Here is a 72089-nt window from a genome sequence, read left to right as displayed (position 1 = left end):
AATAATTAACGTTTTAATTTAACAATTTAACGACTAAACAAACTATGCTATCGCTACTGCCCGCGCAAGCCGACTGTCAAGATCGTGCGAGGTGTTAATAAGTACAAGTTATACAAATGAAGTTAAATTATTGTTTGACATTTCCCGGCGAATTGAGAATCTCTTATCGAAATCGAATAAAAAGAATAAACCATTTTGTTATACATTAGTTCATATGATATTGAGGCGTTATAGATAATTAGGTTGTAGTAGGTTGAATAATGAATTACCTTCCACAATATTTTAGAAGAGTCGATTATTATCATTAGATATTTATTAATAACTAGCTGACCCGACAAACGTTGTTCTATATATTATAATAAATAAAATAATATTTTTATATGAATTTGTCAATAATATATCATAACATCAAAAATTACTTCGTAAAATATGCACCCTGCTGATGCCTGTGTAATGAAATTGTTTCACAGCAGAACTGTCAAACTGTGCGTCAATAAATTCTCTCATAGAAATTATGCATGGACACATCAAAGGAAAAACAAATTTGTTGTTTTTATTTAATTTAGCAGCATTTTCATATTTAGTCACCTTTTAAACCTTCTCTGGACTTCCATAAATAATTCAAGACCAAAATTAGCCAAGCCGTTCTCGAGTTTTAGCGAGACTAACGAACAGCAATTCATTTTTATATATATAGATTAATCTATTTAATTTGTTTTACAGAGATGCGTACAAAAAATTATCAAACACGCAGCATAGTAAGTAAATTTACCTATCTATAGTTGGGATGCCTGAATTTATAAGTATATTTTTTAACCGATGTAATATTTTCTTTTTAAGCTTTACACCATCAAGACGATCCTGTTTCGAATAAAGTTATTCTTTCAAAGTTTATTGCAGCTTTTATAGAGAGGGTAAGTTCTATGTTTATTAAAATCGCCACTATTTGCTTGTTTAATTATTTGTCAACGTCAACCCATCGCCCCCTGCTCTGTTAAGCCGCGCACTACGAGCGCAAATTCGCAGTGCTAGACGGGACGCGACCGCGAAGTCACAACACTCCCGATAAAGAACCTGTGATTGGTCCGAAACTAGTCGGTACCCTACCTACACCGATTAATGGAGAGGGAAGGTGATTTAATAAAATATAGGTATACCGTCTCGGAAATTTTAGTAATTTCATGGTATATTCTATTAATTTTTTTTGGAACTGGAAAGATCATCTCAATAAGTTCTGAAACGAGTTTCAGATTATGCATCGACACAGATTTTGAAAATGGGCTTATAGGGTATAGGGCACCATATGAAACGCGAGTGGTGTGTGTTGAAAATCGGCGATAAAAATTAACTTAAAGCTAGATTTCCATTGATGGGAACGACCACCTCAGCAAGTTAACCTCATACTCGTTCGCAACGACTTATAAAAATAATATATGAAATATAGTAATTTCATTTATACATCTTGAACCTAACTTGTTATAAGAGAGATGTGAGTAGGTCCTTCATATTTAATCAGTTATTGCTTCTCATGCTTGATATGATGCTTAACGCTATTATTTACTTCAGGCCCTAGATGGACTGAATTGGGTTGCAAGAGAAAGAAGCTTAGCAGAAACACTTCTTAACATAGAGTTAATGAACACAGAGGGTTCAAACACGAGCTGGATGTTGTATGACGCCAGCAGCACTCCATCATGTTTTGATGTTACTTGGTAAGATCTCGCAAGTATTTTTTTTATGATAATAAGGGTCGAGAGCAGGACTTTCAGCTGATGGTAATTGATACGCCCGGCCCATTACAATGCAGTGCCGCTGAGGACTCTTGAAGAAACCAAAAATTCTATGCGGCACTACAACTGCGCCCGTCACCTTGAGACATAAGATGTTAAGTCTCATTTGCCAAGTAATTTGAATAGCTATGGCGCCCTTCAGACCGAAACACAGTAATGCTTACACTTTACTGCTTCACGGCAGAAATACGCGCCGTTGTAATACCTATAATCTAGCCGGCGTCCTGTGCAAAGGAGCAACCCACTGGCTAAGTAATCGCAATTATGATAATTAGTTAGGTATGAAATACTTCGGGATGCGAGGTTTTGCGGGATTAATAACCATAGATGAACGACAAAACATACAAACGCTACAATTCAAACGAACCTCCTTGCGTCGCACAGACGCTATGTGGAATCAGAGTTTAAAGCATAATATCTGTTCTAAACTTCAAAAGCCAGCAAGGCAAAGGCAAAGAACGTTGTCAAAGAATCACTCCCTGTGCTTATTTGAAATTTGGCTTTTTGGAAAGTAACCGCATACGAAACGAGCTTCATCATCTTCTTAATGGATGAAAAGTTTTTATATCAAATTAGTTTTGTTTAAAAACCAATTGTGTGGTTTTATGAAACCACGATGCAAGTAAAACTTTTTTTCAAAAATAACACATTAATATCACAATAATAATTGAAAGAAAAAAGTAATAGTTTTCTGGAGTGGTAGTGCCATGTTGGGTCCTAACTCCTAACGGACACAATCAAATTAGGCCGTCACGCCCGGAGAACTACCACTCTCTCTCTTGAAACCGGCGTGAAATAGGCGGCAGAATACAAATGGCAGCACGGATTAAAAATATACGGACGGTACCAGGCTTTGTAGTCCTGGAGAATCCGTTCCTGGGCGTCCACGATTAGGACCTGTACCTGATAGTGGATGCCCAGGCTGCCCCGCGTATTTTGGAGAGCGCAAACATGTGCTGACTCGGGGCAAACAGAGCAGGAGGCACAAACCTCCACATTAGCTGTGGACTTTTCGCCCAATATAATGTAATAAAGAAACCTTTGTACGATGTGGGGCTTGAACCCTTTAATTAGTTTATGCAATTCGACAAAAATTACGTACTTCGGCATAACCTGTACTAATGGTGGACGCACCAGATCAGTCATGAGTGCCCTACCACATAAGTAGACCTGCTCATTGTAGAGCGCTAAAATTTGCACCAGCTTCAAATATTTCTGTGTTCTATTAATGGCCTCCATACGACCGCAGAGGCAATCGCTCTAGATTGCGAAACCCAGGGGAAATGGAGTTGTTAACACGAAACTTGAGGTTGAAGAGAACTTCCGGGGATTAATTAAACAAGATAACTCACTATCACAATATCTAGTGTGACTTTAATTTTTATTTTGTTTTAATATTCGTTTAGAAATCGTTTTGATAGTCTATGAATTCTGCAAAACTTGGACCACCTTGACATTACTTTAGTCTAAAATTAAATGTTCATGAAATAGTAAATATTATAATCCTGGATTCACATAAGAAAAAGAGTAAATTTTCTTATTAACTTGAAACATAATAACTAAAGAGACCATTGTAGCATCGCCTCCATTACAAAAATATTACAGTCACACACTATATATAAATTTTTGTATAATAATACTAAAATAGTATATTATAATACTTACTAAGATTAAGGATTAATCTCCGCTACGCTCCAACTAGATACCGCATGCGTAGTCGAAAAGTGCGGCAACTAATACTACGCCGAAGGTGTCGTTCTCGAGCCAGTCACGAACAATGTGTGACGTTGACGTGCCACATGTTCTGTTAAACTTTGCTTATAAGTAAATGAAACTAAAATGCCGGGTTGCGTAGTAAAACTTTGTAAAAATAATACTACACGAAGTAAGAAAGACATTGGGATCAAAAACACCAGTAAGATTTTTGTATTTTATTTATTTCAATGTAAAATAACACGAAGCGTATTTTACAAACTATGAAAGATGACATTGAGAGTCAAGATGCCACACATACCAGCATCTAATAGTTGCCGTAATAAAAAAGCTTTTGCTCTAAGGTAGTGCGGTATCTAGTTGGAGCGCAGCGGAAAATAATCGTTCATCTAAGTAATACTACTAATAGTATATATAATATTGTTACTACGTATAATAGTATATTGCTGAAAAGTAATCTGCTTATATTTCAATAGGTGGGGTGAAGAGTGGACCTTAATAACGTTTGAAGCAATGCTGTTTGGATGTTTATCGAATGCATTCAATAGTTCACTAACGTCTGCTCTTACAACGATTCTCACGTGGCAGGTAATGTGACTAAATATTGTTATCCATAAAAAACTCAAATGTATGCTTAATATTAATTAAACTTTCTTTCAGATTGGAAAGAACATCCGAGATTGGCTTTCGTACAAGAATCTTATGAAGAAAATTAATGTTCAAATGTGAATGATGAACTTTTCTGTTAAATGTGTTATATTTTATTGCTTTTTGTGTGTAATATGTGGACAACGATCAGGTGAGAGTGAGCAGATTAAACTTATCGACGAAGAAACAGATATTCAATATGTCGATCGTGAATTTATATTTCGCCCGATTACGGCTGCAACAACAACGACCAAACCGAAAGGACCCAGAGGTCCACTTTTCAATTTTATTATTAATATATGTGAGGCTTTACTTGAAGACTTTCATAACTCCCGTATTCCTGGATTTATTGAAGCCCTTGGAAAGAGTTTGAAAGGCTCAGGCTTAGAAGATTCAATGAAACTTATTGTGAAGCGATTTTCTAGATTACTATTGAAATTATCCATGTTTTCTGGTCGACTAATAAAGACAAAAGTAAGGCAATTTCTCAACTTTATCACGAATGAAAAACCTCGAAGACACGATTTATTTGTAACTCTAAACGGATTGTTTGATATTTATAGGGACAATAAATTAGATGATTACATATTTGAAATGAAAAAGTATGGATATAAGCATAAGCGTCATATTTATTTGCCAACAAAAAAAATATTTAGAGATTTAATATTCCGTACAATTACTAAGCAAGATGATGAAACCAGAAAAATTATTGAATACCTTTTTAAACTGGCTGTAATTGAATACATGCAGGACCGACATAAAGACGATAAGAAAATTTAATTGAATAGCATAGGCAAAAATCATAAACTTTCTAATAGTTAAGCAGCTGGAATGTATTTCCAACATTCATTAATCTCTATATGTTTTATTATTGCTACAGTCATTGTTGTTTCTATTGAGAATGATATGATAAATCTAAAATCCAATAACAATATAAAGCAAGAGCCAGAAATTTTGCGAACAAATGAAATTTTTCCGACATTTATCAAACAATATTTGGATATACTTGGTTTATTTCCCGGGAAAAAAATAAAGAAATATTGCAAGATTTTATATAAGCAATTAAAAAAGTCTCGATATCCATATGCCAAGAAATTAGGTAGATATTCGAGAAGACTCTCAGAAATGTATCCAGAAGAAATTAAGGATGAATTACAAAGTCTAAGAAGTTACCTTGAAAAAAACTGGGTTACTAGAGATGATTTTTTCAATGCAATCGCCGAAGCTTTTACTTTGAGGGAAAAAATTATCTTCGATGATTATATACAGGACTTAAACAATTATGCACTTAATTATAAATTATTTATTAATGACGAAACAAGGAAACTGTTAAACGATATCATTATCGGAAGTGTTTTAAAGTTAAGTACAAAAACACAAAGTGAAATTGTACGGACATTAAATAAAGCTGTTAAAGAATTTAAAGCAATGTACAATGGATCTGTTTTTATAATTTAAGATTACTTTCAATAAACCTACTTCATCAATAACTTGAATTAAGTATTAGTATACAAATAAATGAATTAATTAATACAAATTTATATATTATTTATTTAAATTTGACTCTCTATCCATAAGATGCAGGGGTTGTAGCTGATGAGGTGATGCGACTTGTGCCGATCGTTCTCAAAGTCAAGCTAGTTCATTTAATGCTGGTGGCTTGTACATGTTTGTTCCACTTGGTTTATAGGCAACAGTTATATGAACACGTCTCAATATATGTATAGGAAATTAAAGCGCTGGTACTTAAATGGGTCAACGGATCTTATGCTGTGATTTTGCTGGATGGCAGGGAGTTTGTGAGCATTTATGCCGCTGCGATTAATAACAACTGAGACGTCTTATAAAACACCTGAGAGTTGTTTTTATGAAAGGCTTTGAGAAGTGACTTTGTGTCTTTTTGGCCTACGGTTTTCTCTTAGCTGAAAGTTTTGTAACCTAGACAAGTTATACAAATGATTTAAGTTTTCTTTATTGTTAGTTCTGCCAATATTTGCCTCTAAAACAATTCGACACGTGTTTCGCCTCCACACGAGGCATCCTCAGGACGTGTTGTCTCTAATATTGGCGGAATTAACACTAAAGAAAACTTAAATCATTTGTATAATTATGGATTTCCGCAAAGTAACGCCTTATTCAATAAATTTTCCAGACCAGTTATATAATTTTATAGTTGAGCACCCCATAAAACCGTACTAAGATACTTCTGCAACTTAAGGACGCGTTCTCAAAACAGAGAGGTATCGAATCGCACTACTACACTGACACCGCTCAAACACATACTACTTAAAGTCAATTGCGGGAATCAAATGAATTTGATACTTTAGCAAGTTTGAATTTTTTTTTAAATACCTATGTATTTTTGATAATTGGTTGATGTATTCGTTTAGTAGTTAAATATTAGAATTTTAGTGAGAAGTGCAGTAAACGCATTTTTTTTTAAATCCAAGATGGCCGCCGCGAAAAATTATGATTTCAACAATATGGGTATCGTATCCGGGGTTATCGAGGGTGCAGAGAACAATTAGATAGGTCTTTCAAAATAAAATTTTGAGATTTTTTAATTAAATTGGTAACGGTATGTGTTTTGTACATATTGTGAGTGAAAAGTCGAAACGTAAATATTTCTATATTTAGGGAATGAAGAATTAATTTAGCATGTGGGATATTGTTAGACAGGCCTTTTATAAGATAATTTAAGTTTATGAATGAATTCTAATTTTGACGATGTAAATGACACCCATGAAGAAAATTTTGTAGATAGGCGCCATCATGGATTTCGATTTAGGCCCGCTATTCGTTATTGTTGACCCCAAAATCCATGAAAATGACACCCATGAAGAGAAGTTGGTAATTTGCATAGGCGCCATCTTGGATTGCGATTTTGACCCGATATTCGTTATTAATGACCCCGAAAACCATGAAAATGACACCCATGAAGAGAAGTTGGTAAATTTCATCGGCGCCATCTTGGATTTCGATTTTGACCCGATATTCGTTATTGTTAACCCCGATAACCATGAAAATGACACCCATGAAGAGAAGTTGGTAAATTTCATCGGCGCCACCTTGGATTTTGATTTTGACCCGATATTCGTTATTGTTGACCCCGAAAACCATGAAAATGACACCCATGAAGAGAAGTTGGTAATTTGCATAGGTGCCATCTTGGATTTAGATTTTGACCCGATATTCGTTATTATTGACCCCGAAAACCATGAAAATGACACCCATGAAGAGAAGTTGGTAAATTTCAAAGGCGCCATCTTGGATTTCGATTTTGACCCGATATTCGTTATTGTTGACCCCGAAAACCATGAAAATTACACCCATGAAGAAAAGTTGCCAATTTTATAAGCGCCATCTTGGATTTCCATTAGACCTTATATTTAGAGATGAACTTATAAATCACAAATTCTTCAAAAAATACAGAAACATAATTTATTGAAAATCTGACTGCGTACAAAATATGTAAAGTATCAAAGACAGTATTGTATAGCTTATAAAAAATATTCATGTTCGTACAGCGATCTTTCCGAGTACGAACTGCTGCTTACAACCGACACAGACGGCGGCCGAGCACGGACTGAGGTTATTTCGATAGATCTTTCTGTGCAATGCGTACGGAGTGACAAAATAAAATAACCCTTAATACCACACTTTAAAGGTCATGCTTATCAGAAATATATATGAATTTTAGACGATTCATTTTTATTTTTTTCTGAGATTATTTATTAGATATTCATTAATTTGTTTCCCGTGTTTTTGAAAATATTATATCTGCTTTCCTTACATAATTTTTAAGAACCAAAATTGTGTAAGTGGTAGCAGAAAACTGATCCTGAATGAAGCCCCATTTCGTCAATTTTGTGTGAAGAGGTAACGGATAATCGTTTTTACCACATAAAATATCAAAATTTCAAAGCAAACATTTCCCGCTAATTGGAGATAAAGAAGGAATCTATTTGTAGCAATTTTTAGTTTTGTTAGACTTAGTTTAATTTCGTCACAAACTCTACCGAAAAATATGTTATTTTTGTCGGATTCGTAAACGCGTCCTTAAGCGGCACCTCCTTGAGATGGTGCAGTTAGAGTTGTAATTCCTTATGGAGCGAAATAGCATATTTAACACACCCCGGGTACAAAACTGGCCATAAACTTTTGCCTCATGCAGAATTATCCAGAAGCTATTTAAAGTGCGAGTATTTAGAGTACTTTTATACATAATGGGAAACTCAATTTTCAATAATGTTATGGTACCGCTAATACCTGCAGCAGATGGCTGTAGTGGTTTCTGTCGATATAAGCTGTGTAACACACTATCACTTTGTCATCTATCACTGTATCCTTGCCTAGAGAAGTAACAATAAGTTGAGCTCATATATTACTTTCCCTATATATTATTATACTCTTTGGTTGAGCTGTACAGAACTGGCTTGACATTTCTATTATACAATACAATTTTTTTATCACCAGTCTGGTGACAATTGGGTGTGATTTAAAGTACTTACATAATAATTAATAGCGAAATAAAGAGTATTTTCGTTTGTAATGTTCGTTTCTGGAAACGCTTTAATAAAAAAATATATGGCTTGCGTTAAAGCAGAAATCAGATGAAAACGGGAATTTGACATTTCACAGGTTAAGTAGTGTTTCAGCTATTTTTGATTTATGTGTTATAAAATGCTGGATTTTGAATTTACTTAGTGAAACGTTTATATTTGTTTCCGTATTTAAATAAATAAACTCGTATTATAGCCATTTTTTTTTAAATATAAATATTGTTTCATATTATTATGTCACAATTTTGTAATCGATACAATGAACATCGTAGTTAATATGACTACTTCAAATCAAATAGTTTTACCCAATATAATTAACAATTTATATTTTCGTAAAACTCTGGGTGAACTAAAAAATTTACATTTTTTTGTAGTTTCCCGGCGGATAAAAATTGAAATATGTCTGGGTGGTGGCTCTATATTGCCTACCTACAGAATTCTGCAAACAATTTTTAATAGTGTACAATAATATTACTCACCTAGGAATACGAACATCATGTAAATTAATATCTCAAAAATTAGTTTGGCCTTAATGAATATCGACATCGGGAAATGGATTAAAACTTGTAAAAATTGTCAGAAAAGCAAAATACAGCGACACACAGTCAGCAAAATCCAATGTTTTTGACGCCACCGATCGCTTTCAGCATTATACACATAGATATCGTTGGACCTCTACCTACCTCTGCTCAAGGACATCGTTATCTGATGCGTGAGTAACACAGAAAGTTTTTAGAACTGGCCAGTTAGAAACATTGCTAAAAACTTTTTTTCAATTTCAATTTTAGAACTCTTTGGTAACCTAATGTAGTATATTGCATTCATTTATCATTTGTTTTCGTGAATTAGCGGCAAATCTAAAACTCATGTTGTACGTGAAAATGAACCTAACGCGAGAAAATTTTCGGTCAATGATTTATTATGACTTTCGTTGTGGGCTAACTCAACAACAAAGCTATGATAGGCTGCGATTAGCATTTCTTAATAAAGCCCCATCCCGTGCCACTATTTACAATTGGTTTAACGCGTTTAAGCGTGGACGTAGCAATCTCAATGATGATCCGCGTGAGGGACGTCCTTTAACAGCGACTACTGAACATAACATCAGTGCTGTGCGACGCATGATAGAGGGAGATAAGAGAGTGACCTATCAGCAGATACGGGCAAGCCTAGGCATTGGTATGAGTCAAGTTAAAAAAAAAGACGTATAGTACTCGGGGACTGCCGCGGTAAAGCTATTGCATAGCATTTTTATCAACTTATGCAATTATAATTTATTTATTTATTTATGCAGTATTTTTTCCTTTGTTTTTTTTTCTTTGATATTAATTGAAGTTACACTTTTTGAGCGTGGTGACCGATAAGAAAATATTTTTTTTTCTTTTATTAAATAAATGAGAAGTTAATATTGATCAAAATATTTTTATTATCTTACAATACATGTAGGTTATTCAGGAATATTTATCATTGAAACTATGGGCTTATGGTAACAGAAATAAGAAACATAAGTTTCAGACTTGACATCTTCTAAATATCTGCAAAATACCGCGTCAATGGTGGTCCCATAATTTATTGTGGATTCTTGTGGATCATTCATTCATTTTCAAATTCAATATTTTCGAAAGAAAAGTTGTCAACCGCTCTGATTTTTTATCAGCGAAGTTGATGTTGAAATCGCCAGCCAAAATAAGTGGAAATTTATTACCATTTGTACCAAGTATTTTTGACCCTTCTTCAGTGTACTCCAGTTGCTCGGATTATTTTTTGGATACACTAAGTGATCCAAAAAAGTGAAAAGATAAAAAAAGTGAACTGATAAATTTATTTATCGTAGTTTTATATTTTAACACAAGATGGCACTCGTCTCCCATTGAGTGGACCACAACTGTCGACTGACACATTTTCATATTATTAATATTTCAGAGACAACAATGAAAACAAAAAAGTAATAATATTGAGGTTATTTTTGATAAAATTAATTTAGAAAAAAGCAAACGGGAAGTGAGTAAAATTTAACTTGCAAGATTACAGACAGACAACGGAACAAGTGAAACTAAATAAAAATATAAATAATAAAATAATACTTGGCATAATAATAAAAATTAAAAATAAAAAGAAATGAAAAAATATCAAGACGTACCCCAGGCTCGAACCTGGGACCTTCTGCACAAAAAGCATCGTGATAACCGCTGTTCCACGGCAACTGTAGTGACCGTGACGAAATATCTATATACATCTAGTATGGGGTTTGTTAGGATATTTTCGTTATGGAATTTCTGGGTTCAGTCTCCACGCTCAAGGCCCGCGATAGAAGCTATGCAATAGCTTAAAAATTACACGTATATTTAGGCGTCAGGAAGCTTTGTACCAAATGGATTCCCCATACTTTAACCGACGATCAGAAATACCTTCGCATGGACTGGTGTCGCCAAATGCCAAATAAGTTCAACGGCGGTGACTCAAATACTGTATTTGACATCGTCACAGGTGATGAAAGCTAGATATATTGCTACGAACCCGAAACCAAAAGACAATCACCTCAGTGGGTGTTTCCTTTCGAGGATCGGCCAACTATGGTAAAGAAAGGAAGAAGTCAAGAAAAAAAGATAATTGGTTTCTCCTCTTTCTTTGGTTGGACAGGTCAATTTGCGTCAATTGTGCTAGAAGATGGAAGGACAGTTACTGCAGACTGGTATGTCAATTGCTGTTTGCCTGTTATCTTGGAAAAAAATCGACAGCCGCGTCCTCGAAGCAGGATCCTCCTTCACTTTCGCTTCAGCGCACTCCGCAAAACGGACTGTTGAATTTTTGACTATGGCAGGTGTCGATAGAATGAGTCATTCGCCATACAGTCCTTACCTGGCACCCTGCGACTTTTATTTATTCCCAAGAAATAAAGATAAAATTCGAGGTATCCGCTTTATGAGCCCTGAAGATGTGGTGAAAGCGTACGAAAATGAGCCCTGAGGAAGAATAGGCCCACTGCTATTCTCAGTGGTTTCATCGAATGCGGCGATGTGTAGGAGGAACGGAGATTACTTCGAGAAACAATAAGAGTATTGGCAACTATCTACATTAATCCGTTTTTCATTTTCTAACATTTTCAGTGTTACCTAGGTAGCAATGATCGACAGACATACCAGATGGCCTGAGGCAATCCCTAGCGACAATATTACAGCAGAGACAATTGCAGATATCATCTACAATCACTGGATCGCACGATTTGGATGCCCAGCGACACTAACTAGTGATCAAGGTCGACAATTCAAAATCACTCTGTTTACCAGCTTCATGAAAAATATGGAAGTTAAACAGATACCAAGTACTGGCTATAACCCAAAGAGTAACGGAAAGGTAGAACGCTTTCATCGTTGCTTGAAGACAGCCCTTCGTTCAAGGTTAACAAACACCTGTTCATGGATCAATGAACTACCAACCGTATAACTAGGCCTAAGCGCAGTTCTACGATCGGACACAGGCGTTAGCGCCGCTGAACTAGCATACGGTTATTACCTTCGTCTACCAGGTGATTTCTTCGACATAAGCACACCAACACTATCTACCTCGTTGGATCATACCTACGTTGATAAATTACATACCCATATCGCAGCTAATAGATAAACCACACTCACCTACTTCACATCGTAATAACAAACACATATTTGTTCATCAAGACTTACATACATGCAGTCATGTGTTTATTAGAATAGATTCAGTAAAAACACCATTACAAGCACGATATGAAGGACCGTGTTATTACACGAAGCGGTAAAATTTTTACCATTCAGTTACCAGGTCGTCAAACAAACATTTCAATCGACCGTTTAAAACCTGCATATGTATTAAATGAAACTGAAGAAAACAACAATACATCATATGTACCACCTTTACCTGTTCAAGTTACCAATAACCTTCCCGATAGTATACCTTACCACTAATACCCAAGATAACAAGCTACCAGACCATACGAACAACTTGACGTCCCAGCCTATCACCAAAATGTCAAGGCAGGCCGACACACCAAGTTGCCGGTGCGTTTCACTTGAAGGGGACTCCTGTAACTGTCTGTACCTACAATAAATAACATCAATTAATATAAACGTCTAACATCTAATCTTTAACGTAATACCTTCGTAGAATTATAGATCGCAGAAATATAATTCGCGCATATTAGCTGTTAAAGCGTATGCCGAAAGACTCGTTCTTATAAGAACATATTATTATTATTTTATATACCGTAATATTAGCTCTGATAAGAATCATTAAATAAAGCTGTACATCAAGTCATAGAATCATGCAGATCACCAGTAGTCATCTCATCGAAGTACAAGCATCGTCACGTTCTCGCGAAGACCGCAGATATACTCACGTGACGTGATTACTACTATTCATTCAATTTTAATTAATGAGCCACAGCAGTGAGCGATCAATGACACCCGTCGATCGACCATCGACGCGAGAATGCACAGTGCCCGCTGGCCATTTCACTTCCGATAGCATTACTTTTAGAACGAGATAGAAGACATTATATTCAAATTCAAATTCAAATTCAAATTCAAATATTTTTATTCAAAATAGGATGTGAAATCACTTATTGAAAGTCAAAAAAACTACCACCCATTCCAAAGTGAATGCCTCAGGCCTGAGAAGAATGGGCGCAACAAACTCAGCGGGCTTTTTTTTTCATCAAAAATATGTTTTACAAATAAATAAACATTTACAAAGTAACATTTTACAATTAAACTTATTATTTAATAGCCTGAGGGCGGTCGCTCCATTCCCAATCTGTGGTATCATTAAGGAAGTCATTTATGTTATAGTAACCTGTACCACTCAAACGTTTTTTAACAATTCTTTTGAATAACGTAACACCTTTGTTTTGCACATTTTCTGGGATCTTGTTGTAAAAGCATATACATCGCCCCACAAAAGACTTACTAACTCGACTTAGCCGAGTAGTAGGCATCATCAGTTTATGTCTGTTCCTGGTGTTAGCAGTATGGTTATGACAGTTTCTGGCAAATTCACTTATGTGCCTATGAACATACATTACATTATCAAGAATATATTGAGAAGCAACAGTCAAGATGTTAATTTCTTTGAATTTTGCTCTCAATGATTCCCTAGGACCTAGGTTATAAATAGCGCGAATAGCCCTCTTCTGCAGCACAAATATTGTATTAATATCGGCAGCGTTGCCCCATAGCAATATACCATAGGACATAATACTATGGAAATAACTAAAGTATACTAATCGCGCCGTATCTATGTCAGTTAATTGTCTAATTTTTTTAACCGCGTATGCTGCAGAACTAAGTCTGTTCGCCAATCCTTCAATATGGGGGCCCCATTGTAATTTGGAATCTAGAGTTATGCCAAGAAATATAGCAGATTCCACCGGTTCTATCACCTCTCCATTTAACAAAACATTTGCATTTACATTTTTGACATTTGGTACGGTAAATTTAATGAATTTAGTTTTCTTGCTATTTAACAATAGGTTATTAGCGCTAAACCAGTACACGATGTCAGATAAAATATCGTTCACTTCGTCATACATAGCTTGGTTTCTTTTCACTTTGAAAATCAGTGAAGTGTCGTCCGCAAACAATACTACCTTATGTTTTTTCTCTATAAGATTAGGAAGATCATTTATATAGATAAGGAAGAGGAACGGTCCAAGAATAGACCCTTGTGGTACCCCCATACTGAGAGGAGTCCCAGGAGATCTCCTGCCATTCACGTCGACCCTCTGAATTCTATTGTTTAGATATGAAGTCAGAAGATCGAGCGCAGTTCCTTTTATGCCATAGTGGTATAGCTTCCTGACCAGCGTTGAATGTTGAACACAACCAAAAGCCTTAGATAAATCACAGAAGATGCCAAGTGCATTCTGCGATTCCTCCCAGGCATCAAAAATATTCTTGATCAGCTCAACACCTGCATCCGTTGGTGAACGTCCCCTAGTAAAGCCAAATTGTTTCAAATGAAGTAACTTATGAGAGTTAAACTAAGTAAGCATTTGGCTTAAAATTATTTTTTCAAAAAATTTACTAAGGGTCGGCAAAACCGACACAGGACGATAGTTGTTCGGGTCAGAAGAGCTTATTTATTATATTATATATTTAGAAGTATATATATATTTAGTCAGAAGAGCTTATTTATTATACTATATTATTCTCATTTCGTATTGAATGAAACGTTTAACTATTGGTCAAAATGTAAGCTTTTGTATTGGTGTGTAATTTCTAAACTTGTAAATACCTTTTTAATAACAATTGTAATTGGTTAACTAGTTTTAAGGACTTTGTATATATATCGTGTTACTGAAATAAATTATATTCCTCACATTCTTCATACTACTCAAGCAGTTGTTTTATTCAATCTCCAAACGCTCAGACACCAAAACCTGATATGCTGCAGAACTAAGCCTATTCGACAATCATTCAATGTGGGCGCCTTTGCAATTTGGAATCAAGAGATTATTATGTAAAATAATCAATTTATTAAAAATTTTAAGATTATCAATTATATTATAAAATATAATCATTAGACCTGAGATATATCAAACTCCACCGGTTTAACCACCGTAACTCTGAGCCTTAACCGCTAGAAAAAAAAGTCGTCAAATAAAACTTGGCTTCCTTTCACTTTGAATATGAGTGAAGTGTCATCCGCAAACGATAATAACTTGTATTTTGTTTTCTATAAGTTTAGGTAGATCATTTATGTAAATAAGGAAGGGGAACGGTCTAAGAATACACTCCATGGTACCCCGATCTCCTGCTGATCTCATTTTATTAAAATATGAGATCAGAAGATTAAGCGCACATCCTTTTTACCATAGTGACATAGCTTCCTGACTACCATTGAATGTTGAACACAATCGAAAGTCTTCTATTTATTTATTTATTATTATGATACACTATCGATCTTATACTAAGCATAAATAACTATTCAAATTATAAACTATGAAATATTATAAATAACTAATAATTATTATTCATAACTTATAACCATGGTTCGAAGAATCTTTTAAAGTGTATACAATCTTCGATAAATAACAGAATATAACAAGTGCATTCTGTGAATCCTCCGAGGCCTCAAAAGTATTCTTGATTAGTTCAACAGTCGGTTGATTATATCCAAAGTCGACCGTCCCCTAGTAAAACCAAATTGTTATATATGAAGTAACTTGTGTAAAAGGCTTAAAATATTTTTTTCAAAAATTTTACTGAGGGTCGTCAACACCGAAACATGACAGTAGTCAATCGGGTCAGAAGTGTGTCCCGATTTAAATATATATAAAATAGATGTTGATAGATATTATATGATGCTATTACCTCAATCAATGAACTTATTATTTTTATAGATATGGATATGATCCATACAATTTCATCAGTTCTTTCAATTGTAGAGATCTGAAAGTTTTAATTATTTCTGCTGAGCTAACAAAACTGTATTTGAAATTTTATTTACATTCTTTAACATTTTCCAAAAGAAGCGGCCCAGCAATATTGAAGGAGAGATACGCAAGTTCCCCAATTTTCAGTGTTGCAAGCGTACATAGCAATTTCATGTTTACATTAAATAAAGAAGACAGACCGCAAGGAATAAGAATTAATAATATAATTAATAATGTAAAATTAATTCAACGTAGTCTAGTTAGATTTTCTTTCGGTTTCCAAATTCCAAGCCGTAATAGATTCTATTGATTTCTATAGAAATCATTTCCGTTGACAGATTTAAGATTTGTATTTTTAGTCTGTGTTGTGACTAGTAATTTTTTGCTGTCTGTCATACGAACAAATGAAATACGGCAACGTCATGCAAATGCAATTCATGAAATTGAAGTTTTGAAGCTGTGTCTTGCAAACGACGGTCATTCGGCTTTTTCTTAAATTTATAAATTGTATTAATTTTATCTTCTCACAAAATGGCAGATAACAAAAGGTAATATGGAACTTCATTAATTTACAAAACCAGATCGTTAACTTCCACAAAAACTATAGTTAACATATCAGATAGAAGATAGGCTCAAACAAAACTTGCAAAATTGGCTTGTCATCATGTCTTACTATCTGATACTCTCTCAAACTGTTGAAATAATAAATACATCGATTTTGTGAAAACAAAGTAGTCTAATTAGTGTCTGATTAGTATGGTGTCAAGCTGTTAGACACATTGCTTTCGAAGACATTAAAAACTAAATAAGATGGCTTTTTCCAGTCCTGATGATCTTTCCACTGCGATCCTCCGTCGCAAGGATAGGCCTAATCGTTTGATCGTCGAAGAAGCAGTCAGTGATGATAATTCTGTTGTAGCATTATCTCAGGTGAGTTCTTTGTCTCGTTTAGTAAAGTTGACGCCTCTGACGTTAATGTCTGTAGTGATACATTATAAGTTGTAACTCTTTGCAACAACAAATTGTTATTTCATTAAATGATCAAATTAAGAATGGTACAACTTTAATAAGACTTCACTAAATCCCAATTGCTTTATAGTTTACTTGACTATAACAACTTAGTAATTCACATTTCACAAGACCAATAATCTTTAAAAGTAACTTTCATCTATTTAAAATTATTATTTCTCATGTCAAATTATAGTATTGTAATTATGGGGGTCAATAACCTTTGTTAAATTTGAACACAAAGTTACATACTGTCCTAAAGTTACTTCGTTCAATAGAAAGGAAAGTAATTACTAAGTATTAATTTCACTTTGGTTACAATGTGCCAATTAAATTATTATTATGTATACTATAATTATTTACAGAAATAATGTTACACTATCATAGCCTTCCAAAACTGTTTGGACAGTTTGTCTGCAGGATCAAGTCTCTTGTTGATTCTAAAATCTAATTTTGTATGTAAGCTAAAGATTTTTATCGGGCACCAACAGTCAACTTTTCACTTTCCTAAAATTTATTCAGTAGTATGATTTCCAAAAAACTTATGCTAGTTATAATGTTGTAGAGGCTCTTTTGGTGCAAGAGGCTTAATTGTGTGTTGTTCAATGCAATAAATTATCTTATAACGTACCCCCTTATTCATAATGGTCTGCTAACTTTAAACAGCCGCTTAGGAGTGTTTTTTCTCATTCTGACTTAGGTCAATAGAAGAAGACAGAGTGAGAATTAGCAATGCTTTAAGTTAGCAGACTATTATGAATAAGTGGGTTAGTGTTTATTAATCACAGTAGAATCAATGCAATCACTGTGATGAATAATGTACAAATTAGTACATAGTCTTTCAAAGAGCTAGGCTGAGCAAATAGGTCCCAATTTAGTATAGCCCCAATGTTCTTCCTTCTGTATATATTCTTTCTTTCAATAAATCTCTATTATTTCGGAGTTCATAACTCTTGATCTGGCCTCATTTCAATATATGTCAGATCCGATCGTAACCTAGATAGACTAACCAACACTTATATATCCATCTACATTTCCTACCTAAATCTGTCCAAAGAAGCTACCTCTCATTTAAATGATCAAAAAACTATCATAAATGAATTTTGCACAAGATTTATAAGCATAGTTTTTTTTATGGCAATATTCTTTTAATTGTAAACATATTGTTATAAAGCTGGAATGTTTGCTGATCTGTGGACAGTTTCACGCGCAAAAAAGCGGTCTCCATGTTGCAGCGTCTATATGTAAGCAGTAACCGCATCCTAAAGATGATTGCTGCCAGAGCTGACTGTTCCTTCCAGAAACACTGGATACAGTTATCTCTAGGTTTATACATATATTTCACTAATAATACTAACGTAGTTCATAATAAATATTGTTGCTAATACAATAATATATATGGAGATGTCTCTGAATTAAATAAATAAATAAAAGCAGTACAGGTTTACATCTTTTTTATGCGTAGATTTTTTTCATAGGTTTAATTATCATATTGAGAGATACTTTTGTGTTAGTTATTAATGTAATTTATTTTCGTTGTCTTGAAAATTTATAATAAGTTTAAATATTATTTTAAAATATTGATTAAATTTTTTGATTCTCAAACAGGCTAAGATGGAGCAGCTTCAACTATTTCGTGGTGACACAGTCTTACTGAAAGGAAAAAGACGCAAAGAAACTGTGTGCATTGTGCTGTCTGATGAAAACTGTCCAGATGAAAAGATTCGTATGAACCGAGTAGTCAGAAATAACTTGCGAGTGCGCCTATCTGATATTGTCTCCATTGCGCCATGCCCATCTGTCAAATATGGCAAGAGAGTCCATATCCTGCCGATTGATGATTCTGTTGAGGGATTGACTGGGTGAGTACTTATACTAAGTAATGTCATACATTTACAAGTTTTCATGCGAAATGTAAATGTGTATGAAAATGTAGTAATTGTGTACTCCTTCTAGGTAAGGTTATCCTAATTTGTCTGTATTTATTGTATATAATCCATTTTGTTCACCAATCTTGATGGTTCTTATTCTAATGTGTATTTAGCAATAATTGTAAGATGTATATCCCAATTTTATGGATGACATCACTAATGGTGGTAAAATGGGAGAGGATTTTTCATATATTTATCTGTCTTGATAGCAAATGGGGAACCATTCATGGCATAAATTATTCACCATGACTTAAATATGTTAATAAGTCTACTTTAAAAGTTTTTTTTTTCATAATTTGGAACTAGGTACATATTAAATTTGACATATTTATATTATGTATATTATTAGGATATATATGATAATAAGATCTATTATATAGAAATGTTTATGGCCTTGTTTGCCACAAACATTTTGTTACCATTGCTTCATGTGATCTAGCTGATCACCCCCAACTCCTATACATTTGTGCCTCCACTGTGGTATTTTAATAAATATAACATAATATGTGACAGGAACCTATTTGAAGTATACCTGAAGCCATACTTCATGGAGGCGTACCGGCCCATCCACCGTGATGACACATTCATGGTCCGTGGTGGTATGCGTGCTGTGGAGTTCAAAGTGGTGGAGACAGATCCTGCACCATACTGTATAGTAGCACCCGATACTGTCATTCATTGTGAGGGAGAGCCCATCAAGCGAGAGGTAAGACTTATTCAAAGACAGTATTGTTGCTACCGGAGAAAATATATATAACAAACAATTACTTACCTTGAAGCAGGAACTAGGTAAGATTATAGCTGGTTTGCTCTCTTTGTTACGAGACAAAAGTAACAAGGCATCACAGTTGTGTTTGTCACTTTGGGACATCCTGTCTCTTCACCCCAGTGATTAGTCAAATTAAAAGCTATATATAGCTATATGGCACCCTTTTGAACCAAAAAACAATAAAGGCCGCAGAAAAGGTGCCACTGTGGATTTGATCTAGCTGGTATATCAGTGCAAGAAAACTTTCCTGGAAGCAGGTAAATTCAATTATTGAGAATTGAAAACATAATACTAGCTGACCTAACGGACATTGTTCTATTCATAAGAATATCGTAAAATCTGAAATATCGTAAAAATTATAAATAAATATCATAAAATCAATTTGCTACAATTTAATCTATTCAGCAAATGGAACATTCCTACCAAATTTCAAATCTCTTATATATAGATATAAAATATTTTTGTCAGCCATCAAGTGGTGATAACCATGAGCCTTAGTTGGTGGTATGCGTTTTTTTTTAAGTTTTGAACAGTGGAAAGAAAGACAAACATAAGCTGAAACATTTTTAAAAACTTAGAGATTTTACCCTCGTTTTGTTGTATTTAATTTATTTCTATCGTGGGAAGTACTGCTAGTAAATTTAAAGAAAATGTTATCATATCAATGATAAGTGAATGAATCGTTTTTTGATATTTAAATGTTGTATGGTATATTTACCATTTAGGCAAGTAAGTTAAAAATAAAAAATATCTAAGTTAATTAAAAAAAAAACCTGAGTTGACTACAGTCAGTTTTTTGTGTACATACACTGTACACAAATAAAGGTTATGTTATCAAAAATATGAGAGAATTATATATATACATATACATATATATATATCAACATTACGTAATTTATATAGTTATAACTCTAATGGCTGTTCCCAATATACTATCTACAGATAGAGATTAATTACTACATTCTACTGTCAGTAACTAGCTGTCAATAATCTGAAGCTGTCCCAACATACCCGATAAGTCATTCTCGCCTTACATTGGGACGCGTGAATTGCAATTTCCATACAAACTTCTATCGCTGGTAAGCTATACCTCGTCCCATTGACAGACAGCGTGTACGGATAAGGTGAGTTACTGTCAATAAGTTTATAAGTTAACGATAGCTACGATTTTTATCTTAAGTAAGAGATAGACTGAATATTGGGAATGGCCGTTAGATTATTTAATATTTATATGTCTCTTGCTGTTCGAAAAACCGATAAAAACAGGTTAGTTCTAGTAGCAAGGTTAATTCTACGCTTTATAAGGTCAGTAGCATTAATATTTTACAAAGAGTATGGGCCATGTGATCACATACTAATATGTGACCCTATGTTTATAACTCATTTGGCCTTCTCTTCCATATAAAAAGTAAATTTTAACACAAAAAAACTGTGTGTACATAAGTACGCAGACAATTTGTATTTCTTTGGTGTTAAAAACATTTAATTTTTACATAGTAAAGAAAAATATAAAAAAACACTTTAGTTGATAAGTTATAATGTTTAATTTTGTTTGCACATACAATAGGGTTTGTATGCAGTTTTTATGATGTCTTTGTTTGATTTCCACGATGTGAGAATGAATTGAAGATGAATGCCCATCTATAAAGTATTTAGTATGGTCTTTCTTTTCACAAATGATTAACATTCTCCCATTATGTTTTATTCTAGTTTTGTTGTTATTGTTAGGAAGAAGAAGAAGCGCTGAATGCTGTGGGCTATGACGATATTGGTGGCTGTCGCAAGCAGTTAGCCCAGATCAAAGAGATGGTGGAACTGCCCCTGCGTCATCCATCACTCTTCAAAGCCATTGGAGTGAAGCCGCCTCGGGGTATCCTCATGTATGGGCCACCTGGTACCGGCAAGACTCTGATTGCTCGGGCAGTAGCTAATGAGACTGGTAAGTTGAATTATATATTATTATTTATATTACTAGCTGACCCACCCAGTATTAAAAAAATTCAATAATTCAAATTTTTGGGGTTAAAAAAATAGATTACGACCGATTCTTAGACCTACCAAATATATTGATATACTATTATTATCATATTCGATTGCTATCTTGCAACTCTATTGCGTATCTGTGGATGGAATAGAATGATATTAAAATTGCGATACAAAAATTTGATGTTGTATGTAGTTTTTAATGCTGAATCATAATAAAATACAAATAAAAAAGTACTCAAAAAATATATTAATAACTAACCCTTATCATTTAGGGGTATGAAAAATAATAATAATAATTTTCGTAAAAAAATCCAGCAAGTAATGTAAACTATAATCACGAAAAAAGTTTCTGTTATTATCTATACTTATATATAAAGCTGCAGTATTTGTTTGTTTGTTTGAACGCGCTAATCTCTGGTACTACTCGTCCGACTTGAATGATTCTTTCAGTGTTGGGTAGGTTTCAAAATTAGGGATCCGTAATAAAATTGCTATTTTGTAACACAAGGTGTAAAATCGAAAACCTATTTTTGCGTGCGCTGCAAAAACTATTGACAATAGAACAAAATGATGTACAGGCTATAATATAGGCAATATTTTATTACTTATAAAACTATCGCGTGTATTATACTTTATATGGCAAAACAACATTTGCCGGGTCAGCTAGTATTCTAATATGCACTTTAATTGTTCAAGATTATTCTTAATAATTCTGCAAAAAAAATTGAAGTTAGCCTAAAAGCAAATCCAAATATATTGTCATTCTATTCAATTAAATAATTCTCTATACTGCACAAAAATACTATTACTTAACCACTTGGGATACATACATATTGTGTAGACTTAAGAAAATAAAATCTTATCTCCAACAGGTGCATTCTTTTTCCTGATCAACGGTCCTGAGATTATGTCAAAGTTAGCCGGAGAGTCGGAGTCTAATCTGCGCAAGGCATTTGAGGAAGCTGACAAGAACTCACCGGCCATCATCTTCATTGATGAGCTGGATGCTATCGCGCCTAAGAGAGAGAAGACGCACGGTGAAGTGGAGAGACGGATTGTGTCGCAGTTGCTGACTCTTATGGACGGTGAGTTAAAATGATATTTAAATAAATAAAAAAAAAAGACGTGTGGCACTCGGTGATTGCCGCGGTAAAGTTGCAAGATTTGATAACAGACACACAACGGGACAGGTGAAACTAAATAAAAATGCTTGTCATAATAATAAAAATTAAAAAAAGTGATAAAAAAATAAAGAAATTAAAAAAAATCAAGACATACCCCAGGCTCGAACCTGGGACCTTCTGCACAAAAAGCATGCGTGATAACCGCTGTTCCACGGCAACTGTAATGACCGTGGCGAAATATCTGTATACATCTAGTAAGTAAGTGTGAGGTTATTTTCGTTACGGAATTTCTGGATTCGGTCTCCACGCTCAAGGCCCGCGATAGAAGTTTTGCAATAGCTTAAAAAACCAAAACTTTGTCAATGCCATATAGAGAAGTGTCCTTAACATATTGGCTATGTAATAGATTGACAACTTCTGAAATAATACTCTTGTACGTGCTGGATCTAGGTGAAAATTCGAATTAGGAAGCCGGTGTAAGGAAAGATGAGAGGATGGCTTACCAGAGTAGCAGCGATTCTTCCACCACGTGCCGGGTCGCGAATTTCCCTCTTTAGTTTGTAGGCGTTTTCTTTGAGTGCCCACTCTTTCTTCCCGAATTCAATAATAATAAAACTATAGATCACAAGGCACTTAATCACGATATTACACGTAAAGAGACGAATTAATGAGTTATCATGGCGTTGCCAAGTTCAACACTAGAAAATTTATTGAAGTAAGCGTTACTTTGCGGAAATCCATAATTATACAAATGATTTAAGTTTTCTTTAGTGTTAATTCCGCCAATATTTGTTTTTTAAACAATTCGACACGTGTTTCGCCTCTACACGAGGCATCCTCAGTACGTGTTGTCTCGCCAAAATCTGGCACTAGACTGTCTCGTGGCAAAAAATTTACCAGTGGGAGGATCCTTTGCACCGGAAGCCGGCTAGATTATGGGTACCACAACGGCGCCTATTTAAGCCGTGAAGCAGTAATATGTAATATTACTGTGTTTCGGTCTGAAGGGCGCCGTAGCTAGTGAAATTACTGGGCAGATGAGACTTAACATCTTATGTCTCAAGGTGACTAGCGCAGTTGTAGTGCCGCTCAGAATTTTTGGGTTTTTCAAGAATCCTGAGCGGCACTGCATTGTACTGGGTGAGGCGTATCAATTACCATCAGCTGAGCGTACTGCTCGTCTTGTCCCTAATTTTCATAAAAAAAAAACATATATTGGCGGAATTAACACTAAAGAAAACGTCTCGTGCCAGATTTTGGCGAGACAACACGTCCTGAGGATGCCTCGTGTAGAGGCGAAACACGTGTCGAATTGTTTAAAAATAAATATAGGCGGAATTAACACTTAAATCAAAAGAAAACTTAAATCATTTGTATAATTATATTATCCGCAAAGTAACGCCTACTTCAATAAAAAAAGCTAGAAGTAATTAAATAGAGGAAACATAATAAAACATGTTACTACATATAATACTAGCAATCATAGGTGTCTTTAGTAAAACAATAAAAATGCCACGCGAGGGTTGAGTGTCTTTTCCTGTTGACGATTTTTTTCAATCCTCTCTCGGTTGTTGTGTAACTTATAATAATATCATGAAAAATAATATTGTAGTAGTCTTGTCAGTCATAAAAGGCATTTATTTCCTCAAAATTGATTCCTTTAGAATTCTTTTTGATCTCATTTCTAATATACTAGATACTACTACCGCTTCGGAAACAAATGGCGCTCTGAGAGAGAAGCGGCGCAAGAAACTCTACGAGCATTCTTTTTTTTTGCGCTCTTTTCAATAAAAATATACAATATTGTACAGTCATTTCTATCGCTATAAAATAATCACAATCTAGTTCCAGGCTGTCCGGACATTTAGATATTCAGCTGTGGAGTAATAGGATTTACGACAGAGTAATTTTTTTATAAAACATTAAAATTTATTTATAGATAATGCCTGAACAGTGGCTGGGACTTTATTATAAAAGTGTATACATTTACCCTTAAAGCTATTATGTATCTTATGAAGCCTACTAGAATTAGTTACAAGCAATCCCTTATTTCTAGTGTTATCTTTATATATATATATTTCTTGTGTGCGTGTGTATGTCACTGAACTCCTCCTAGACGGCTGGACCGATTTTGATGAAACTTTCTGTGTGGCTTCAGGTGGATTCGAGGATGGTTTAGATTCACAATTGAACTACCTCCTAAACGGCTGGACCGATTTTGATGATTTTTTTTGTGTGTTCCAGTAAATTTGTGATTGGTGTGTGTCTTTAGGTGGATTTGAGAATGGTTTAGATTCACAATTGAACTACCTCCTAAACGGCTGAACCGATTTTGATGATTTTTTTGTGTGTTCCAGTGAATTTGAGATGGGTTTAGATTCTCAATTCCGTGCATATAATATAATTCTCTTGCCCATGTGTATGTTAGTGAAGTCCTCCTAACGGCTGGACCGATATTTCAAATTTAAGACGTGTGTACAGGACAACGTCTGTCTGGTCCACTAGTAACTATTATATAACATAGAGGAAAAAATCTATAGGATTTTTTTTTGTTTGCAGGGATGAAAAAATCATCGCACGTGATCGTTATGGCGGCCACTAACCGACCCAACTCGATCGACGCCGCCCTGCGTCGGTTCGGACGGTTCGACCGCGAGATCGACATTGGCATTCCGGACGCCACGGGCCGTCTGGAGATCCTGCGTATACACACCAAGAACATGAAGCTGGGAGACGATGTAGACTTGGAACAGGTATGGACTATTTGAATAGCAAAAGTATTAAGTAATATTGTTGGTAGTAATAATAGCCAATAACCCATACCCATTGGTTAGTGACCCTGCCCACTGAGGTCCCCTGGTTTGAATCCCGCTAGGTTTTAAAATTTATACGATGAATATGGAAGTTTGTACGAAAGTCATTAAAATTAAATAATATATTAATAATAATAGTGCCCCACACACAGTATAAGCTATGCCTTGGGCTTTTAGGTCGTTCATAAATTTTGCTGTCAAATTTATTTGTGTATTATTCCTAGAAGTGAGGTTAATCACTTTAAAAACATAACAAATTGTTTAGATTTATAAGAGCGACATCTCAAGTCAATTTCCTAATATACAAATATTGGGGTTGAGCAGGTTATCAACTGTAAAGTAGATCCTGTAGATGAAGCTACAACCAGAGAGTTGAACAAAGCACACGTGACTCCAACGGTTAGCTCAGTCGGGAGAGCACTGGCTCGGAACGCCAGAAGTCGTGGGTTCGAGTCCCGCATCGTTCATAAAATTTTGTATTCATATTTTATTTGTGGAGCTATGCCTTCTTTGTGGCAAGATAATTTATTATTATACTCATCATTATAATTTCATCTTATTTTCTACATTCATATATATATATATATATAACATTTTTATAAAAAAAAAATATATTACTAAAATAGAGCCCCGCTGGCGTTGATTCACGACAATTCCGCCGGTGGTTAGGGCGACAGACTGAGGAACTTCCGCACGATACGTGCCGTTCACAAAACAGCTGCTTTCTGTAACTGACCCTTTATCCAGTTATTAAGTGAGAGCCTCTTGAGATGATGGTCGAGGCTCTTTGCTATAAGACCGTTTACGGAAACGACTATTGGGACAATTATTGAATCAACATCCCACATGTCATACAAATGTTTTAAGTTTTCTGTAGTGTTAATTCCGCCAATATTTGTCTTTAAAACAATTCGATACGTGTCTCGTGCCAGATTTTGGCGAGACAACACGTCCTGAGGATGCCTCGTGTAAAGGCGAAACGCGTGTCGAATTGTTTTAAATACAAATATTGGCGGTATTAACACTAAAGAAAACTTAAATCATTTGTATAATTATGGAGTTCCGCAAAGTAACGCCTAATTCAATTTTTTTTATCCAACATATCAGTAACTTCGTGTGCTAGATCTAGGTACTTCGACAATTTGTCTATTTCAGTTTTATTATTATTATTAATCAATAAATTCAAATGTTCATTTTCCAATAGATGTAACGAAAAACAAAATATCATACTAAATAATGTGATTTTGATTAGATCGCGGCCGAATCCCATGGACACGTGGGGGCTGATTTGGCATCGCTGTGCTCGGAAGCGGCGCTGCAGCAGATCCGAGAGAAGATGGACCTCATCGACCTGGAGGACGATCAGATTGATGCAGAAGTGCTGAACTCGCTCGCTGTCACAATGGACAACTTCCGCGTGAGTTATATTACAAATCATTATATACGGACTTACATCCTCAGATTATTAATTTTTTTATTTATTTAACACCAACAAGACAAACACTAACAAAAGTATAATAACATTATTACAATAAATAATAAATTCTTAGTGTTGACTTAATTATAGGTGTACCACACATTTCAAAAACATTGACACAAACATATTTAATTAAAATGAATGCAAACATTATCGGAATATTTACAAATTGAATTAAACGTAAATGAATAAGATATCAATAATGTTATATAATAATTAAAACATGCATCATTTCACAATTATATAAAACAGACTTAAATTTATTAGTATTCATTAATTATTTGAATAAAATATACTTTTTGCCTATAATTTACAAAAAAAAAAAAAAACGAATATAAATGAAATAAATTCCGTTTAAATGACGATTATTAATTTATTTACTTATAACTAGCTGGCACCAGCCACTTTGACTTGTTTGGAGGGACTTTTGCAGCAATGACTTGCCAAATGTAGTCAATACCATTAGTGGAAAATTATTTATTTTATTTATTTCATTTTATTGGGAAAACAAACAGTATTACATGACATAAATAGGTAAAAGAAAAGTATACATCTATATACCATTTACAGTTTTCGCATATGAGAGACTATAAGCGTGTTACAAATAATGAACAAAAAAGACGTGTGGCACTCGGGGACTGCCGCGGTAAAGCTATTGCATAGCATTTTTATCAACTTATCCAATTATAATTATTTATTTATTCTATTTATGCAGTATTTTTTTTGATAAAATTAATTTTAAAAAAAGCAAACGGGAAGTGAGTAAAGTTTAACTTGCAAGATTTGATTACAGACTGACAACGAGACAGGTGATACTAAATAAAAATGCTTGTCATATTAATAAAAATTAAAAAAACCTGATAAAAATATAAAGAAATTAAAAAAAATCAAGACGGACCCCAGGCTCGAACCTGGGACCTTCTGCACAAAAAGCATACGTGATAACCGCTGTTCCACGGCAACCGTGGAACAGCGGTTATCACGTATTCGACCGTGGCGAAATATCTATATACATCTAGTAAGTAAGTGTTAGGTTATTTTCGTTACGGAATTTCTGGATTCGGTCTCCACGCTCAAGGCCCGCGATAGAGGCTATGCAATAGCTTAAAAATACAAAAAAAAATCAAGAAGTAATACAATAAAATGTATATAGATATAATACACGAAGACAAACTGAATGGATATTATAGTATTCAGGTATTCAGCAATCAAGAGAACACACACTCATCCAACGCCTCGTCAATGTACCTCTTAACGCGTTTGGTGACGTATTGAATATATCGAAATCTGGCAAGTCTACTGATATCTGATTTATTGCTTGTGGACACCTTATAAAATATGAATTTTGTCTGTAATTAGTACTTCAATGAGGAACGTATATAGTACATTTTGTCCTGGTGTAATAGTGATGTTAATTTAGAAGAATCTATCTTAAGGCTATTAATATAATAAAAGAATTGATCGTCGGTAAAGTCGGTGTATGGACGATAAATTTACGTGATAACGTTATAAGTAAACATCTTTTCATATGATCGTTTATATATTTTTTGATTTGTGAAAATAAGGGACGAGACGAGCAGGACGTTCAGCTGATGGTAATTGATACGTCATGCACATTACAATGCAGTACCGCTCAGGATTTTTGAAAAACCCAAAAATTCTGAGCGGCAATACAGCTGTTGCGCTCGTCACCTTGAGATATAAGATGTTAAGTCTCATTTGCCTAGTAATTTTACTAGCTACGACGGACATCAGACCGAAACACAGTAATGTTTACACATTAGTGTTTCCCGGTAGAAATAAGCGCCGTTGTGGTACCCATAATCTAGCCGGCATCCTGTGCAAAGGAGCCTCCCACTGGTATATGTGTCTTATTATATTTTTTAGTTACAATTGTTACATAACCTATTAGTACTGCACTGGCCGACGGATGCTATTTTTTTTTAATAATCAAAGACTTGTTCTTTCAAGCCGAATATTTAAGCCGATCGTGCCTCTTTATCGCTTGTTCCGCGCTCTCGCTTGCACGCTCGGCTCAGGCATAACGTGACACTTTTTCGTGCGTGCAGGCGGCGTTTATCGATTTAGGGTTATTTCAATGGGACACCATGGCGGCGCAACCAGTCGCTCCACCTTAGTGTCTGTAAGCTACCAAACTAGACACCAAGAGTCGTCATACCACACTGAGACAGTATCAAAATGTACCTCGAAGGGATAGCACTACTGCTGTATGTAAGCAGGAAAATAAAGTTTAAGAGAAAAAAGAAACTTAGCATTTCATTTATAAATCTCTGTCGGAATAATCTGATGAGGAATTACCCTAAATTGATGGGTCTACTTTGAATTTCGATAATAAACCCTTCTGTATCGAAATTATCCATCGTATGTAATTAACAAACGCAATTGAACAACAAAACACAACAGTGCACACGTGTTGCATATAATAAGGTTTGAGCGTCACTGGCGTCCGAGTGAGTAAGACACCATACAGCTCTATAGTAATTAGTGGTGGCGCGACCAGTAACATTCTGTGCTCGCGTCCGAGCTGGTCGAAATCAGGTGAATAACTATAGAGCTGAATATATTTTGTTGATAGCGGCGACTGGTTGCGCCGCCATGGTGTCTCAATGAAATATAACCCTAAATCGATAAACGCCGCCTGCACGCACGAAAAAGTGTCACGTTATGCCTGAGCCGAGCGTGCCCCGGTGAATATAGCCCGTTTAGACGACCGTGCAATGGTGGTATAACATTACACCCTACTGAACTTCTGGTCGGAGGAGGCAGGCAGCGGCCTCGAGATTTAAATAGTCTCCAAAATGTCTGGTGTGTAAGGCAACGGGAGACCACTTCACTATTTATTCTCTAGTGATCGGCTTAGGGATATGGAAATATTATGTACTATTTGCATATATTTACGTTGTTTATTGTGATTTACGGAAAGATACATCTGAGATAATTATCAAATAACAAATAACTTTAATGTACCACCTAAAATTGCTCAAGTTGAGTGAATAAATTGATTATAATTTTCGCAGTATGCAATGACTAAATCGTCACCGTCGGCGCTTCGCGAGACAGTGGTGGAGGTGCCCAATGTGTCTTGGACCGACATCGGAGGACTGCAGAACGTCAAGCGGGAGCTACAGGAGCTGGTGCAGTACCCGGTGGAGCATCCGGACAAGTTCCTCAAGTTTGGTATGCAGCCGTCCCGTGGAGTGCTGTTCTACGGACCACCTGGTTGTGGTGAGTTAACTTTAATTTTTTATGAAAATAAGGGACGAGACGAGCAGGACGTTCAGCTGATGGTAATTGATACGCCCTGCCCATTACAAATCAGTGCCGCTCAGGATTCTTGGAGAACCCAAAAATTCTGAGCGGCACTACAACTGCGCTCGTCACCTTGAGACATAAGATGTTAAGTCTCATTTGCCCAGTAATTTCACTAGCTATGGCGCCCTTCAGAACGAAACACAGTTATACCCATAATCTAGCCGGCATCCTGTGCAAAGGAGCCTCCCACTGGTAAATGGAATGGAATGGTAATGCAGCTTAGGACCCAACAATTAATTACTTAGAGAACCAACAGTATATTCCATGTCACTACTCAAAGTCTCAGTCAAAAATTACATGAACAGCGTAAGATGACAGCATCTGTAGGATACGAAATCGCATTTTATACAATCAAATTTGTTTCTGGAAACGCTGTAGCATGGATGAGCATAAAGTGATGTACAAAAAGGATATAGTTGTCCTTTGAGCATAAGAAACTTAATTTTATTTGTTTGTTATCACAATTGTGACGGTTCTTTTAAATTATTTTCGTGTTCAAATTCGTAATGGTCTATCGGGCTGTACTTAATTTTCGATAAAGAATATTTTAAATTTGTGTGTAATTATGAAAGTAAACCAGTTTTTACCAGTGGGAGGCTCCATTGCACAGGATGCCGGCTAGATTATGGGTTCCACAACGGCGCTTATTTCTGTGCAGTGAAGCAGTAATGTGTAAACATTACTGTGCTTCGGTCTGAAGGGCGCCGTAGCTAGTGAAATTATTGGGCAAATGAGACTTAAAATCTTATGTCTCAGGTTGATGAGCGCAATTGTAGGGCTTTTCAAGAATCTGGAGCGGTGCTGCATTGTTATGGGTAGGGCGTATCAATTACCATCAGCTGAACGCCCTGCTCGTCTCGTCCCGTATTTTAATTAAAAAAACACAAAAAGAAAGAAAATATTTTTTTTATTAATATTCATAGTGTGCGTCTGTGAGTCTACAATTACATTAATTAATGTAGTAATTTTGTGTTCTGTTACTCTGAAAATTAATGAAAAACTGACACTGAAATTGAAATTAACAACAAATACTAGTCAAAATAGAGTTAAGTATGCCATCATAATCCTGAAGGAAGAATCTGTCATGTAGTGAAAACCCTATTATTAAAAAGTACATGGAAACTGTTATTTTTGGATATTTATATGGAAGATTATTTAGAGCTGAAACTTCAAAGGCCTACAACTCAAAAGTGCCTTTGTATGGTTTGAGCCCTTTCTGCTTAACTATGCCATCTAAGGAATATCTTAACAACTATGGAAAATCAAAACCGATATATTACTTTAAAAGTGACATTTGTAAAGCCAAGACTATTGTACTAAACAATTATATAGAGACTGCGACGTATTATCCTTTAGAAAACTTTATGTCCTTCATGTTACTCTTAAAAGACACAAAACTTTAATCCCTGACCCTTCTTACCTTTTGAAAAGGAGAAAACATGTTATTATTAAGCCAACTACTGTAAAGACCACTTTTGCAAAGTGACAGTTTATGAAACAATCAGAACATGTTTATACCTTATTAATGAAAAACTCAAGATCTATACGCGTAACAAAAGTGGAATGTAGACGAAGTTTAACCACTTGGTTGGAATCCATGAATTATGTGGAAATTAAAGAGCTATTTAACTACATGGAGTAAATTATAGGTATACCTTCTTGATAGTACAATAAGTAGTGTTTTACGAAAAGTATCAATGACACACACCACACACGCACACTTGATCATACACACACATATTTTTCTTTTGTTACATTACATTTTTAGACTTAATTTGTGATCCCTAGTTTTTGGTACTGTTAATTTTAATTGATATGGAAGAATGTGGCCTTCTGGCACAGGTGTTTCTCACTTAATAGAAGGTCACGTCCACTATTATGTTTGTACCATTTTTGTTACTGAAATAAATATTTTTCATTTTTTTTTTCATTTCAGTACTTCTTATTGACAATCAGTAAATTTAGCAAGTTAATTTTTTTTATTTATATAGGTATGTTATGGATGATATAAAATTAGTCACTACAGTAATAATTATATAATTTAATCAGGTAAAACATTGCTGGCAAAGGCTATCGCTAACGAATGTCAAGCTAACTTCATCTCCGTGAAGGGGCCGGAGCTGCTGACAATGTGGTTTGGTGAATCTGAGGCCAATGTTCGAGACATCTTTGATAAGGTTTGTTTAAGTTTGATGGAATCTACCTACCCATTAAATATCTTTGACCGTTATTTCGTAGATATAAGAATTTAATTTGTAACCAAAATTCATAGACGATGCGATCGAATCCGCGCCTCTCAGGTTCCGTTCATATGGTATGTCTTTCGGTGTGTCTTTAAAGACATTAAAATTTCGGTCGATGCATGTGACTTGGACAACTGAGTTGGTCAGAGCGCTCAGACGGAACCCTAAGGTTTCGAGTCCTGCATTGTCCATGAATTTTGGTAAAAATTAAATTTGTATATTTAATCACATAAGTGAGCGATATCACTTAAAAATAACAAACTGTTTACACTGTTATTAGGTTTCGGTTACAAATAAAACCCCAATCCCGAGTATGGATATTAACATCGTTATTTATATTCCTGCAGGCTCGTTCCGCGTCGCCGTGTGTGCTGTTCTTCGACGAGCTGGACTCGATCGCGAAGTCCCGCGGGGGCTCCGTGTCGGACGCAGGCGGCGCCGCGGACCGCGTCATCAACCAGATCCTCACAGAGATGGATGGCATGGGCGCTAAGAAGAACGTGTTCATCATTGGTAAACATTTTAATCACTCTTTTGACTTTTCCATATCACAAATTTTCAGGCATTGTAAATTTATTTTCGTTTGCGCTGAACTATTTGTGTTAGAGTTGATTTTCAATAATTCATTTTGTCAATAAAAATATTTCTGTCGAATGAATTTGACGTGTTTATTACTACAATACTAGCCAATTATCATCAATCTTAGCAAGTTATCAAAATATAGTGACTTGTTCGATGACTTTTTGTTATTAAAAACTCCCTAAAAGAGCTGAGTTATATAAAAAGCTATCATTACCAGGTGCAACGAATCGTCCGGACATCATCGACCCGGCGATCCTGCGGCCGGGACGTCTGGACCAGCTGATCTACATCCCGCTGCCGGACGAGAAGTCGCGCGAGGCCATTCTGCGAGCAAACCTGCGCAAGTCGCCCATCGCCAAGGACGTAGACCTCTCATATATTGCCAAAGTACGTCTCATCAAAACATTAAAAACAAACTTACAACGTGCTTTGGAACCTTATCATTTTAAAATGTAGATAAAAATTTAACGTCATTCTATTCACACTGAAATAATTTTTAACTAAGTGTAAACTTTGTTGGCTACTTGTAAATGAACTAATCAACGAAAGCTGTTAGTTTCCAAGTAATAAAAGTGTGTAATCAGCAGGCAGTTGGCAGGCTGTATACGTAACCCCTGGTGGTTTTTTATATTGTATTCTTGGGTCTGACGTCATTAAGAGAACGGCCGGTTCCAATATAATTGCGCGGGATTTCTGACACCCACGTGAACATAGCTTCATTGGCCACTCCTACAGGCGTTATTAATTATTCTTGCAAATAATATTTTTCTGGGCAATTTAGTAAGCATTAAAAATCGATGCTTCATTTCCGGCTCGAACGGACCAAACTATATTTTATTATTATTAATTTGTGCAAAAAACAACATTACTGACACAAGGAGAACGCTTATATTTACTTTAAATCCCTTTTCCTGTCTGGTTAGTAGTCTATGAGCGTGTATTAATTTGTATCTGGTGTGACAGGTGACGCAAGGCTTCAGTGGCGCCGATCTGACGGAGATCTGTCAGCGCGCGTGTAAGCTGGCCATCCGGCAGGCCATCGAGGCTGACATCCAACGTGAGCGAGGACGACAGCAGCAGGCACCCGCCGCTGCCGCCGTCATGGACGTGAGTATTGCTTGCCTTTCACCCAAATCATATATAAAAAAAACGCTTATTCCGTTATTCTCTTGCCCGTCTACCTTTTCTTATATAAAAAAAATATAAACAGACATACATAATATCAAGATACAAGTCATTTAATAACTTATTGTATGAAGTAGTATCCTTTATCTTATAAGAGATCGTTTCAATCAATAAAACGGCTCATTGTGTATCTATTTCTGTAATTTGCCTGAGATTTTTTTTATAAATTTTATTTAAATCTCAGTGTGGGTAGTTGTCTATCTATGTGTATATCTAATATTAACTTAATTCTATTATTAACTAATTTAAGCCTGTTTTATATAATTGGAAAACGTTTTATGTTTCAATTTTTATAAAAAAATAATTGATTTCTTATTCATTTATGTTTAATTCAATTTGTAAGTATTCCGATAATTTTTGCATTCAATTTAATTCAGTACTTGTGTTTGTGTCTATGTTTTTGAAATGTGTGTAACACCTATTAATTATAGGCAACACTTAGAATTGATTATTTATTGTAATTATATTATTATGCTTGTGTTAGTGCTTGTCTTGGTGGTGTTTAATAAATAAATATAAATTAACCATTATTTGGTGTACAGATGGATGAGGAGGACCCGGTGCCGGAGATCAGCCGGGCGCACTTTGAGGAGGCGATGAAGTTCGCGCGGCGCTCTGTGTCCGACAACGACATCCGGAAGTACGAGATGTTTGCCCAGACGTTGCAGCAGAGCCGCGGCTTCGGAACCAACTTCAGGTGAGACCAGAGACTTGTAAGCCCGATGGATGAGTGACCAATATTGATTTTCAATGTGTGCGTTACCTAGTGGTTTAATATTCAAATACTATGGAGCTTATGGCGTGGCTGACTGTTTACGACTTGTCATACAAACTAGGTTACAGTAACAATAGATTCGCTTACCTTTTCTATCTTACTATATCCCCATTAGAGATATTCTTCTCTCTCACACACTTTGTATATGTATACGCTGGTATATTGTAATTAGATGAGACTAAGGATAGGATAATATATCGACAAGTCTTCAATCTATGCTAATATTCAAAAGATTTATTTGTCTAAACACACATAAGTTATAAAAAAAGTGTGATTTTGTAATCACTTAAGAAGTAGAAGTACTGCTTTAAAACAAACATAACTCAGACTTATATATTATTACTAGGTGACCCAACAAACGTTGTATTGCCGATATTAAAATCGCGATACAAAAGTAACTGTTGATCGTAGATGGGTGAAAATTTGAAGTTGTATGTATTTTTTAATGCTGACTCATAATCAAACAAATTTAAAAATAATGTCAAAAAAAATTAAAAAAAAAATTTTGTGTGGACCACCCTTAACATTTAGGGGGATGAAAAATAGATTTTGTCCGATTTTCAAACCTACCCAATATGCACTCAAAATTTCATGAGAATCGGTCAAGCCGTTTCGGAGGAGTTCAATGTTTAACACCATGACACGAGAATTTTATATATTAGATTTAACAACAATAATTTTAATATATGTTTATTATAAATAAGAATGTTTTAACAATATATAAATATGGAATTCTTGTCTAATCGTGTCTCAAAGCAAATCTTCGCCATGCCCCGACAATGAAGCAATATAACAATTAAAAATGTGACATCTTGGTTACCATAGATACCTGCTATGGTGCTGTTTCTAATATTTTAAATAGAGTATCTCAGTTTAGAGAACTTTATTTCCCAATGACACTTATTTATTTTCTCAAAATTGTTTCCTTAGAGTTCTTTTTGATGTCACTTCAAATAGTACCACCGCTTCGGAAACAAATGGCACTCTGAGAGAGTAGTAAAAACTTGAAAAAAAAAAAAAATGATTTGGAACTACCAAAAGTCTCATTATTAAAATACTGTCATAATTATAAATCGGGGCTTATTTGTGTGTAGGTTCCCGACGAGCGCAGGCGCGGCCGGAGGTACGGGGACCTCGGGAGGGGACCAGCCAACGTTCCAGGAGGAGGGAGGAGACGACGACCTCTACAGCTAGACGCGCTACCTCGCCCGACCTCAACACCACGCGACAATTACAACCAATATTGACAGCTGACACCATACCATACCACCACATAAGACATTCCATCAAGTCTCAATGTGTCGGACACAGTGATAAATGCTACACCTTAGGACATTTTGTGTTCTGTTAAGTCACATTATGTTGTCACTGTAAAGTGTTGTTCCGATACAAACACCTGATTTTAATACTTTGATCTCTTCATTATTTATGAAGCACCTGTAAGAGTTATTTAACTTAGTTATCCAGCGATAATTGTTTTTGTGTAAAATTAATAATCCATTTCACCATTTATTATGAGGCTTGTTCATAGACAAGAAGATCAAACTGACTCAAATGGTAGCGGAGCTGTAATATGGTTGTAATTGCCGGCAGATCTTCTGCTACGGGGGATATACTTTCAGTTTTAGTACTGAGTTTATTATAAAATAAGATTATACACTTCTTACTGTACGGTGGCACGAAACTATTTTACAGATCTATGTATTGTTGTACCTTGGAATTGCTTCGGTCTGAATGGAACCAGTTTGTTTGGAAGCAGAAATGAATGATATTGTTGGTTACGTGTATTGTATATCGTAGGCTCGGGTACACCGGCGTTACTTGCAGTGATTTTTAAATAAAAGATTTTATAGGTCTAATTTTTGGTTTTATTTTTATTCCTTAGTTTCTACTACCTTCCTTCCATACTTGTTAATGGACTATTATTTAGTTAAAGAAGACTGCAGCCTACAGGCAATAACTTTATGAAAATGTGAGCAAGTTCACCTGAAGGGCATGAAATAGTATATTTTTAAATACGCTGTATGGTTATCTGATGTTAATAGATCCCTGCAGCCCACACTATTCTGCATGTTCTGGAAACACTGCACGAGGAAGCTCGTTCCACAGTTTGGTTGTATGTGGAAGAACATTACTTGAAAAACGTACTCTGTAGAGGAACGCCAGAAATCCAGATGGTGTGGATGATATCTTAGTTTGTGGCGTGAATTACGAAGTGCGGCGGCCTAGCGAACCAAAAAAAAAACGGCTGTATCAGATTGTATGAACGTACAGTGATTGACAGATGACGGCTATAATCTTGTAAAAAATGGAGACAGCCGAAATCTACTACGTTTTAAAGCAACTGTTCGCTTTCACAATTAGCCGGATTATACTTCGTCGCTATATTGTAATTACTAAATCAAACTTAAAACACTGCACGTTTCATACTGAAATAAATTTAAATTTTTACTTACCGGGTCAAACAGCTCTTTGGAACTATTGTCTATCCACACTCATTCTAGAGCGGTGTACGTCCTTTGTGTTGCTGCCTCTTCTTTCCTTTGCGATAAGCGGTACTGTGCCTCACCAGAAAACGACGGATGAGCCGAGTGAAAATACTGGACTAAATTCTTCGACTCTGATAGAGCCGGGAGAAACATTAATTTAAGGACCGCTGTCACATTGTGGAAGGATGAGCGCTCGCTCTCGTCCCTAACCAATGCAACATAGTGGCGCTAGGCCGTAACTTCACGCCGGTTGAATGTGCGAGTGTTATACTGCTCCGGTCTATTCTGGCCCGTTCGAGCTGTTGTCATTGGACTGCCGACCTACGTCTCTATATCGATTGACTGAAGAAACATCAACATACAATAGCGTTTAATGAGTGAGTCACAGATCCTTATTTGATTTGTAAAATAATAAATATTGTTTGCAATACAGTCCTTTAAACGTTGAGGCCACCTATCAATAGAATACACACACGCACTCTTTCCATAGGAAAATTCTACACTGGCAATAGTACGGATTGTTTTAGGGACTCCAAATTATCATGACGTTTAGAGCAAGCCGTACTCTCTAAAATTCACCATAAATCATATTCCAGCCGATTAAAATCGAGTCTAGACGACGGCCAGTCTTCAGCTCTGATGTAGTCCGAAACGTTCGTTGCCAACCAAGAATGTAGACCGAGCTTTATGACCCGGCGCCGAGTCTTGCTGAAAGGATCATTCTTGGTTATTCACTATGGTGTTGTTAAAGGGCTTCACTAGCTTCTCAAGAATGGTTTCCTGATACACTTGTGTCGATGTTTTGATACTTTTTTCACACAGTATGGCTCATTCACTCCATAGCTAATCCAATCCAAACCATCACTGAAGTCGGATAGTGCTCACTCTGTCGAATAATTGGGAAGCTTCCTTAGAGCTTTGAGCTTAAATTTTGTTTTTTAAAATATTGCTCAACTGCGAAAATATTCTCATCCGTTCACAAAAAATTTCTGTGTTTTCCTTTTGCGTGCCGCTACAGTAGTTGTTTCTTTATTCTTTTTTAAATTATCAGTTAAGAAATGACCAGTAGGTCCTGTAGGATGCAAGTATGTACAAGTCCTCTTTTAAAATACGCGACATGGTTCTAGGTCTCATCTTCATCTCCCGAGATAAAATCTTTTGATTTCGGAATGGATTTCTTCGATTTCTTTCCCTTACTGCTTTGACCACCTATTTCGTACGAACACTAAGTGGACGGCCAGATCTTTGTTAACCCATTTAAGTATCACATGATTTTGTTATGAAAATAAGGGACGAGACGAACAGAACGTTCAGCTGATGGTAATTCATACATCATGCCCATTACAATGCAGTACCGCTCAGGATTCTTGAAAAGCCCAAAAATTCTGAGCGGCACTACACTTGCGCTTGTCACTTTGAGACATAAGATGTTAAGTCTCGTTTGCTCAGTAATTTCACTAGCTACGGCGCCCTTCGACCGAAACACGGTAAAGTTTACACATTACTGCTTCACAGCAGAAATATGCGCCGTTGTGGTACCCATAACCTAGGCGGCATCCTGAGCCTCCAACTGGCTCACTTCTTTTGTCCTTGATTTCAACTAGCCAGAATAATATTTTCTTAGATAATTTATACGTCTAGAGAAAGAGTCTCTTGCTGTTAGACAATCGATAAAAACTGGCCAGGAATATTAGTTTAGTGTGCGTGACAAGCTACGTCTTTGGGGCTCTTGCGGGCGATAGGCGGCTACGATTTGCTGACCACTTTCACGAGCAGACGCTAATGCTCTACGTAAATACATTTACCTTTTAATTCAATAACATCGCCTGATGTTAAGTGATCACCGCCGCCCACATTTTTTTTTTATGGAATAGGAGGACAAACGAGCGTACGGGTCACCTGGTGTTAAGTGATCACCGCCGCCCACACTCTCCTGCAACACCAGAGGAATCACAAGAGCGTTGCCGGCCTTTAAGGAAGGTGTACGCGCTTTTCTTGAAGGTACCCATGTCGTATCGTCCCGGAAAAACCGCACAAGGAAGCTCATTCCACAGCTTCGTGGTACGAGGAAGAAAGCTCCTTGAAAACCGCACTGTGGAGGACCGCCACACATCCAGATGGTGGGGATGATATCGTAATCGTGGCGTGTCGTGAGAAGGTGATTTCGGCGGCAGGAAACAGGTTGAACAGCTCTTCGGAACACTCCCCGTGATAAATGCGGTAGAAGACACACAATGAAGCGACGTCTCTACGCAACGCCAAGTGATCCAGCCGTTCACAGAGTACTGGGTCCCCGACAATTCGAGCTGCTCTGCGTTGCACGCGGTCAAATGGATCGAGCAGATACTGTGGTGCGCCAGACCAGAGATGACAGCAATACTCCATGTGAGGCCGGACCTGCGCTTTGTAGAGCGCTAGAATGTGGGCCGGCTTGAAGTATTGCCGTGCTCTATTTATGACGCCCAGTTTCTTTGAAGCCAGTTTGGCTTTGCCCTCCAGATGGCCACGGAATTGGCAATTGCTCGAGATTTCGAGACCCAGTATTCCGATACTAGGCGAGGCTTTAAGGGAAGTGTTCTCGAAGAGCGGTGATACGGCAAATTTTTTTAGTGGGTTTACCACTAAAAACTTGACTTGCGCAAACTTGAGTCTTCTGGGGGTTAAATTGGACAAGGTTCAACTTACCCCATTCCGCGACCTTCTCGAGAGAGGACTCGATAGAAGACACAAGTTTCTCCCGGCACTGGTCGACGTTTTCCCGAGAGAGACCTGCATGGCCCGTGTATACGGCATCACCAGTGCTGTCGTCTGCATAGCAATGCATGTTGGCGGTGTCCAACATATCATTGATATGCAGAAGAAACAGCGTGGGAGATAGCACACAGCCTTGGGGCACTCCAGCGTTCACGGGCTTGGGATTCGAGCAATAACCGTCGATAACGACCTGTATGCTGCGTCCAGTGAGGAAGCTGGAGGTCCACTTGCATAAGCTCTCGGGAAGCCCAAATGATGGAACTTTTGCGAGAAGCGCCTTGTGCCTTTTTGCCATACACGATCAAAGGCCTTCGCTATATATCCAGACCAACTGCCAGGCCTTCCCCCTTGCTTTCAATAACCGCCGCCCATCTATGTGTTAGGTATACCAGAAGATCGCCAGTCGACCGACCATGGCGAAAGCCGTACAAAAATAAAGCAACACCAGAGGAATCACAGGTGTGTTGCCGCCCTTTAAGAAAAGTATATGCGCTTTTTTTAACGTATTTTAACCAAGGTAATATTCTGAATGTAAAATGGAAAGGTAATGCTGAATCGCTATTAGAAGTTTAATTAGCATGTTGGAATAAAATGCAGTGCGGGCAAAGATTATGTACTTAATAGTACCTACAAGTACAGAGGGTTCACTCCGCAAAATTAATTAAAGACATAGGGCCCTACAATAAGGTGAAATTCAGATCGCACAGCGCTATTAACCTACATTTTATTCACCTAGAAGTTTTCTCTCTTTCTATCGCGTGACTCTTACCTCTTCGAACGACATTAGGGTTGTCTTTTTTACCTAAAACTGTACCTACTTAGAATAAGGTCATCTTATAAAAATAGCTAAGTTTTTTCTATAATATAGGTATGTACTCTTGATTTTAAATCAATATTCATTCGTTGTCAAACCTACATTAATTACAGATAGATAGTAATGAGAATTTAAGACATTTATTGTTCCATAAAGGAATTTCCACTTAAATGGAACTTACAGGCTATTTTATAAAAAGTAGGTTACAAAATTGCATCTTAAAGCATACAGTAAATATAAAGTAATTAAAATAGGTTAAGTAGGTAAGTATATAAGCTAATACATTTCTAATACAAATATTTTATAAAAAATAAAACACTAGTGGGTAGTTTTAAAACATCATCGCATCAACATTGTTGTACCGTATTCTAAATTAAATTATTATCAAATGTACTTTAAAAAGTGTTATACAAGGTTCAATTACTACTTACCGCAAAGTTATCAAACACTTACTCCTGATTATGCTTTTAAAGTTTTATCTATCATTATTAACTTGCTATATTATAAATACAAATAGTATTATTTCAAATTAAATGGTCAATTACTATTACTAGCATTATAACGCAAACAACACTATTACAAACAACATGCTTCGCTTATTTTAAATTTTAAAACTATTAACAAATTATTTATAAAGTTTATTAAATTAATATTTTTAAAATGACACGGTCAAAAATATTTTATCAAAATGTTCGTGGATTGCGAACTAAAACCTTACAATTTTTGAGAAATATAAGTCTGTGCGACTATGATGTTATTTGTATTAATGAGACTTGGTTAAACGACAGCATCCACAGTTACGAATTATTTAATGATAACTACCTTGTTTGGAGGCGAGATCGCGACTGCCGAGCGACGGAACAAACACTAGGAGGCGGAGTTCTAATTGCAGTGCGTCGGGAGCTTACTACTGAAATAAAGGATGACTGGAATTCTTCTGCTGAAGATCTATGGGTAACTAAATGTCTACAGCATCGTAAGCCGCGGGTGACCTATAAAATGCACATATGTGTAGTTTATTTGTGTAATCAAAATTTAGGGAACTCTTTCACAGTACAGACGTCGACATTCGCATCAAATCTAACAAATATTGTAGTGAATCATCCTTCCGACAAATTTATTGTATTAGGGGACTTTAATTGACCTAACTTAGAATGGAAAATATCTGAGGACGGTTGTTCATATCAAGCATGTAATATACAAGGTACCTCTCAATTTGAATTAATTGACAACTTTTCGATTTGCAATCCTTTACAGTATAACTCAATTTTGAACATAAATAATAAAGTATTAGATCTTGTACTATCGAATAATGAGGTTTCCGTCTCTCAGTCAACCAGCCCTCTAGTGCCTGAGGATGCCCACCATAAAGCATTAACAATTTATGCTGAATTTGTTGAACTACATTCATTAGAAAGTATTCCACATTTAAAGTACCAGTATAACCTAGGAGATTACGATAATATTAAACAGAAACTTGATGAGGTTGATTGGATATACCATATTAATAATAAAACTTTTGAGGAAGCTGTAAGTTTTGTTTATGATACATTATACAAATTAAGAGACGAGTATATACCATCTAAACAAATTTACAATAACCGCAAATATCCCCAGTGGTATAAATTGCCTCTTATCAAAATCTTAAAGGAAAAATACAAATTTCGCAAAAAATTCAAAAATTATGGCAATCTTTCCGATTTTAATTCATACGTCACTTTAAGAGATCGTGCTGTTAGAATGGAGCGTGAAATGTTTGATGAATATATTAAAAAAATTGAGACGAATATAACCAAAAATCCTAGGTCATTCTGGTCGTACGTGAAGTCGAAGGTTCAAACAACTACTCCGCTGTATTTACACACTTGGGCCGATACTCAAGTAATGGTGAGGAGATTTGTAATATGTTCGGAGATTTGTTTCATTCAAACTTTCTCAACAACACAGTTTCCGTCAATAATAAAGAAAAAATAGTCATCCATAACTCGCTCAGTGATATTTCCCATATAGAAATAAGTGAAGAAGAAGTTCTTAAACTATTCAAAGGCTTGGATCCATACAAGTCTGCTGGTCCCGATAATATTCCACCCTTACTGATCATCAGGTGCGCCGATAATCTCTGTACTCCCATGACACTTCTTTATAGACGTTCCATAAATGAATGCATTTTAGCTGATATCTGGAAGAAAGCCTTTATCACACCAATTCATAAAAGTGGCCCTAAAGACCGAGTGGAAAACTATAGACCGATTTCTAAACTATGTGTTTTTGGCAAAGTTCTAGAAAAAATAATGCGCAAGCAAATTCAATTTGCCCTAAAACACATATTTAGTGAAAATCAACATGGCTTTCTTCATGGAAGATCAACCACATCGAATTTGCTTCTTTGCACTGAAACACTGTCAAAGTATATGTCGGAGCCTTCCCAAGTAGATGTCATATACGCTGACTTTAAGAAAGCATTTGATAGAATTGACCATTCTATTCTTCTTGACAAATTACTACAAATAGGGATTCGAGGCAACTTATATCGATGGTTTTCAGCTTATATCGCCAATAGATGTCAAGTCGTTGTTCTAAATGGTTTTAAATCTGCTACTATGTGTATTCCTTCAGGAGTCCCACAAGGATCCATTCTGGGCCTCCTCTTATTTAATATTTTCGTAAATGACATATCCTCTAATTTTAAACATTCCAAAATAATACTATACGCCGACGATATGAAAATACTTTGCCCGGTTAATTGTGTTAGAGACGCTGAACTTTTACAAACTGATCTAGATAAATTTGTTAGTTATTCTGCAGAACACAAATTAGATCTCAATATTTCAAAATGCTTTATTTGCACATATACTAGAAAACAGAATGTCATACATGAAAATTACTCAATATCTGGAACATCAATAACAAGAGTATCATCCATTAAAGATCTCGGAGTCATCTTTGATTCAAAGCTTCTATTTGATCTACACATAAACAATATAATCATTAAGGCTAATAAAACATTAGGGTTTATCATAAGGATGTGTTCTGAACTAACATCAATTAAACTAATGAAAATATTATACTGTGCTTACGTTCGTAGCCATCTAGAATAAGCATCTCAAGTATGGAATCCAGTTTATAATGTGTACATTAACCGCATTGAATCAATACAGAAAAGATTCATACGTTACTTACAATTCCGTACAGAAAACTATTACCATAATTACATGTCACGCTGTCAAAAATTTCATTTTTTGCCTCTCCAAGAAAGACGACGTGTTGCAGACATTACTTATTAAATATAGCAAACGGTAGAGTTAACTGTGCAGAACTGCTAGAGCAGATTGGCTTACGAACCACTGTCAGCTCCCAAAGGCGGGGCAATCTACTTGAAATACAATCAGCAAAATGTAATTATAGACAGAACAGTTTTCTTATAAGAGCATGCAAACTTTATAATAAAGTTAATAGTGAATACGATCTTGACTTATTCAAGACGACACCATTTCAATTTAGAAGTCAAGTAAATAAAAACTTTTTTTTATATAAAGCAAGGTAGGTTATATAATATTATATTTAATGTAGGTAAACGACTATACACAATAAATTGTTATTATTTGTGAAAACTTGTAAATAGCTATCTGCTGTATAATAGATTAATTTTTAATATGTATCTAGCTGTAAGTTTTCTAAAGTTGTAAAATAAAATAAATAAAAATAAAACATCATACCTTCCCGGGACGGTCGACGTCAACAATCGACGCGAGCCACGGTTGAGTCACTACTCGCTACTTCAGTTACTGACAACTACATCTACCTAGTTCATTTTTCCTTTAAAAAAGTAGGAACTATTTAAAATAGGGTGCATACGAGCAAGTTCAACAGAACCATGACGCGAACTAATTTGCACATGTCAAACACATTAACAAACAACCTTTTTTTGTGATCGGCTCTTGGGCTAAGTACAAAAAACGAAACACTACCATTGAATCTACTTATTATACGTAATAAAATATACCGTAGCTATCACGAATGTTTATTTAATAATAATAAAAATCACTTTAAATAAGATTGTATCAGCTCCTTTAGGAAGCTTAGGTAATTTAAATTTGGGTCGTAATGAACTTTAATATGTTTTGCTTTTTTTTATGTTTCGCCATTTTTAAAAAATTGATCGTAGGTGACGAAAAAACGTGCGTCACTGTTCTTCCAATTTCGATACTACGATACGATACGGGCAGTGCCACAGGCTTGTCGCGGGGAGTGATGCAAGCTTCTGCCCAATCTGCTCAAATTCGCTGGGATATACTTCTATAATGTAAGTATTCAATCTATACTTATGTACCATTGGAACGATGATAGACTTTGGATTAGGTACCCTTCTATAATGTCGGTACATTTTCTTGTCCATCAGATCCAAAAAAAAAAAAAGAAAAAGTCCGGATACGGCTAACTACAGGTCTATTGCTATTACCTTCCTGCTCTCAAAATCATTTATAACTGCCCGCTCTTGGCAACGCAGAGCTGTTTGAATTGTCGGGGTTCCACTGCTATTTGAACGGCTAGATCACTCAGCGTTGGATAGATTGTGTTTCTTCTTCTGCATTTATCACGGGGATCTCCCATGATAAGTACTTACTTCGAAGAGCTGTTCCACCTTCGGACGACACGCCACAAATTGCAATATCATCCCCATAATCTATCTAGATTATAGAACGCCTCATGTCTGTGTGGCGTTCCACCACAGCGCGGTTGTCTCCAGTAACTAGTTTGTGGAACGAGCTAGTGCGGCGGTTTCAGGACGATACAATTGGGTTAAAAATAAAAAATAAGCAAAAATAAGCACGTTTCCACTTGTGTTGCAAGAGAATGTGTGTACAATAGTCTCAAAAAGGTCTCCTTTGTTGGTGTATGAATACTATGAAATCAAACACGCTATAAAGTTCTGAATCTCAGTCTGATGGTCGAGTCTGAGTCAATTAATCAAAATAAATTGGCTGACCTAACTAAATACAATAAAATAGTGTTAGCGCGTTTTATAATCTCGAGCCTCATAGTGAGCGCCATCTCTTGAGAGTTTTATGAACTAAACTCTAAACATTCCGCCCACCATGGACATAGGTAATAATGTCCATTACTTTAGTAAGAATCAAATACTTAAAACACTAGACAATATACTAGACCCTTAGAATAAAAAATGCCTTAACTAGTATGCAGTATTTGCAATAACATATAAACCGCCCACCATGATATAATGTGAGGGTTGTCTAAATAAATAATAACGCATATAACAAAAAACAAATTAAAAGGCGAAACCAAAAAAAAAACATAACATAGTACTTAACAACTTACAACTAAAAATCCGTTAACAAAAAAAAACATATGTAATTCAAAGTCTACATAGTAGTGTGGGTATATAAAATCGTAAGCTTAAACTTGTGTAGCTACTGGCAATACAATTAACTTAGAAACTGGTCTTTTGATTTCAGTATTTTTACATTTTAAAGTGACTACACGGGTAAGGTTGTCCAAACCAGGATGTTTGTTAATAATTAAACCATATAACCATTTACCCGGAGGAAGACTATCCTCCTTCACAAGCACAATGTCTCCAAGTTTGGGTTCAGGAGAGCAGTGGCTCCATTTATACCTATGCTGCATTTGACTAAGATATTCTAAAGACCACCGACGCCAAAAATCCTGTAACATCCTTTGAGTGAGTTGCCAACGTTTAAGCGAATTTATGGAAGAGTGTTCATAATTTAAGTCTGGCACAGCCACTAGTGGTTTACCCACCAGAAAATGTCCATGTCAATGGAACAGCGTCTTCTGGATTGCAAGAAATTTGGGAAATAGGCCATGAATTCAGGCACGATTCAATTTGACACAACACAGTTGTCATTTCCTCAAATGTCAATGTGTTGTTGCCAACGACCCTTTTCAGATGGTGCTTAGTAGATTTCACACCTGCCTCCCATAATCCTCCAAAATTTGGAGAATGGGGAGATATGAAATGCCAATTCGTGCCGTTTGTCACAAGAAAGTCAACTATCTCTGGAGCTATGCTCGACCTTTCCGTATCAAATAGTTGTTTAAGTTCTTTAGCACTGCCTACAAAGGTGGTTCCATTATCGCTCCACAAATCACGAATATGACCTCTCCTGGATACAAATCGCTTGAAGGCCGCCAAAAAACTTTGAGCTGTCATGTCGCTTACAGCCTCCAAATGGACTGCTCGAGTGGACATACATACAAAGAGGCAAATATAGCCCTTAGTTGCATGATGGCCTCGGCCCTTAGTTGTCCGAATATTTATAGGATAATCGACCCCGCTGGACTGAAACGGTTTTTGAGCAGTAACTCGAGCTTCTGGTAGCTGTCCCATCATTTGCTGACTTCCATGTGCCGCAAAACGAATACAAATAATACATGTTCTTACGTGATTTCTAATGATAGTCATTGCATTAACAATCCAATATCTTGATCTAAGATAATTTAACATTAGATGCGGCCCACCGTGCAAGGTTCGTTCGTGTGCATCTGTAATCAAAAGATTAGTAAAGCGGAATCAAAATAGGATGTTTCATATTTTTGCACAAGTGAGCTTGTTGTAGGCGCCCCCCAACACGCAGTATTCCAGCCTCATCGATGAATGGATTCAGAGAGGTGAGTTTGCTTTTTTTGTTTAAGTTTTCCTTCCTTTTCAGGGATTCTTTTCATCTTTAAAACACTGGTTTTGACATATCTTAACACAGGTTAGTAGAGCATCATTTAATTCCATTGTAGTTAGCCATTTAGCGTAAGATTCTTTATTCTTTTTCATATTTATAAATCGTTTACAAAAAGCTATAACTCTTAATAGTTTATTAAGTTTAGAAAATCTTAATAGTAGATCATCATCCATTTTATCTGTAGTTGTATAACATTTTATTTTAGTTTCTCTTTCCTCTAGATTAATATCTTCTATTTTTCTATCCTTATAATCTATTGTTTTATTTCGCAACCAATTAGGTCCCTCTTTCCAGAGCTGCACTTGTGTGCATTGTGACGGTTTTACTCCACGTGAGGCACAAACAGCTGGATTTTCTTTGCTTGATACGTGTACCCACTGTTTTCCGTCCATTAATGTGAGTATTGTGGAAACCCTATTCGCAACAAATGTCTTCCAGCGACTTGGATGACTATGAATCCAGGCCAACACCACAGAAGAGTCCGTCCAAGCGTGAAGATTCTGTCTGGGTATTTTAAGAACAGAAGCAACCTCGTTAATTAACTTTGCTAGTAAGACTGCTCCACATAGCTCGAGACGAGGTATGGAGACTTGATGAATTGGAGCAACCTTAGTCTTTGAAGAAACTAAATTCACATGAACCTTATCCTGACGATCTATCACTCGGACATAAATAACTGCGGAATATGCAATATTTGACGCATCTGAAAAGCCATGCAACTCTACGACTTTATCTTCAGAACTTGAATGAATCCAACGTGGCAACAGAAAATCGGTAAGTCTGCAAAGTTCTTCTCGATAATCAATCCATTCTCTCAATAAAGAATCTGGCAATACCACATCCCAATCGATACCTACTAGTCATAGTCTTTGAATGAAAACGTTTGCTGTAATTATGACTGGAGCCAACCAACCGAGAGGATCATAGAGCTTTGCGATATCCGATATTACCTTACGTTTTGTGACTGGAGGTTCCAATGGAGGAAGATGAACACTGTATTCAAAATCATCCGATACTTTATTCCAAGATAGGCCTAAAATTTTCGAAACTATATCTAAATTTATTTCTTTTTTGTCTCTTGTTTCTTGACTTCTTTTTTCAATTAAATTCATTAATTCCATATTATTGCTGGCCCACTTCTGTAGCTGGAAGCCTCCACGTTTTAATATCTCTGTCATCTATTCGTAAATTTGTTGACCCTCAAGGATGGATCCACAACCGGTCATCAGATCGTCGATATAATAGTCTGATAGAATCTTGTCTTTTATTAGAGGAAAGTGTAAGCCTTCATCATAAGCTAACTGCTGTAATGACCTAACTGCTAGGTAAGGTGCCGAAGAAGTACCAAATGTCACTCTGAGGTGTCGGAGAAGCTGTATTTCAGCATCTGGACTATCACGCCAGTAAATACGGTGAAAGTCTGTATCCTTCTTGGCTAATTTCACTTGCCGATACATTTTAATGATATCGGCCACCAGACAAATTTTATGACAACGCCAACGCATTATAATATGACGCAGTTCTAGCTGTAAAGTAGGTCCTACCATTAAATCACTATTAAGAGAAGATCCATTGCCACTAACACATGACGCATCAAATACAATGCGCACCTTTGTTGTAGTTTTATCATTCCGTACGACCGCATGATGCGGCAGATACACGGCGTCAACTTTTTCTTTGTCACGATCGGGAACTCTCTCCATATGATTTAACTCTAAATAGTTTGAAATAACCTCCGAATATTGTTCTTTTAATTCGGGGTTCTTCGTTAATAGTTTCTCTAACATGAGAAATCTCTTTAGTGCGACATCTCGCGACCCACCATACTTACATCTGGGGTCGATAGATTTAAAGCGCAGTTGTACTACATAACGACCTGTCCCATCGCGTTTAGTTGTAGAGGCATAAAATTCCTCGCATTTTTGTTCTTCTGGGGATAATTGTTTTTGTTTTGTATCCTCAGGTTCACTCTCTAACTCCCAAAATTTTCTTAAAAATTCATTATTATCTGATATAGCTAGATGCATGCTAACAATGTTGTGACATGAAGTTGTTGTTCCGCTATGGCTGTTTTCCTGAAGTTGACCAGAGATAATCCAACCAAGTTTAGTGTTTGGTGCAACTAAACAACCTGACGGATCCTTCACAATACCCTCTAACAATACTTGGCCATACACTTCAGCTCCTAATAGCAAATCAATCTTATTTGGAGTGTCATAAGAAGGATCTGCTAAGGCCATAGACGTAATAGAATTCAAAAGATGAGTTTTAACCTTTCTTTCAGGTAAAAGTGTAGTTAATTTTTTCATAACATATGCCTTGACATTAATACTAAAATTGGAATCTACGCGGGATTGAATATTAGTCGAAACCATTGCATTGCACTTCGATGAAGCACGGGGATCTCCGCCTAGACCTGAAATAGTACTTTTACTGGGTACTCTTTTTAACCCTAATAACTGAACCGCAGATTCAGTAATAAAAGAAGCCTGGGAGCCTTGATCAACCAGGCATCTTAAATCAAACAGGGTTCCATTTCTTGATTCTGCTTTTATTAATGCAGTAGCAAGCAACACTTGATTGTTATTAATCGAGAAACAACTCATGTGGACTTATCACAGGAGGAAGTACTAGCGACAGCTGCAGTCTCGACGTGGTGGGCTGAGCTATCCTCACTGTTTGAAGTGGAGACATTTTTGAGATGAAGGAGAGTGTGGTGTTTCTTTTTACAAAACCGACATCGACTTGTTTGCCGACATGAAAAGACAGAGTGATTGGCGCATAAACAATTAAAACACAAACTTTTCGTTTGGACAAACTTACGACGTGCATCGATTTCTGGCTGAGCAAATTTCTTACAGTTTGCCATTTTATGATTATCACGGCAAAAAATACAAGAATGTGTGGATACATAGTGAGATTTAACAGACGTTACGTTTATGTTACGATTTGAGACATTATTATCTAAATATTCGAGAGACCTGAATCTTTGCTCAAGAAAGTCATGAAACGTCTTCCACGTAGGCAAATTGTCAGAAGTATCACAAGTCTTAGCCTCCCATTGTTTACGTGACTCGTTGTCTAATTTTAAACATAAAATATAAATGATCATAATATCCCATGTATCTACATTAATGCCCAAATTTTTTAAGGCATGTAAACATTCATTAGAAGTATCAAGAAGCTCTTTAATTGCACTAGAGGACTCTGATTGAATATTTCTCTGACACATAAACCTTTTCAAAATACAGTTTGCCAAATATTTTTTATTATTGTATCTAGATGTTAACATAGACCAACATTTAGAATAATTGTCACTACTTATAGCAAAATGTTTCAATAGACTTTCAGCTTCACCGGTTAAATGAGTCTTTAAATAGTGTAACTTTTGAACAGTATTCAAAAGGCTATTGTCATGTATTAAACTGACAAACAAATCTCTGAAACTGACCCACTCTAAATAATTCCCAGAGAAAACTGGCAATTCTATCTTAGGCAGTTTGACTTGAAGACGTTGTGTACCTGAACCCATTGGTTGCTTAACTGAAGTGTTTGTTTCTTTATTCATTTTTCTTAATATTTCCTTAAGATCAGACTTATAATCTATGTACAATTCATTTACGGTTTCGTATACATTTTTAGAAGAATAATCAGTTTTTTCTAAATCTTTAGGTGTTAAGGATGAAACAATTTTCATATGATTATCAGAGAAGTTTGACCATTCAGCTTCTAAATTTTCTAGTCTAGTTTCTACATAGGAAATATTTAATCTATCTTTAGGTGATTTCTTAAAGTTTACTTTAGCCTTATTGATAGTGCAATGTAAATTAAGCTGAACATTACATAATGCTTCCATGTTTATATTAATAAATTTTTCGGAAAAAATTACAAGTTGAAGTTAAAACCGAAAATTTTTACAAGTGTTTGAACATCTTCTTGTACCGATAGAAAATCGGGCATAGGTTCCCCGTCACACAACTTTTTGCAGAATTATTCTAAGTCCTAAGCACATGCACATTTAAATTTACTAAGTCCAAATCTTTAGTGAATTTTTCAAAGTTGAAATTTTGCAAGTTAATATTAATTTGACTTCTTAGTTAATCTTCCTTTAATCATTAATGTAAATAACAGAATGTACTCACTTGTAATAGTCCACAACTTCACACACTAAATTATATGCCAATACCTCTTGCTGACGTCACTGACAGATGCACGTTACCAAGGGGGGGTGAAGTAGATGATTCCTCTCGAACCGCAACTGCCGCTTCGTCACTCGCCGCTGCACGTCACTACCGCCGAGCGCCGGTCTCTGCTCGTCCGCACCACACACACAGCTCACTGGTTTCCCGTAGATTTTCAGTCACCGGTGAAACGTCACCAGTTCCTCGTTCTTCACTTGCTGGAAGATCTCACAGGTGGACTAGTTTACACTAGTCCTTATCCGCGCTCAAGGACCATGTACAATAATCTCAAAAAGGTCTCCTTTGTTGGTGTATGAATACTATGAAATCAAACACGCTATAAAGATCTGAATCTCAGTCTGATGGTCGAGTCTAAGTCTGAGTCATTTAATCTGGTGGGTCTTCCGCGTAGGTCCTTACGGGCCTCGGGGTAACTGTTCGGGGCGATGGCCTTTCAGTAGTATAAACGCCGCCTGCAACTACAGACGGGGCACTGGGTGGGACCGGTTGGTCCGTGGTGTCATGTCCGGTGGTATCTTGCTACAGTGCGATCAAGCCCGCGTAGTGTCGCGAGCGATCTGCAGACTGCAGCCAGTTTGTAGGTCCGTGGTTAGCTTGCGCCCGCCGCTCAGCGAGGTCGAGCCCGCCGGTAGTATACCGGTGAGCGCCCATCAGCCAGCGGCGAGGAAGCAGTCGTGTCCTAGGAGACTAGGTCACGTAGTAGTCCTCTTCTGTCCGGCGGTCGTCGATGGTATGGCGCGATGCCACGCAAATGCTGGGATCGAGCTCCATCGGCGCGCGCGAACATAGAGGTGCTCAAGCGACGAACGAAGTCGTCCAGGCTCTCCATGCGCAGGTCTCTGGAGATGACCTGTTTTCGTACGAAGCGTGGTGCTCCGGAGATGGTGCGGAGCGTCAACGACTGCTGCACTCGCAGCGACTTGCGACCCGTCTCGCTTGTCAGCGCAAACCAGGCGGGGGCAGCGTAGGTGAGTCGCGTGCGAACGTACGCCTTGTATACGCACAACTTCGTACGGAGAGGCTGGTGGGACGCCAGCACGGGTCGGAGAACGTACCGTGCGGCGCGCGTCTGGGCAACCACGTTCTTAACATGGGGCCGCATCGAGAGTGTCCTGTCGATGGTCACGCCGAGGTATTTGGCCTTCGGGGACCATACGACGGTCTCGCCCATGAGTGACACCGGGGGCGGCAATAGGCGCGCCCGCCCGATGGGAATCGCCTGAGTCTTCGCCACATTGACCTTGAGTCTCCAGTCCTTCAGCCAGGTGGGAATCGCGTCCAGTGCTCGCTGCATCTTCAGCGCTGCATGCGGGGCATTCAGCGAGGTGGTAATGAACGCCGCATCGTCGGCATACAGCGCTAAAATGGCGCCATCGGCGACTGGAATGTCGTCCGTGTATCTGCTGTAGCAGACGGGCGACAGGCAGCTTCCCTGGGGCATACCAGCTCGGATGGGGCGCTCCGTGGACAGAGCATCTTCAACCGCCACTTGAAAACGTCTGTCTTCCAAAAAGGTGGCCACAGTCTTAACTACTCGGCGGCGAGTAGTAGACGTGGACAGCTTGTACACGAGGCCGGCGTGCCAGACGCGATCGAACGCCTTCTTCATATCGAGGAATACTGCAACAGACTGCTCTCGCTTGTTGTAGGCGGTAGCGAGATGGTGCAGTACCCTCGTCACTTGTAAAGTGGTGGAGTGTTCGGCACGGAAACCGAACTGTTCGTCGCGTGGCTGAAGATGCGGCGTGATGTGCAGCAACAGTAGCTTCTCGAAGACTTTCGAGGTGGTGGATAGAAGAGTGATGGGACGGTAACTCCCAGGCAGCATGATGTTCTTGCCTTGCTTGGGAATCAGGATGACTCGGCCGAGCTTCCACGATGATGGAAAGTGCCCGGTACGGAGGATTCCGTTGAAGAGCCGCGTCAGCGTCGCGATTGCTCGCGGAGGTAGGTGACGCAGGGCTTCGTTGGTGAGTCGATCAGGGCCGGGTGCTTTGCGCAGTCTAGTTCGCCGAATCATCCTTTGGACTTGTCCGGGGGAGAACACGACGGGGTCTTCTGTCGGTACTATCGGCGACGAAGTAGTTCTTCACATGTCGCTCGATGGTCTCTACGTGCTGCACATCTGCGGTCGGGTTGGGTGTAAACTGCGTCTCCAGGTAGTCCGCAAATATCTCCGCTCGATCCTCAGCTCGGTAACGTGGGGTTCCGTCACTGGCCATGAGGGGTCTAATCGAGGAGGGCTTCCCGGAGAGTTGGCGGCAGTGGCGGTGCATGCCAGACCAGTCGTCACCGGCTAGCTCAATGGAGGAGTGCCAGGATTCGTCTGCAACTGTCTCCAGCTAGGCCGCACGTGACGGCTATGTCAAGGACGTCTGGCATGTGGGCTGCACAGTACGGGTAGTGCGTCGGGACCTCTGGTCCTAGCACCTGGTAACCGTGGCGATCTGCGTCGTTCAGGAGGCGTCTGCCATCTGGGCTCATGATATTGGAGTTCCACGCCGTGTGTTTCGCGTTGAAGTCGCCCGCGACAATCGTGGGCAGCAGCGAGTACAACAAGGTGTGGACATCAGCCACTGCGAGTCGGTTCTGCGGCGGCTTGTAGAAAGCGAACACACGGATGGGCTGATGCTCGATGCAGATCTCCACGCCTAGGGCGTATGACGTCTGCAGTTGAGGTACTGGCAGCAGTTGGTGAATGACGTTCCGACGGACCAAGACTGCTAATCCCCTGTAAGCAGTCTCGATCGGCGAGGCGTGGTCCTCCCGGTAGACGTAGTATCCGGAAACCTTCAACTTGTCTACCGGTCTGAGGTGAGTCTCGCTGATCAGGCCGATGTCCACTCGACGCTGAGAAAGCAAAGTCTTGAAGAGACGGGCTTTTTGTGATGAAAGCCCGTCGGCGTTCCAAAACACGATGCGGAGCTCAACCATAAAAGGTGCAGAGCTCCGTGATGCAACCCAGGATCAGCGGAATAGGGTCACGCTGCTCCTGGATGGCCATCAGCACATGATTCAATGTGCTGATAACTTTGGTGAGTCGCGGGTCCAGCGGCGTTACTCGCTTCGCCTTCGTCCCCCCTGCGGGGGCGGCGACCACGGTGGGCTTGGACGATTTCGTACTGCACTCGGTAGGCTGCAGTGCGGCGGGCGCAGCAGCGCGTGTCGTAGTAGGTGGTGCGGCAGGTAGGGCGCCTTGGCGCGCTTGAGCGCGTTTCCCGCGCTTGCGTCGGCGGTTAACCGGTTGCCGTGGCTGGTTGGCGGCAGCCATGAGCGAGCCGGGCGCGTCGGCCTCTAATGCGTGGGCAGTGGGAGGATACGCGCGCGCTGTTGAGGCGGTGCGTGCGATGGTGCCTGCCCGGCGGTTGCGCGTCTCTTTGCGGAACACCGGGCAGTTTGCGTTGTTCGCCGTGTGCGCGCCACCGCAGTTGGCGCACGTCGGCGGGTCCTCCCTGGGGCGCTGGCACTCTCGTGCAGGATGGTTGTCCCCACACCGCACACAGGCAATGGGCCGGTGGCAGTTGTGCGAGGAGTGCCGAAACTGCTGGCAGCGATGGCACTGCGCTGGTCCCATTCTGCCGCGCCACGCCTCGATGGTGATCCCGGGCATACAGAGGAGCTCGTGCACCTCATATATACCCGGGATGAGATTTGGCGTACGCTGGAGTTGCAGACATCCCGGTCTGCCTGGGCGCGCGGGGATCGTGCGCACGTGCTCCGGGACGTATCCGAGCTCACGCAGCTCCGCGTCCACTTGTGCCGGCTCTGTGTTTGCCGGCAGGCCCCGTATTGCTACCTGGCCGAGTAGCTTTTTGAGCTCCCGGAAATGCGTCGGCCAGTCGGGAAGCACCTCCACAATCAGCGGTGGGTAGCGACTGGTCGCTTTGGTGGTCGGATTGGCTGAGGTGGTGGCGGCGGTCGCAGCGGTAGCGGCGGCGGATGCGGTGACGTATGTTGGGCTTGTCACGGTCTCCATTGGAGAGCCTGGCGACAGGGTCGGCATACTCGGTGGTGTTCGTGCCGAGGTTTTGTGTCGTCCTCTATGGGGAGGCGAGGGGAAACGCCCAACGGGTATACCTGGCTGCGTGGCGGGATATCGTGGCTGACGTGGGTGAGGCGCTTGCGCGGTATGATTCGCCGTTGCAGGCGTCGCCGTGCGTACGGCAGGAGTAGGCGTAGCGGCAGTCGTGGGCATCAGTCGTCGCCTGGGCGTTGCTGGTCGGACGATGGACGGTAACGATTCCATGGATGGAGCCGGTGACGGCGTCAGCGGACTCGCTGCGAAGGTCGCTTCACCGGCTCCCGTTGAAGGACCCGCTTGAGCGGCTTCGGGGCGTCTCGCTGCGCCAGCAGCGAGGGTGGCTTGGCCGGAAGGGTCAAGCCACCCTCTTGACAGGCCGGAGATTGCCGACCGCACAAAAACCTTACGTCGAAGTGGGCGCGGTCGAGTCGCGCGTCGCTGTGACATCAGCGGCAGAAAAAAGAAAAAGTCCGGATACAGCTAACTACAGGTCTATTGCTATTACCTTCCTGCTCTCAAAATCATTTATAACTGCCAGCTCTTGGCAACGCAGAGCCGTTTGAATTGTCGGGGTTCCACTGCTATTTGAACGGCTAGATCACTCAGCGTTGGATAGATTGTGTTTCTTCTTCTGCATTTATCACGGGGATCTCCCATGATAAGTACTTACTATTCGAAGAGCTGTTCCACCTTCGGACGACACGCCACAAATTGCAATATCATCCCCATAATCTATCTAGATTATAGAACGCCTCACGTCTGTGTGGCGTTCCACCACAGCGCGGTTGTCTCCACGTAACTAGTTTGTGGAACGAGCTTCCTAGTGCGGCGGTTTCAGGACGATACAATTGGGTTAAAAATAAAAATATGCAAAAATAAGCACGTACACCTATTTAAAGGTCGGCAATGCTTCTGTGATTCCTCTTGTGTTGCAAGAGAATGTGTGTACAATAGCGATGGGCGTTTAATCAACGGACTAGGTGAATCGACTGTCGATTGACATTCGACGCTTCAACGGTTTATCATTCATTCATAAACTAGTTGAATTCGTAGACGCCTATATATAAAGTCGAGAGTCGAGACGTTCATTTCAACAAGCGCGACGAGACGAAACGATGTTTGTTTGAGTTTACATAGTCGTATACTTCGTTGCAAGGATCCGGAGATAGGTCAACGGGACGCGAAGGTCAATTGAATTTGAACTTTAAAGTCACGTGCACTGTATTCATATTTAAATAAACATTTAGGATGAGTTACACGCTTCTTAAAATTATTATTTTGATTGAAGGAAAAGGATAGCAATTACATATAATTATATTTACATGTGTGAAAGCGACAATAAGTAAACTGATTTATTATTATTTATTTATACCTATTTTTGTTTTATTTCGATTTAGTTAGTTCGTGACGAATTTCGCTCGATAATTATGAGTAAGTTCGTCATACAACTATACCTAGTTACCTCGTCGACCCGGTTTATCGTTGACGCATCGCCTAAATAGACTATTAGTTAAAAAGTTCACAAAATCAACTAGTCGACGAATTCAACTAGTTTATCGACTGGTCGACGATCGACGATGAACTGTCTCGTTTAGTTCACGAAAAAATCGTCGACGACCCATTTCTAGTGTACAATAGTCTCAAAAAGGTCTCCTTTGTTAGTGTATGAATACTATAAAATCAAACACGTTATAAAGCTCTGAATCTCAGTGTGATGGTCGAGTCTGGGTCTGAGTCATTTAATCAAAATAAATTGGCTGACCTAACTAAATACAATAAAATAGTGTTAGCGCGTTTTATAATCTCAAGCCTCATAGTGAGCGCCATCTCTTGAGAGTTTTATGAACTAAACTCTAAACAATGTGAGCCCATTGATTACTTAACATCAGATCATCCATAAAAAACCCCCTTTGGTGCGAGTTTTCAGAGTGACATTTTTCGCATGACAAAATTAAAACATTGAAATTCTAATTATTTTTTCATGTAGCTTAAAAAGTAAATATTTTGAATACCATAATATAGTTCCGGCATAGAACAAACGCAGTAGAAAAATCTCGTAATATCATAATAATACCTACTGTGATTGAAGAGGATGTGGCTAATGAATTCACAGTGCGTTTTTAGTGTAATTGTTTCCGAAGAGGAAACTTCTACAATAAATGAACCCAAGGTGCGTGTTGCATAGTGAATAATGAATGCGATAATAGATACAATAAAAATACTTGAAAAAATCGGTGATGATTTAACATTTAACTGGTCTACAAACCAGCGCTGAAGCTCGCCTTACCATGTTGAACCAGCACCGATTTAAAGGGATTTTGAATCGAATTGTAACGTGTGATGAAAAGTACATTGAATCTTTATGATTATACCAAGCGAACTCCTAGTTAAACGCCATACGCTGGAAAAATGCCCTAAAGTGAAGCTTACCCATAGAAAAGTGTTGGTAACTATTTGGTTGTCACTTGATGGTATAATTCACTACAGCTTGCGTACGTATCCGAACGTTATAGCAATGATGTCTATTGTACCGAACTTCAAAGAATGATGGCATAACTCGCAGTGAGACAGTCCCGACTCGTCAACTGCCACCCTACATTATTATTGCTCCAAGATATCTAGAACCTCATACGGCTGCAGAAACAGTTTTAACTCTACAGTAACCCGTTAACCTCACAACACAACACACATTCTTCCGTGATATGGAATTCCTAGATTTCTAGGTAATAATATGTCAATGTCCTTTTCTGTACTCTTGACAACATGTTGGCAAAATTTCATATAAATTTCAATAATCGGTCGAGAAGTTAAAGCGTTAAAAACAAACTCATATTCGCAAATCTAATATATACTGTAGAAAATGAAAGTAGAAAATGAGAGGGTGGAGATGTCAATAAAAGGCGTCTCCCTAGCGTCGTTCCGCTTTCACTTCCGCTGCAACCGTTGACGAGTAAAGGCGTTATTCTATTCAATTAATTGTATTCTTTTGGTTTATATAAAATCTACTGTAATTTCATTATATAGAATCGTTAAGTGAGCTTACTTTGTGAGCATAATTTTTGTACCTTTGTATTTATCATTTTTGCCAGTGGGAGGCTCCTTTGCACAGCATGACGGCTAGATTATGCATACCACAAAGGCGCGTTTTTCTGCCGTGAAGCAGTAATGCAATCGAAGGCAAGGGAGAAGGCCTGGCAGTTAGCCTGGATATAGCAAAGGGTTTTTATCGGGTATGGCACCAGGGCGCTTCTCTCAAAACTTCCATAATTTGGGCTGTGGATGCAAGTGGACTTCCAGCTTCCTCACTATGCGCAGCATACAGGTCGTTGTCCCCGAAGCCCATGAACGCTGGAGTGCTCCAAGACTGTATGCTGTCTCCTACACTGTTTCTTCTGCATGTCAATGATATGTTGGACACCTCCAATAGACGACTGTACTGGTGATGCCGTATACACGGGCCATGCAGGTCTCTTTCGGGAAAAAGTCGACCAGTGCCACAAGAAACTTCTGTCTTCTATCGAGTCCTCTCTTGAGAAGTTCGTGGAAGGGGGTTAAATGAAACTTGTCCAATTCAACCCCCAGAAGAGTCAAGTTTGCGCGTCCGGCCACATAATATGGAGTATTGCTGTCATCTGTCTGGCGCACCCCAGTATCAGCTCGAACCATTTGACCGCGTGCACCGCAGAGCTGCTCGAATTTTCGAAGACCCAGTGCTCTGTGAAAGGCTCGATATCCCGGCGTTGGGTAAAGACTTCATTGTGTGTCTTCTATCGCATTTATCACGGGGAGTTTTCCGAAGAGCTGTTCCACCTGATTCCTGCCGTCGAATTCCACCTTCGCACGACACACCACAAACTAGGATATCATCCTTACCATCTTGTTTGTGTGGCGTTCCTCCACACTGCGGTTTTCAATGAACTTTCCTCCACGAACGATCAAACTGCGGAATGAGTTTCCTAGTGCGGTGTTTTCAGGGCGATAAGACCTTCAAAACAGTGCGTACACTTTTTAAGGGCCGGCAACGCTCTTATGATTCCTCTAGAAGAAAAAGTGGGCACCGGTAATCACTTTAACACCAGATAATCCGTACGCTCGTTTTTCCCCATTTTTGTCCTTCACACATTATTTGTTAAGGACAAAAAATTTCGGGACTTATTATAAAGTTTTTCGAAAACCAAACACCCGAAAAGCTATAAAAATAATTAAGGTATTTTAAATAAAATTGAATTACGAAAAAGCTTGAGTGTACTAGAAATTTATGTTATTGAATACCTTATTATTGGTCATAGAATGATATTTCTCATATAAGTACTGTTTTAATAAAAATGTTTGTCTATTATTATTTACACACTAGAAATTATAGATCGATAGAGTAGGTATAATATGAATGTAAAGGGAACTGATTTGTCAGTGCAATTTGGGTATCAATTTGTTCGAAGGTTTTAATTGTTATTTTTGAACGTAGTGTTTAGATTCTCTTTGGTTATTTTCAAAGGCGTTCTATAAATATATCTATGTATAAAACGTCATCGGTCAGTTTCATATTTATATTTACTACTAAATCATGCCCAAACTCAGTGATAATTATTATGAAAGAAAATGCTACTTAGCAAGAAACGATGTACCAACGCAAAGCATAATGAAAAAGAAAATGTCTCCAGCCTTAGCCAATGTCTATTTCAAATCAATGACTCCAAAGCTAAAGGAATTAGCTGGCTTAGCGCCACCATTGAAAGGCGGTGGAAGCGATTGGTATGTACCACCTGATGAAATCCTCAAGGAAAGAGCTGTTATGAAGCCTATCAAAAAAGAATATCTCGCCCAATTACGCTTTACTGGGATTGATCATTACGGAGAGAAACTAGTCCAACAGCATCGTAGGGCAATGGAGGAGGAAAAGCGCAGATTATTAGAAATGAATGATGTAAAATGGAAAAGTAATATAGATATTGCTTGTGGACAAAAGTGGTATGCAACCGCAAAACAAGCCGCTCTTAATAATACCAGTAAAATACGACAAGCTTTTCAGGAATTTCAAGCATTGTATTCCACGTCCATGAATCAAATAGAAACGCTATTGTTGGATGGTGCGATCAAAAAAATTGAAAGAGCGAACGAAGCAACGTACGACAAAATGAAATCAAAATTTGAAAAGTTAGTAAAACGGCAGGCTACCACTAAATATGATCAGTATACAAATATATTAAATAAGGAGAAGACAAGACTAAAAAAGCAGTTTATCAGGGATATAGAAAAAACACAGAGTGATACCGTTAAGGAATTACACGACATTAATGTTGAAAAGCATACTGCTGCAGAGAAGATGCGCCTCTTTCTCGAATGTCAAAATTTGGCTTGTCAAGCTTACGTCGCCATAAAAGAAAGACAAGAATGCAAAAAAGAACTCGATAAATCAGAATATGAACATAAAAAGATAATTACAAAGCTTGAAGACAAGATTGCTTTGCAAGACTTTGAAATCAAGCTTTGTAGAGAAAAAGAGAAAAAACGCCATGAATTTAAAATGGTTTGGCGCAAAAAGGTATGCCACGTCGTTAAATATCTTCAGGAATTTATTGAATACTCTCTAAATACATTGCCGGAGCACGCTGAATTCTTTATAAATATTGAAAAATTGATGTTGTTGCAACTAGGTGAAGCTATGGATTTTCCAAGTGTGGAAAGCATATTCGTGCCAGAGGAGATGTTGGATCAAGATCCAGTAGCACGACCACACCCATTTTACGTTTTTTGTGATAAAGGTTTTAAACCTAAGCTAGATCAAGACCTCTGTCCGAAGCATTGCACATCAAGTGCTTCGCAGTTACCTGTTGTTGTAGTGAACCAAAAATTTATTTACACTGCATGTGATAACCTTGAACTATTCATAGATAAAATAAAGAAATTTATAGAAGGTAAACGCGGGAAGGAAGATGATTTTGTAGATCACCATGACTATACTCATGACATACAAGTTGAATATTCACAATCACAACAACTAGATGAGTTGAAATTAGAAAGTTCAATCATGCAAATTCTACAGAATGAATTTCCGAATTCCAGGGAGTTCCCGTTAGAATGTTGTTTTTGCAAAATTCCTTATTGTTTATGCAGCCCTTTGCATGCCTCTGAAATTTTGTCCGTACGGAAATTTCCCAGTGAAGACTTGCCACAACAGATTGTAAGAATATCTTCAGGTGAAAAAATAACAAAGAAAGAGGAGCTAGGACACGACCGTGAACCGAAATTGGACGGCTATCTTAAATATGTGGAACCACAAAGCTGCAAATGTGGGAAAAGAGCAAAGAAACATCTAGAAGAGCATCTTCCAGCCTATATGAGAAAAATGTCACCATACGAACCCGTTAGTTTCCCAAATTACGAAACATGTTCTGTTGAAACCTTAAAGGAACTCGTCAAAACTGCACGAGGATATAAGCCTTCAGTACCTATACAAGTAACAGAGTCTAAAACAAAAGATGTGAGCACGCAATATTCAGATAGTGCATTTGATAATCTTTGCACCTGTTTTTCCGATGAAGAAGTCGAAAAATTGTTTAAAACACTAAATAAAGGAGTTTATTTAAATGCAAAAACAACAAATACACTTAATATAGTTGATGGCTCTCTATCTCCCACATATTTACAAATACGACCCAGTTCCTTTGCAGTACGAGAAGCCTACTCTTTAAAACATTTACTCGATAAATCGCCTGAATTGCAGGATTTGTTCATGGAAACTGACTGTCCAATTTAGTATTATTTTTGTTTGTTGAAAATTTGATATATTATTTAGATAATATACAGCATTAGATCGATAGAACATTTTACTTTTGTTATGTTCCTTTTTATATGTTTCATTAGCAATATATGATTTTTTTATATAATAAATTTATTCCATTTCCATTCTAAATAACTTTCAGAGTTTCTAAAAATAAATACGCGAACACCAATAAAATATATTTTATTTATAAAATTTAAAAACAGCACATACATCTAGTATTTACTGAATACTATGTAACTTCATTGACTGCCATTTGCTGTAAAAGATTCATGACATGGCAAAACCTTTCTTTTACTTCTGTTTGTGATCTATGTGGTAGCAGTTTACAAACCCTAACTAAAGCTTTATCAAAACCACCTTCACCCTTAAGCACCTCCAATATTGTTTTATCTTCATCTCGGGTCCAACTACGATCGTTTCTAATATCTTTCTTAACTTTACATTCATTCTTTTTTTGACAAACACTTTTCATATCAATTCTATCTTTTTTCTTAACTATCTCATCATTTTTACATTTTGTTTTAGAATTAAGTTTTCCTTTCACTTTGTTGATAGCTTGTTTGAAGTCTTTCTTATTATCATTAACATCTTTAACATTTTTCGTGGGGGATGTTGTTTGTTTTCGAGATTTTTTTGTGGGAAGTTTAAGTATTGGTTTGCAGCTTCGTTTTGTTGAATTTTCTTCTTCAGGCTGGTGCGTATTTAATATGATATTAGGGGCGAGACGTCTCGAGTGCACTCGATACGGCTCTTTACTGTACGGATATGTGACACAGGCTGGTTTTAAAATCCTACCATGTTGAATAAATACCCGACCGTGTAGATACTGAAATAGAACGAATAAATTTATACATCTTATCTATGGCCATTTGAAATTCTTTGGATTTATGGAGTGGACTTTAGGATATAAAGAAATTTACAATTGCTACTCGAATAAAAATTAAAAAGTATGTCCTTTGTTGAAATATTAACTCACCACTGAATCGAGTCCTTCTTTGACTTCAGTCTTTTTTTTGACTTTTTCTTCCGCAAACTCCCACACATCATAGCCGCCGTCGCATTCTAAAAAGCTCTCATCTACAATGTCCACTCCACCCTCGTAAGCACTGTAAATATATATAACCTCAGACAAATACTATTTATTAGTCCAGCAAGACGAACTTGGTATATTGATAAACGGTATTAGATTCTGACATTAAAGCTTTGGGTATGATATCACTTAATGAAAGTCGAAAACTTCTACCCACTCGGAATCATCATGAATGCCTTCAGACCTGAGACGAACGGGCGCAAAATACCCAGCAGGCTTCTTCTTTGTTTTTTTTTTATTATAAAATTTCGATACAATGAAATTTACGATTTAAGTTGCCTGACGGCGGTCGCTCTATTCCCAATCTGTCGTATCAATAAGAAAGTCATTTATGTTTAACCGTTCGTGTTTAATAAACTTTACCACATAAAATTTTTTTAAATTTCGTCGTTTTGAGCATTTTCTAGGATCTTGTTGTAAAAGCATATAAATCGCTCCACAAAAGACTTACTAATTCGACTTAGACGAGTATTAGGCATTATAAGTTTGAGTTCCTGGTTGTGACAGTTTCTAGAAATTTCACTTATGTGCCTACGTACATAGCATAATCATAAATGAGGAAAGTTTTCGCTCGTAATTAAAAGTGAATTGACATTATTTAATATGAATAATCCATATTTGTCATCATGCATATCGTCCTGTTGGCGATCGGAAGATGAAAGAAAATTGATGGCCTTTACTTAGCTATCTCTTTCAACCAGTGAGGAAGTTGATGAGTTTTCTGAATATACTCTGTATACGCATGCATATTCTGAGAAATTTAAAGGCTCTGCCTACTTTTGTATTACTTCATTTTGTTGTTTTTCTGAAAAAACGGATGATCTAATTTCATCAACTCTCAACGAGTACATGGTAGCTTCGATAAAATCTTTTGTTATTACATTATGTAAATTTAAAACACGCGATTCGTACTGTGAGTTAAAATTATTCGGCTTTTTGGCCCGGTATGAAAAATGTAAAATCATCTCTTGCAATACAAATCATTGCACTAGTCATCTACTTACTACGCGTCTATAAACGAGTAGCGTTTGGCGCAAATAAAATAGACTGCAATGATTTCATGGATATTTTGGGATATTCGAAAGATTTAAAATCTTCCGCTGCTGATCGCAGAAGCTGCTCTCGCATAGTATCCAAATCTCGAATCCCCAATTCCACGGTCATCTAGAAGGCAAAGCCGAATTAGCTTCGAAGAAGCTGGGTCATAAATACAGCATGTTTCAAGCCGGTCCACATTCTAGCGCTCTACAAAACGCGGATTCGTGACCGAATCCGAGAATATGGAGCAGGTATTGCTGTTATCTCTGTTTCCTTTGAATGCGTGCAACGCAGAGCTGCTCTAACTGTCGCGGACCTAGGTGCTCTGTGAACAGTTAAGAGCTATTTGAACTGATTCCTGCTGCCGAATTCCACCTTGCACGACACGCCACAAACAACATTATACGTGCGCGGTGTGCGCAGTGCGTTTTTCAAGAAACTTTCTTCCACGTACAACCAAGCTTCTTTGAACGCTATTTAAATTCAGGACGATACGACATAGATACCTTAAAAACAAGCGCGTATTATACCTTTCTAAAAGGCCGGCGACGTTCCTGTGATTCCTCTGATGTTCCAAGAGAATGTGGGCGGCGGTGATCACGCAACATCAGGTGACCCGTACGTTTGTCCTAAGTGATCACCGCCACCCACATTGTCTTGCAACACCAGAGGAATCACAGGAACGTAGCTGGCTTTTAACTAGACGTTATACTACACTTTCTACACCATTTCACTCAGACAAGGCAATGTTATCACGGGGGCAGACTGAGAATGTGAGAGTGTGCGAGTGAGGAAAGTATCCGAACTGCAAATTTCTGAAGAGGAAATATAACCGTGCCTCCAGATTTTTTAAGCGGCAAATCGCCCGTGCGAAATCGAAGCACGTCGTCAAAATTGGCGAGCAGCTTTCCAGTTACCCGACCGGAACACGCAAGTTCTGGTCGTTGTCGAAAGCTGCTCTTGGTAACTTCAACCAGCCGTCCATGCCGCCGTTGCACATGAGGAATGACACCCTGGCCCATACGGCAAAAGAGAAAGCCGATCTCCTGTGCACTCTTTTTGCCTCCAACTCTACTCTTGACGACAACGGAAAAACACCGCCGACCATCCCGCGGTGTCAGAGCTCCATGCCTGAAGTACAGTTCCGACAGAAAACTGTTAGGCGTTCCCATCTATGTGTTAGGTATACCAGTAGATCGCCAGTCATGCCACCGACCATGGCGAAAGCCGTACTGCCGGTCGTTGATCAACTGGTGACCCTCAAGGTATACCAAGAGGTGGCGGTTAATTATGCTCTCCATGATTTTGGAGAGTAAGGAGGTAATAGAAATAGGCCTGTAGTTGGCCGGATCCGAACTGTCTCCTTTTTTTGGGATCGGATGGACAAGGGCTGACTTCCATGAATCAGGGACTACGCCTTTTGAATAAGAGTGCCGAAATAAACGCGTTAGCACCGGCGTCAACTCAGGGGCACACGTTCTAAGCACGATTGGAGAAATGCCATCCGGCCCGCTCGACTTCCTGACGTCCAACGAAAACAGAGCTCGCCTAACAGTTTTCTGTCGGAACTGTAATTCAGGCATGGAGCTCTGACACCACGGGATGGTCGGCGGTGTTTTTCCGTTGTCGTCAAGATTCGAGTTGGAGACAAAAAGAGTGCACAGAAGATCGGCTTTCTCTTTTGCCGTATGAGCCAGGGTGTCATTCCTCATGTGCAACGGCGGCATGGACGGCTGGTTGAAGTAACCAAGAGCAGCTTTCGACAACGACCAGAACTTGCGTGTTCCGGTCGGGTAACTGGAAAGCTGCTCGCCAATTTTGACGACGTGCTTCAATTTCGCACGAGCGATTTGCCGCTTAAAAAATCTGGAGGCACGGTTATATTTCCTCTTCAGAACTGTGCAGTTCGGATCCTTTGAGCCCAGCGCCGCAACCCAAGTTCGATACGCCTGTTTTTTGCATTCAGATGCTGCTTTAACTGACGCATCGAACCAGGGCTGTGATCTGCCACCGATCGGTACTACAGAGCTTGGTATAAAAATATCCATGCCCTGCAGTATCACATGGATACTGCAACGGCGCAGGCACTAGGATCATCCGAAGGGAAACAAACCCTGCCCCACGGGTAGGATGCAAAAAAGGAACGCATCCTATCCCAATCTGCTGACTTGTAGTGCCAAACGCGGCGGGTCGCTTATGGTCTGCGATGTTGGCGTCGGATAGGCACTACACTACACGCGTCGACAGAGACCTGGTAACCATCGGGATGTGTAGTCAGCAAAAGATCTAATAAGGACGGCATGTGGCTATCCACATTCGGGAGCCGCGTTGGCGACTCAACCAATTGGGACAGACCATACTCCAATGCAAAATTATGCACAGATCGCCCTGCGTAGTGAAGTACGTGATCCAAGCCATTCGGCATTGTGCCCGTTGAAATCACCCAAGACTACGACTTCAGCGGAGGGGATCTGAGCAAGCACGTCATCAAATGCCGCTTGAACGCAGCCCATGAGGTGATCCGTTTCTGCGTTACCACTATGGGACCTGTAGACACACGCATAGATGCGGACGCGGTCCTCTAAATCTACGCGGAGGCAGAGAGTATACAGGTCCCTACCCTCAAAATTGCCGAGACGGCGACAGCAGATATCCTCCCTTACGTACACACATATCCCGGCATGAGGCTAAGATTGTGGTCAATTTTGTACCCGGGGTATGTTAAATATGACGTATCGCTAGGTCGAGATATCTGCGTGTCCGTAAGGGAATACAAGGCCGGCTGCGCCGTCTCAAGGTGGTCGTGGACGGCGTTTAAATTGGAGTGAATTCCCCAGAGATTACAAAAGTCCACATTAAGCGTGGAGCGGGGTGCCGTGGTGTTGCTGCCCTGTTTGTCCTTAGATATGCGCGGTACTGTGTCCTCCCCAGAATACGAGGGGCAGCCCGAGCGAGAATGCTCGGGGAGGGATTCTCCGACTCTGGTAGAGCCGGTACCCTCCTGGGGTAATATCTTTTTAAGGACAACTTTTTAGGAAACATAGCGGCACTAGGCCGCTACTTCACGCCGGTATTCTGTGCGAGTGTGGTAAGTAACCCGGACGAGTCTGGCCCGATTGTGCTGACGTCATAAGACGGCAGCGTGACTCTCCCACTTTCAAAAAGCCCGTAGTCGCCTCTTACGACACCCTTGGACCTGGGACTACCCTATTCTTTTTAAGCCCCGGGGCAGCACAGGGCAAATCTGAAGCTCTCTCTCTCTCTTTATTGATAGTTGTGATTCATGAGATGTCACACTCATAAAAATATCCTTAAACATTAAGAACTAGGCTACATCATAAAACTTAACATTAAATTACCTATCTGGAGGCCTTTCATCAGGAAACATTGACTTAAACATGAGTGTCAGTCGAGGATTTGACCTCAAGTGTGGTAGCACCCTGGCTTTCATATCCTGGCTGTTTCCACTGTTCATACCGCTGGTGATAGCTCGTAAAATTTTACGGTATACAGGTATCTTACGGCTAAATGTAACCTGAAAATTAAAAGTAGTTGAATAAAGACCACTAAAAATAAATGAAAATATATTTCCAGGACTGGATACATAGAAATAAATCTTGTACTATTCTATACAACAATATCTACCATAAAATAATGTATAGTTTATGCCTAGATTCAAATAAGTATTAGAGATTCATATAAGGGTAATAAATACATAAAAAAAATATATGCATTATTGTTAATTAAATGGACAATAAAATAATTCAAATAAGTGTTTCAATATTCATTTATAAACTATCTATGTATAAAATTAGAATAATTATCATTCATATAATATCTATATTTAGATATAATTACAAAATAATTAATAGAGTTTGGAATTTAAAAATTTTAGTTAACATCCACCTTATTGGTGATATTTTCAATGGCTTATATTATAAGAAGCAAAGCATAGCAAATATAGATAGCTCATATTATAAGAAGTAACTTAAGTAACTCATAAAAATTAATGAACTTGGAAAAAATCTAATTCAATAATCAGATGGCCAAATCAAAAATATCTATACAGACAAAGTTGAAGGTCACGACTAGTGCTTAAATATAAGTGTTAGTGTGTAAATATAACAATTTTAATCATTTTTAATTTATGTCACAAAATTTCAGCAACAAATAATGTCAAGGCAACGAATTTAAACAATTTCACCTTGAAGGCAGTTATCAAAGTAACATCTATGTAGTTACAAAGCTGAATACAGAGTCAATAGCATTGCAAAAGGAAATGAACAATCTTTAATCATTATTATCCTTATCAGTTCAAAAATGAACTATTCCAAATTTATACCCAAAAGAATGTATTTATACATTTAATAAAATAAAAACAATGTATAAAAAAGTTAATAAAAAACATTATTAACATAAAATTTATAGATGAATAATTTAAGTATTATATATAATAAAATACCAGGTTCTGTTTAATCTAATATATAAAATTCTCATGTCATGGTGTTAAACTTTGAACTCCTCCAAAACGGCCTGACCAATTCTCATGAAATTTTGAGTGCATATTGGGTAGGTCTGAGAATCGGACAACATCTATTTGTCATCCCCCTAAATGTTATGAGTCAGCATTAAAAAATACATACAACTTCAAATTTTCACCCATCTACGATCAACAGTAACTTTTGTATCGCGATTTTATTGGCAATACAATGTTTGCTGGGTCAGCTAGTTTTATTATAATATTTATATATCTTACAAAAGATGCTACATACTTATTCAAAATAGTATCTTGTGTATTATTTATAATTTGAGAGCCCCACTTGCACAATTATAAGTCAAATGTATAAGAAACTATTAAGAACATAGTCAAAACACTAACTTGTAACAGATCTATAAAAGATGTCATCTGATTCAACATGAAATGGTCCATAAACCTCCCAACTTCAGCAGCTTGCCCAGGCTTCAAAAACAATAAAAACTCTTCAACAACATCTTTGTGTTCAGCACCAAACAATTCCTCTACTTTTCTGTACAAATCTACGGGACTCTCAGTGTGTGGATCGAAAGTTTTTAACATCTCTCGAAACTGTACAAATTTATTTGATATTGAAGAATTTTGGGAGCATCTTGATTTTACTTTTGTGTAGTATGATTTAGCTAAAGCTGAAAAAGTAACATAGTTTTTAAGATACTGATGTAAATTATATAAAACTTTTATTTTACAATTTTAAAATTTGCCTCAAAGTAATATTATATTATAATGTCAAGTCAAAAGTGCAATTTCCATAACTAAACCTGATAGTGATTTGTTAATTAAAATAGCCTAATAGTGATTTGCTAGTTAATTAAAAAGAAAATACAGTAATTGGCACTTATAATATGATTTAAGTTTATATAATTTTCAATAGATTACATTGCCAAATAAATTCCTCTACAGAAATGTTTTTCAGTTATATTTTCTAAGGTACACTTACCAGCCTCTAGTTGGTTCACATTAGATTTTGTTTTATCTGTTTTATCATCAACTTTGATCTCATCAGCATCATTCTGTCTAGGTCCTTGTGCAATAACTGGTGTTTCATTATTAAGTGCCTGTATCATGCAAGAAATTTAAAAATGGCAGCCATTCCTATTAAACACACATAGTTTTAAAGTCTAATATCATAGAATATTGGTAACAGATTCAAAAAAAATTAAGTTCTAGTTAAACTTACAAGAACGTCTTTTATTTTAAAATATAGATTATAGAAATAATATGTAATTCAAATTTTTTATGATATTTCAATCATTGAATGTGACTCACCTGAGGATCATTGAGAGATTTAATAATTTCAATGTGATTTAAAGGAGTTGTGCCTGCTTCTATTTTATTCCCAAAAGCATCCTGACTTTCCCTCGTAAATAATACTGGCATTGAAGGCAGCATTAGCACAGTGTGAGCGATTTTCTTTTGGTGTCGACAATATTATTCTCACGGTGTAGCATAAAAACACGACTTATTTCAATTCTATGAAGCACTCGTCTATTTGATTTTATGTACATATTCTTTAAGATTTTATAAATTTCATTGTAAGTAAATAAACAAACAATCCCTGATCACAATGCAAACTTAAGAATTGTAGAACTAGAAGTGTTTTTATTGTTTGACAGAAAGAGAACACAACACCACAACGCAAACTGCGAACTTGCAAAGCCAAAGCGGGCGGGAAAGGGTAACCGGAAACAGCGCATTCGTATTATTTTTTTGTGTCATGAAAACAGCAATGAAATAAATGGATAAATATTTATATTAGTAAGCAAAAATTTAGTTCATAATTAAGAAACTTTTAATTATTCTGTTTCTTCTATATTCAAATTATTTCGCTGATGAAAAATATTTGTGGCAACTCCGCGCCATTTAAATATGATAACGATGCGGAGCAGCTCAGCCTTATTAAATTAATCACTTGGTATTTGGTACCTATGTTATTAATTAATAAGTCTCGTTAGAATATTCGATAACTTTTTAAATATTCTATTATCTAATTACATAATGTTCAGATTTCCTATAAAAACGTGAATGCAATATAATATATATTGCATTGCTTTCGCCCGTATCGAATGCTACCTATATTTTGTTTTTACTTTAATTAAGAAAACCAATATAACATCATTATGGTACCCTAAATTCTCTATTATCTCTTTGTAGGCCTAATGCGAAATCAGTTATTTCGAGCGATAGTTAATAATTATAAACATTTTGGAACTTTTTAGGAGGCGTAGGGCTGCCTCGTTGAAAATTTATATTGAATTCGAGGAGATAAAATGAACCGTAGCTGTTCAGCAACTACGGTTCGC

General features: G+C 37.8%; 4 protein-coding genes across 5 annotated transcripts in view; 3 read left to right on the top strand and 1 right to left on the bottom strand.

Moving 5' to 3' along the window:
- Positions 1-5651, top strand: part of LOC126977967 (uncharacterized) — a 19402-nt gene extending 13751 nt beyond the window's left edge. The window contains exons 8-12 of the mRNA XM_050826685.1: positions 724-758; positions 841-914; positions 1567-1712; positions 3980-4091; positions 4164-5651. Of these exons, the coding sequence (XP_050682642.1) occupies positions 724-758; positions 841-914; positions 1567-1712; positions 3980-4091; positions 4164-4232 (436 nt within the window). The 3' untranslated portion in view covers positions 4233-5651. The remainder of the gene's footprint in view (positions 1-723; positions 759-840; positions 915-1566; positions 1713-3979; positions 4092-4163) is intronic.
- Positions 5652-16499: 10848 nt separating this feature from the next.
- LOC126977924 (transitional endoplasmic reticulum ATPase TER94) lies at positions 16500-37203 on the top strand. Its single transcript, XM_050826614.1, has 15 exons — positions 16500-16666; positions 16943-17048; positions 18735-18988; positions 19571-19763; positions 21555-21765; positions 22685-22897; positions 25496-25689; positions 27002-27166; positions 30265-30472; positions 32609-32736; positions 33150-33315; positions 33602-33771; positions 34348-34491; positions 35112-35266; positions 36439-37203. The coding sequence occupies exons 1-15, from the start codon at positions 16650-16652 to the stop codon at positions 36536-36538; spliced, it is 2424 nt and encodes an 807-aa protein (XP_050682571.1). The 5' UTR covers positions 16500-16649; the 3' UTR covers positions 36539-37203.
- A 23679-nt stretch (positions 37204-60882) lies between these two features.
- Positions 60883-63256, top strand: LOC126977929 (uncharacterized). The gene has a single exon (XM_050826621.1). The coding sequence runs from the start codon at positions 60905-60907 to the stop codon at positions 63095-63097; it is 2193 nt and encodes a 730-aa protein (XP_050682578.1). The 5' UTR covers positions 60883-60904; the 3' UTR covers positions 63098-63256.
- Positions 63257-63287: 31 nt separating this feature from the next.
- Positions 63288-71431, bottom strand: LOC126977964 (uncharacterized). Of its 2 annotated transcripts, none has more exons than XM_050826682.1 (6): positions 71056-71431; positions 70727-70844; positions 70132-70415; positions 68612-68787; positions 64101-64230; positions 63288-63950 (listed from the first exon to the last, which is right to left on the bottom strand). In XM_050826682.1, the coding sequence occupies exons 1-6, from the start codon at positions 71176-71178 to the stop codon at positions 63354-63356; spliced, it is 1428 nt and encodes a 475-aa protein (XP_050682639.1). In that variant the 5' UTR covers positions 71179-71431; the 3' UTR covers positions 63288-63353. The 2 variants fall into 2 exon arrangements, with proteins under 2 accessions (XP_050682639.1, XP_050682640.1); XM_050826683.1 differs by having other exon boundaries at positions 70727-70881; positions 71056-71168.
- Between the last annotated feature and the right edge of the window lie 658 nt (positions 71432-72089).

The sequence above is a fragment of the Leptidea sinapis genome, chromosome 46, assembly GCF_905404315.1.
Source record: "Leptidea sinapis chromosome 46, ilLepSina1.1, whole genome shotgun sequence".
Classification (NCBI taxonomy): Eukaryota; Metazoa; Arthropoda; class Insecta; order Lepidoptera; family Pieridae; genus Leptidea; species Leptidea sinapis.
Note: the sequence above shows the minus strand (reverse complement) of the source record. Positions and strands in the feature narration are given on the sequence as shown.

Excerpts from the sequence above, each read along its gene's own strand:
- LOC126977924 (XM_050826614.1), top strand. Across the intron at positions 21,766-22,684 it reads GGCAGTAGCTAATGAGACTG|GTGCATTCTTTTTCCTGATC; the intron begins GTAAGTTGAATT and ends TATCTCCAACAG. Across the intron at positions 32,737-33,149 it reads TTCGAGACATCTTTGATAAG|GCTCGTTCCGCGTCGCCGTG; the intron begins GTTTGTTTAAGT and ends ATATTCCTGCAG.
- LOC126977929 (XM_050826621.1), top strand. The coding sequence starts at position 60,905 with ATGCCCAAACTCAGTGATAATTATTATGAAAGAAAATGCTACTTAGCA.
- LOC126977964 (XM_050826682.1), bottom strand. The coding sequence starts at position 71,178 with ATGCTGCCTTCAATGCCAGTATTATTTACGAGGGAAAGTCAGGATGCT. Across the intron at positions 64,231-68,611 it reads GATGAAAGGCCTCCAGATAG|TGCTTACGAGGGTGGAGTGG; the intron begins GTAATTTAATGT and ends ATATATTTACAG. Across the intron at positions 63,951-64,100 it reads AAGAAGGACTCGATTCAGTG|TATCTACACGGTCGGGTATT; the intron begins GTGAGTTAATAT and ends GTTCTATTTCAG.